The following is a 71,696-nucleotide window of genomic DNA, read 5'->3' as shown; positions in this document are numbered from 1 at the left end:
CCTCAAACGGATTTACAGGAAAAAAACAAGCCCATTCAAAAGTGGGCAAAGGATATGAAAAGACACTTTACGAAAGAAGACATATATGAGGCCAAAAATCATATGAAAAAATGCTCATCGTCACTGGTCATCAGAGAGATGCAAATCAAAACCACACTGAGATACCAACTCACACCAGTTAGAATGGCGTCATTAAAAAATCTGGAGACAACAGATGCTGGAGAGGATGTGGAGAAAAAGGAACACTTTTACACTGCTGGTGGGAGTGTAAATTAGTCCAACCATTGTGGAAGACAGTGTGGCGATTCCTCAAGGCCTTAGAAATAGAAATTCCATTTGACCCAGCAATCCCATTACTGGGTATATATCCAAAAGACTATAAATCGTTCTACTATAAGGACACATGTACACGAATGTTCATTGCAGCACTGTTTACAATAGCAAAGACCTGGAATCAACCAAAATGCCCATTGATAATAGACTGGATTGGGAAAATGTGGCACATATACACCATGGAATATTATGCAGCAATCAGAAATGATGAGTTTCTGTCGTTTGTAGGGACATGGATGAATCTGGAGAACATCATCCTCAGCAAACTGACACAAGAACAGAAAATGAAACACCGCATATTCTCACTCATAGGCGGGTGATGAAAAATGAGAACACATGGACACAGAAAGGGGAGTACTAAACATTGGGGTCTACTGGGGGGAAAAGGGGAGGGCCAGTGGGAGGGGGAGGTAGGGAGGGATAGCCTGGGGAGAAATGCCAAATGTGGGTGAAGGGGAGAAGGAAAGAAAAGCACACTGCCATGTGTGTTTCTACGCAACTGTCTTGCATGCTCTGCTCATGTACCCCAAAACCTAAAATCCAATAAAAAATTAAAAAAAAAATTAGCTAGGTGTGGTGGCACATGCCTGTAATCCCAGCTACTTGGGAGGCTGAGGCAGGAGAATTGCTTGAACCCTGGAGGTGGAGCTTGCAGTGAGCCAAGATCGTGCCAATGCACTCCAGCCTGGGCAACAAGAGTGAAAATCCATCTCAAAAAAAAAAAAAAAAGGAATGAATCAACAAATAGAGGTACAGGGCTGGATGCGGTAGGTTGCACCTATAATTCCAGCACTTTGGGAGGCCAAGACAGGTGGATCTCCTGAGGACAAGAATTCAAGACCAGCCTGGCCTACATGGCGAAACACTCTCTCTACTAAAAATACAAAATATTAGACAAGCATGGTGTTGCACGCCTGTAACCCTAGCTACTTATGAGGCTGAGACAGGAGAATCGCATGAACCTAGGAGGCAGAGGCTGCAGTGAGCCAAGACTGTGCCACTGCTCTCCAGCCTGGGTGACAGAGCGAGACTCCATCTTAAAAAAAAAATGGAGATACAGTTTTAGCATGGAATAACCCAGCAACTGAAATGAGTGAACTACGGACACAAGGCAACGTCATGGATGAACATCACAGACCTAAAGATGAGTGAAAAAAAACAGATACAAACAAGAATTCAGCATAAGATCTCATCATGTATACGAGGTCCCAGGACAGGCAAAAGTAGCCTATTGACAGTCATCAAGGACAGAAGAGCAGCCCATGGGTGAGAGTCGACACAGACTGGGAGGGTTCCGAGGGAACCTTCTGGGTGCTGTAGCTTGATCTGGATAGGGTTATGTGGACAAATGCATGTGTGAAAACTCATCATTTTGTGACTTCAGGATTCGTACATTTCACTGTATGTATATATCTTCATCATCCCCTTTACCTACTAAGTTCAACCTCACTTCTTTCCACACTGGCCAAGTGTGGTCTGTCACAGGGCCTCTGCACTTGCTGGTCTGTCTTCCTAGAAGGCTCCCCTTCCAGACTTTCCTTTTTCCAGTTAGGTCTTTGCTTAAATGTGGCCGCCTTGGAGAGGTCTCTGTCCCACATCTGAAGCAGTCACTCAGCTCCTCCCTAATGCTTCACCTTGTCACTCTCAGCACAGCACTTGTAGTCCTTATCTGATGTGTTCCTGGTTTTGTTTGCTTGTTTATTGTCTGTCTCCCTTCACTAGGATATTCGCTCCAGGAAAGCAGGAATGTATCCATCAGGGTTCAAATCTTGGCTTCACTTAGAGCAATGTCTGGCACACGGTAGGTACTAAATTAACACTATTAATTAGATATTCATTTCTAGAGCAGGTAGAATGATGTCTCAAGGCTTTCCTCTCCTCTCACCAACCCTCCCCTTCTAGGTGGTGACAGAAAAGTCTTGAGACATCATTCTACCTGCTCTACCTGCTCATTTTTTGTTTTCTGATTCACCCCGAGAGAGACCTACAATGTGCTGGGTGCAATCTGAACACTTCAGGAGTTCACCGAGAGGTAGAGGGAAAAGCACCCACGCCAGATCTTTCTAGTGAAGTGTCAGTGATGGACAAAGCAACATGTGCCCAGGCCCGGGGGAATGCCCAGAAGTGAGTGGCTGGCTCAGTCTCCTGTTCCCAGGGCCGGGGGCCCATGGGAGCTCCTGGGTGTGGCCATGGATGCAGCCAAGTAACAGGAAGGCCTATGCCTTGGCAGCAAGCCACCTCCTTCTAAAAAGCCAGAGAGCTCAGCCAAGGCCAGCCACTGTCCCTGCCTGCAGGCCGGATCACCTGCTGTGATAGCAACCTGTCTCGCCAAGCCAATGCACTGGGCACAGGAGGCACAGCTCCAGAGGGGCACAAGGCATCTGCCAGGATCCCCAGTTCTGGCAAGGGTGGAACCTTGGCCAGCTCCCACCACAGCTGGGAGAGTTGTGCACTGTTCCTGCAAATGTGTGCAGGGCCTGCACAAGCATGCACAAGTGTGCCCGGTGCAACAGCTGAGACTGGGCTTCCAGTAGAGGGGAAATAATTGTCAGTGATGAAATCTTCCACTTACTGAGCCTTGATTACATGCCAGACACGAGGAAAAATACTTTTCACATATTTCCTCATTCAAGTCCCACAACAACCCTATGAGGCAGGTAGTTTTCCCACTTTACAGGGTAGCCACAGATTGGTTAAGCAACTCACCTAAGCCTCACAACTAGGAAGCCCCAGAACCAGGATTAGAACCCAGGCATTGGGCTCCAAACCATTAACATTAACTTCCAGGATCAGTCTCTCCACTGACTGAGTTATTCAGTTTCCCTACTAGTCATTCATTTTCTGAGCTCTGCACAAGCAAGAAAAAAAAGACAGGTTAGATCAGGTCTCTGACTTGAGTTGCCCCTAGCCCCCTTACAGGAGATGCAGATAGATAATTGTGATGTCAAGCCGAGGGCTCACACCTGTAGTCCCAGCACTATGGGAGGCTGAGTTGGGCAGATTGAGGTCAAGAGTTTGAGACCAGCTTGGGCAACATGGTGAAACTCCATCTCTACAAAAAATACAAAAATATGCTGGGCATAATGGCATATGCCTGTAGTACCAGCTACTCTCGAGGCCAAGGTGGGAGAATCACTTGAGCCAGGCAGGCTGAGTCTGCAATTCGTCATGATTGTGCCATTGCACTCCAGCCTGGGTGACAGAGTGAGAGCTGCCTCAAAAACAAATCACAATGCCAAGAAGTAAGTCTCTAAAAAGCAAGAGCCAAGGTCTCTCTGGGACTGAAGACAAAAGAGGGCGGCCGGGCTCCCGCATCTGCGATGTGAATCTCAACTGGGGGCCCGGGGATTGGCATAGGAGCTCCTTCCAAATCTGAAGCCTGCCATGGGTACCCATCTCCAGAGGTGAAGCTCTGGTCTGGGAGGCCACCTGCTGGACAGATCGCAGCAGGACACCCTCAGCAGCTGGGCCTCTACACCTCTCCTTCATGTGTGTTTCCTGAGTGCCCACTGGGTGCCTAGCACCGTGCTAGGCACGGGAGAGGCAGAGCAACACAGATAGTAAACCAGACAGCCCTGTGCAGCTTGCAGTCTGGTGGGGGTGGCAGACATTAACCTATAGCCCCAGAAATAAAGATGTAATTCCAGCTGACACTAAGTACTTGGGTGCTCTTAAGAGGTGTGAGAGGGGGTCGAGGGGAAGGTCTTAAGGATGACCTCCTGAAAGCTAATTAGATGTGTGCCAGGCAAAGAGTGGGAGAAAGGGCATTCCAGCCAGAGGGAACAGCAAGGGCAAAGGCCCTGCAATGGGAACACTCACGTCACACTCCAGAAGCAGAAAGGAGGCTGCAGCAGCTGCAGAGCAATGAGCCCAGAGGGCTGAGGCCCACAGGCCGGGGTTCTGGAGCTTGTATTTTATCCTGCAGGCAATGGGAGGCACCGAAGGGTTTCAGTGAGGGGAGGGATGCCATCCCATCTAGCACAGCAGCTCCTGAGAGAAGTGGATTCTGGGGGGCCAGGGTGGAGGAAGGGAGACCCCCACAGTTGTCCAGGAGAGACACAATGGTGGCTTGGAACAGGTGGTGACAGAGGAGGTGGGAGGAGCAGGTGGATTCTAGAGAGCCATTTTGGAAGCAGGACCCACAGGGCTGGTATGGGGTTGAATGTTGTGGTATTGGGGAGGAAGAAATCAGGAATGGGGTTGGCTGTAGAGGGAATGCTGGAGAAGGTGCAGAGGAGTTCAGTCGTGATGAGTGGAGCAGGAGATGACTGTGAGGGAGCCCGCAGGAGATGCACGGGTGGGCTGGTGGGAGCAGGGATCCAGAACTCTGAGCAGTTGCCTGGGTAGACAAAGGCCAGGCATCATGGGCATTGGTGGGTTTTAAGCCCCAAGATGGGTGAGACCCACCAGCAGAGGCAGGTAGGAGGAGGGGAGAAGTCAAGGCACAGCCTGGGAGGGCAGGCGGAGGGGAGGGGAGGCCTGAGGCAGGGGAAGAGGCTCAGGAGACAAAGAGGACAGAGCAGGGGCCCAGAAGTGGGAGGGAAGCTCAGCCACACAAAAGTGAAGAGGTGGGGAGCACTTCAACCATGTCAAAGGCTGCTGTGGGACCAGGCAGGGCTGGAGCCAATTTGCCAACAGAGAGTCTCTCCTACAACTAAAGCCAGGGCAGATGCCATGGTGGGTGGAGGCAGGAGGCACACAGAATGGAACGGGGTGAAGGGCGACTGACAGCGGGGAGGTTCGGCACCGCCGACAGCTTGGCTGTGAAGGAGAAGATGCGGCAGCTGGAGGGGAGAGGGCTGGCTGTGAAGAAGGCAGCACAGGGCACAGTGGCGAGCACCTGTGGATGGCTGTGGGGGAACGGGAGGCGGAAACAGAGGACAGGCAGGGCTGCGAGCTTTCCAGCCTCTGTTCCTCCCACTTTTACCCTGTCTGCAGTTACCCCATAATAACCAACCGTAACTTAGATGAGGACAGCTGAGCCCCAGAGAAAAGCCCAATGTCACAAAGCGGGGGGCTCTGCCTAAGCTGGCTCCACACACAGCAGGCTGTTTGGAGTCTATCAAGAATCATGCAGACATCCTGTGGGCCCCTTGATCAAATCTGGATGTCCTTCCCTCCCTGCCAGGCTGGCACTGTCCAGCCACAGGAATCCCCCATCCTGACCCATCCCAGGCAGTGCTGCAGAGGACAGCAGACAGACTAGACACCGCCAGAGAGATCCCTTCTGAAGGGGCTTGACCCTCCTACTGTTGGGGGAGGGGGGCTTTTAAAGGAAATGAACACAAAAATACAAATGCAAAATTAGGTCCCAGGACTTGCGAGGGTCTGAAAGTTAAGCTTCAATTAGCCCCAGGGTAACTCCACCTCTGACTGCAGTGACCTTGAACCAGTGACTTTAACTCTCTGAGCCCGGGTTACTCTTCTGGAAAGACAGCTGGCAGTGTCGTGCCAGAGGGAGGGCTAACTAAGGTAACTGTGCAAAACGTTTATCACAAGGCAGCGTCCCAGTGAGTGCTGGACAAACGGCGGCAGTGGCTCTTAGGAACTGGGCTCCCTGGGGCTTGGAGTGGGTTGGTGTGGGGGAAGGGTGAAGCAGGGGATAAGTGTATGGGGGGGATGAAGGTGGGGGAGCCACTCTCTCCCTGAGCCTTTGGTTTCTCAGTGCAGCACCCCAGTAAGGTGGTGATGGTGTGCAGGGCCCATCCCACCCCTCCTGCCCACGCACCAGGCCCAGCCTGGCACCAAATGGGGGTCCTCCCTCCGCATTTGGTGGTGCTCCACAGTTTACCAAGCAGGCACATCCCACCCCTCTCACCAGCAGCAAGAGAATGAGGCCATCGGGCAAAAGCCCAGCGAGGGGACGGGACAGATTGGAAGGGACAAATCCCGCTGAGGCCAGAACCCTGGGTAACCCCCACCCCGCCCGACCATAGGTCCGGGACCAGAGCTCCCGCCGGAGCGTCTCTGTCTTGCAAGGCTCATGTCCCGGCCCCGGCTTGGTGGGGACAATGCCCCCTGCCCTGCAGGAACACTCACAGCCGCCTTCGGCCTGTCTCTCGCTGCGCACCCCACTCGGCTCTCCGGCTGACTCGCCCGGATCACCCTCCGCGCGCTTTCCCACAGGGGCGGGCGCCTGGGCCTCCGCCTCTAGCCCCGCGGGCCGGCTGGGCGTGCTCACCTCCCTGGGCTGGGTCGGTCTTGCCATGACTGGGGCTCCAGCAGAGGGCCTGGGCTGTGCCAGGCTCCGAGCCAGGGGCGGCGGGGCGGGCGGGGCTGGGCACCGCGACCCACAGACCATTATGCCCTTTCACTGCAAACGGGAACGTGAAGCCAGAGGTAGGCAGGCAGGCACGCCGACTCCAAGTCCAGTGCTCTTTTCCTCTGCCTCGGCTTCCTCCTGCTGACAGCAATCAAGAAAACACCTATTATGTACACCGGGCACTGAGTGAAGGGGTCCAGGGGAGCTTCTGCTCCCGGGAAGCTCACAGCCTGAGAGGTGGATAACAGGGTACATGGTGGAACGACCCTGAGATAGGATGATTAGGCTGGAGAAATCCTCCTGGCTGCTTCCTGGAGGAGGAGGCCTAAAGAATTAAGCAACTTTTCCTGTAATCCCAGCACTTTGGGAGGCCGAGGCGGGTGGATCACGAGGTCAAGAGATCGAGACCATCCTGGTCAACATGGTGAAACCCTGTCTCTACTAAAAAATACAAAAAATTAGCTGGGCATGGTGACGCGTGCCTGTAATCCCAGCTACTCAGGAGGCTGAGGCAGGAGAATTGCCTGAACCCAGGAGGCAGAGGTTGCGGTGAGCCGAGATTGCGCCATTGCACTCCAGCCTGGGTAACAAGAGCAAAACTCCATCTCAAAAATAAAAAAAAGAATTAAGCAACTTTTTTTTTTTGAGACGAAGTCTCTCTCTGTCTCCCAGGCTGGAGTGCAAGGGCAAGATCTCGGCTCTGCAACCTCTGCCTCCCGGGTTCAAGCGATTCTTGTGCCTCAACCTTCTGAGTAGCTGAGATTACAGGCATCACCATGCTAGGCTAATTTGTATATTTTTAGTAGAGACAAGGTTTCACCATGTTGGCCGGGCTGGTCTCAAACTCCTGGGCTCAAGCAATCTGCCTGCCTCGGCCTCCCAAAGTGCTGGGATTACAGTCATGAGCTACCACACCCAGCCAACGGTTTTTGTTGTTGTTTTTTGTGATGAAGTTTTGCTCTTGTTGCCCAGGCTGGAGTACAATGGCGAGATCTCTGCTCACTGCAACCTCCACCTCCTGAATAGCTGGGATTACAGACACCCGCCACCACACCCGGATATTTTTTGTATTTTTTTTTTTTTAGTAGACATGGGGTTTTCACCATGTTGGCCAGGCTGGTCTTAAACTCCCAACTTCAGGCGATCTGCCCACTTTGGCCTCCCAAAGTGCTGGGATTACAGGCATGAGCCACCATGCCCAGCCCTTGCCAAAGTTTATTTTTAAATGGTAGTGGAGAGGATGTTTTTGGGCTGGAAAGATGTTCGGGTTTCATAAAAGAAGTAGTTTACAGAGCAGTTCACATAGTGTGATTCTTCTAAGTGCACATAAATGCCTAAGTGCAGGGCGTGGGGCAGGAAGAATTTACCCTCAAAATATTCACCACGGTCATCTCTAAATCATGGGGTTACAGGGGATTTTTCTCTCTATATATGTGCCATTATATACTCTGCAAGTTTTCGACAGCTAATAAGGCATTCATTTTATGTTTAAAAAACACAATATAGCCAGGCAAGGTGGCTCACACCTGTAATCCCAGCACTTTGGGAGGCTGAGGTGTATGGATCACCTGAGGTCAGCAGTTCAAGACCAGCCTGGTCTACATGGTGAAACCCCAGCTCTACTAAAAATACAAAAATTAGCTAGGTGTGGCGGCAGATGCCTGTAATCCCAAATACTTGGGAGGCTGAGGCAGGAGAATCGGTAGAACTCAGGAGGTGGAAGTTGTAGTGAGCTGAGACTTCACCATTGCTGAGAACTAAGCACCGTGATGGGGGAGGGGGCGGGAAGGTGAGGGAATAGGCTGCATTTTATCAAGAGTTGGGAGAGGAAAGAGGGAAGAAGCTGTGCAGGCCCTGAATGTTAGGAGACACTTCCACCCACTGGCCTCAGAGCTCGACCAAACACAAGACAATCAAGTGTGGAGATAAGGCTGGGAATCATCCTAGATGTGGAAACTGAGGCTCAACAAGGTCATGAGCTCAACAAGGTCAGGGTTGAGCTGGGAGCAGGACCCAGGTGTCCTGCCCCTCATACCCCAGCCTAACTAGTACTCATTTAAACAACTCTCCCACTCCCCACCTCTGCCTGCCCTCAGGGAGTTTCCTTGGCTGCACTTCCCCAGCAAGGATGATTTTCCCAGCAGGGTGGGTCCTTCCAAATTTTTGTTACTAATCCCACCATTCCTGCTGGTACACCTCAGGACCTGGGGCAGGTACAGGCAGAGAAAGGGTATGTGACCTGAGATCTTCCAGTGGATAGGAAAGGTCAGACAGGGACTGGGAGGACACAAAAGTGGAGCTGAGCAGTGGGCTGGGATGGGAGGGCAGGAGTGGGCAAGGATAGGATGGGAAGTTTGTGCTGGAAGCTCCCCTGGGAGGGAGGCTGGTGTGGCTGAGATGGGAGCTGGGAGGAAATGGCCCTGAACTTAAAGCCTCCCTCACTCTTCAAAACCCTGATGCTTTCTGGCTCTGAAACAGCAGCTTTGTCAGGGAGTGTCTGGAGTGCAGGTTGGTGGGAGAATGTTTGGGAGATGGGGGAATGGACAGGGGAGCAATGGGAGAAGGTGGGGGAGGCCTTGTGGTTTTGTAACATCTTGAATCATGGGGAGACAATCTCAGCTTTGGATTGTCTGTTATCCATTCCCTGAAGATATGGGGGGTGATCTGTGGGCACAGAGGCACAGAGTCAAACCCTGCCACTCCTGATACCCAGAGTCAAGGGAAAGGGCCAGGAGAACATGCTGGGGTCTTAGCTGTTTGCCCCCTCCTGACGGACATAGCAGGGAATGGAGGTTAGACTCAAACTAGGCCTGGGCTCCAATTCTAGCCACTTAGTACCAACTTGACCTTGGGCAGGTGTTCCAAGCCTTTGTTTTTTGTCATCAGTAAAATGGGAATAATTTCACCTACAGGACACAACATCAAAGGAGCTCCTTGGAGTCATGCATTTAACACGGTTACCCTGTACCTAATTTCAGGATAAAAATGAGACATGTCCAAAGCACTCAGCACCATGCCTGGCACAAATTTGGTAACAATTGGTTTCAAACAAGTTTGTCCATCTACAGGATGGACACACACTTGTCACAGCCCCCACCTCTGCCTTAATTCTTAAGTGTCCAGAGGTTTTGTAAGTAGTCCTGGAATGAAAGACTCTGAGGGTGGTTGGTGGGTGAGAATGTATGCAAGCTGCTTCCAGTGACTGATCTGCTCAGGGAAGCTACTTCCCGCCCCACTGAGCCTCTGCTTAACCGTATGAGCTCTCCCAGGCTTCCCTACATACTCAGCCAGGTATGGGGTATGTGCATCTTACTCACCTGCCTTTGAAGCTTGGGGCCCTTTGATGTTAGTGGCAGATGCACTATCCTGGGGCCTTTGAGAGCTCTGGTGTCAGTGGCCATTGAGGAATAAGGACTGGGGAGTTTGAGATGATGCAAATGCCCCCAGCCCCTACCTGTGTGGGCTTCTGAGTCAGACTGCCTGGGCTCCAATCCCAGCACCTCTCTTAATGAGCTGTGTGACCTGGGGCAATTCACCTGGCCTCTCTGAGCCTCAGATCTCTCATCTTTAGAAACACCCACCTCTGGGAGCTAAAGAGAGGGAGTGAGGGAGAGACAGAGACAGACAGAGAAGATTATGCTCTGTTTCGCATCTTACCTAAGACCTCTGAAAAGAGCAAGGATTCCTGGGTCCCACTCCAGGCACACGGAGACTAGAGATCTACATGACTGATAGCCTAAAAAGTTTTAGAGCAAAAAAAAAGTTTTAGAGCACTTTTAAGCTTTAATAAAAGTATATTCTATTTAATATATTTCTAGTTCAGAAGTATAAATGCTATAAATTTATAAAGAACATCAAGATTTATTTAAAGTTTTTACACTTATTAGTTTTAGGAATTTTGAATAAGATATAGCTATAGATATATATAATTTTTTTCAAGACAGGGTCTCACTCTGTCACCCAGGCTAGAATGCAATAGCACGATCATGGCTCATTGTAGCTTTGATCTCTTGGGCTCAAGCGATCCTCCCACTTCAGCCTCCTGGGTAGCCGAAACTACAGGTACTTGCCTCCACACTTGGCTCATTACTTTTATTTTTTTGTGTGATGGAGTCTCGCTCTGTCACCCAGGCTGGAGTGCAACGGTGTGATCTCAGCTTACCACAACCTCTGCCTCCTGGGTTCAAGCGATTCTCCTGCCTCAGCCTCCCAAATAGCTGGGACTACAGGCACACGCCACCATGCCCAGCTAAATTTTGCATATTGAGTAGAGATGGGGTTTCAATATGTTGGCCAGGCTGGTCTTGAACTCCTGATCTCAGGTGCCCACCCCTTGGCCTCCCAAAGTGCTGGGATTATAGGCGTGAGCCACCACGCCCAGCCCTTAGTTCTGATTCTTTTTTTTTGTTTGTTTTTGAGATGGAGTTTTGCTCTTGTTGCCCAGGCTGGAGTGCAGTGGTGTGATCTCAGCTCACTGCAACCTCTACCTCCCGTGTTCAAGTGATTCTCCTGCCTCAGCCTCCCTAGTAGCTGGGGTTACAGGCATGTACCACTATGCCCAGCTACCTTTTGTATTTTTAGTAGAGATGGGGTTTCACCATGTTACTTAGGTTGGTCTTGAACTCCTGACCTTAGGTAATCCACCTGCCTCGGCCTCCTGAAGTGCTGGGATTACAGGCGTGAGCCACCTCACCTAGCCAGTTCTGATTATTTATTCATGCCTTCTCTCTCTCTCTCTCTCTTTCCCTTTCTCTCTTTCTTTCTCCCTCTCTTTCTCTCAAGCACAGAGCCCTTCTCCCACCCATAGGCTCAGAGTTAGGTCATCAAATTCCAGCTCAACCAGTGACTCCCTGTGGAGGAGGAAGTGTGAAGGTGGGAGGCAGGTGGCAGAGGTAACTAACTGGGCTGTGGGAATCTCTGAGAAGCTTCCAGGGTGGGAAGGGAGGGCGCCCTCCTGGTGGTCTCTCTGTTTCACAAAACCTTCCCATTCCACGGGGTTCCAAGGCCAGGCTGTGCCTTCACCTCCACAACCCTGTGGGAAGCACAAGCCTGGACTTGGCTCTACCCCAGAGAGGCTGGGGGGCCATGGGAGCTGGAGAAGCTTGAGCTTCAGAGTCAGACAGGCCAGGCCCTTCCAGCTGGATGATGTGGGGCCAGACACCCCATCTGAGGGTGGTACTAGCCCTGCACAGGTCACATAGCTCCTGCAAGGGCCATGAGAGAGAATGGAGGCATGAGCGACGCACGCAGAAGGTGCAGTAACATGAATCGTGTCCATAAGGAGACAGGGACACAGAAAGCATCTTCTTGCTGATGTCCAGATGTCGGCATGCCCAGACAGTGCACCCAGTTTTGAGACCCACTGAGCACCCACCCATGTGCTCAGGAGAGTGAGGTGGAAGACTCTGAAAGCAGTGGAAGCTGCTGACCTATGGGATTTCTGTCCTCTTAGTGGCCACTGGACCAAGAAGCACCTCCCCTGTCTTGGCCTTCTTACCCCTGTGTCCTGCAATGCAGACCCCAGGTTAAATGCATTAATTCAACACACATGTACTGTGAACACTTGCGTGTGTCAAGAACTGTGCTAACGACTGGGGTCCAGCAATGAACCAAACCGGGAGGCTGCTTAGAGCCAGCCTAGTGCCGGGGAGCGGAAAGGAGAAAAAGGAAACATGCAGTAAGAAACAAAACAAGGTAATTTCTTTTTTGTTTGTTTGTTTGTTTGTTTTTGAGGCAGAGTTTCCCTCTTGTTGCCCAGGGTGACCTTGGCTCACTGCAACCTCCGCCTCCTGAGTTCAATCGATTCTCCTGCCTCAGCTTCCCAAGTAGCTGGACTTATAGGCGTGCACCACCATGCCTGGCTAATTTTTGTATTTTTAGTAGAGACAAGGTTTTGACAATTTGGCTGGGCTGGCCTCAAACTCCAGAACCCAAGTGATCTGCCCGCCTCAGCCTCCCAAAGTGCTGGGATTGCAGGCATGAGCCACCACGCCCAGCCACAAGGTAATTTCTGACCATGGAAAAGCTGTGGAGAAAATAAACAGAGTGATATAAGACAGTGCAGGATGTCAGACGGGGGGAGCTGGGAAAGACTTCTCTGTGCAAGCAAAGTAATAAGTGATTCTGCTGGGACAAGAGAGTATCCAGTGTGGGTTCTCAAGCCACAATGACTTAGGGCCCCTAAGCATTCCCACCTGCTAGATGTTCTCTGTTGGCAAGCTGCTTAACCTCTCTCAGCCTCAGTTTCCTACCTGTAAAATGGGAGTAACTATCCAATCCACTTCCTAGGATTGATAGGAGGGTGCAAACACATTATGGCAAGCACTTACAGAATAATAGCTTATGTCTATCTCCTCCAGCCTGGGCCCCCACAATGTATGAGTCAGTCCTTTTGGAGAAGGACAGTGAGATGGACCCAATCTAAACACTCCTAACTGACTCCAGAGTGTCTTTCTCTCATCTTAACTACAACAAAGGGGGCTGGTGCAGTGGCTCAAGCCTGTAATCTCAACCCTTTGGGAGGCTGAGAGGGGAGGAACACCTGAGGTCAGGAGTCCCAGACCAGCCCCGCAACAGGGTGAAACCCTGTCTCTACCAAAACCACAAAAATTAGCCAGGCGTGGTGGTGCATGCCTGTAATCCCAGCTTCTCAGGAGGCTGAGGCATGAGAATTGCTTGAACGTGGGATGCAGAGGTTGCAGTGAGCTGAGATCAGGCCACTGCACTCCAGCCTGGGTGACAGAGTAAGACTCCATCTCATAAATAGTAGTAATAATACTACTACTAATAAAATATAACAAGGGTCTCCAGAGTCAGGCAAATAGGTAAAATAAGTTAAGGATTGACTTAAGAGAACAGACCCTACCTAAAGGAAATAGTGACAATTTGGCTTCTGGGAACTTTTGCCATGTTGAAATGAGGGTCCAGACCTTTCTTTCCATTTCTCAAATGAAGAAAAAAAAACGTATTTTATGAACAATCTCAAAATTTTACATTATTGACATCTTAAAAACATTTCTTTCTTTTTGCTTCTTGTTTTTGTTTGAGACAGGGTCTCACTCTGCAGCCCAGGCTGGAGGGCAGTAGCACAATCATGGCTCACTGCAGCCTCAACCTCCTGTACTCAAGCCATCTTCCCTCCTTTAGCCTCCTGCACAGCTAAAACTATAGGCATGGACTACCATGCCCAGCTCCTTTTTTGTTTTTTTAGAGATGGGGTCATGCTATTGCTCAGGCTGGTCTTAAACTCCCGGGCTCAAGTGATCCTCCTGCTTCAGCCTCCCAAAGTGCTGGGATTACAATTCCAAGCTATGGCAGTCAGCCAAAAACTTTTTTTTGAGACGGAGTTTCGCTCGTTACCCAGGCTGGAGTGCAATGGCACAATCTCGGCTCACCGCAACCTCCGCCTCCTGGGTTCAGGCAATTCTCCTGCCTCAGCCTCCTGAGTAGCTGGGATTACAGTCACGTGCCACCATGCCCAGCTAATTTTTTTCGTATTTTTAGTAGAGATGGGGTTTCACCATGTTAAACCAGAATGGTCTCGATCTCTCGACCTCGTGATCCACCCGCCTCGGCCTCCCAAAGTGCTGGGATTACAGGCTTGAGCTACCACACCTGGCCATGCCAACAACTTTTTAAATCATGGTTGGCTGCAGACAAAACAGTGCATCAGCCAAGGCCAGCTGCAGGCATGGTTTGCAACCTCCATTTACTGCACACCAGGCCCTTTACCCAGTGCTTTGAAGAATACAGTGCAAACCAGCACCAGGCTTGCTGGTGGGAAACTCCCAGGGGCTTGTAGACCTTGTACCATAAACAAAGAATGGCTGGGATCAAAACCTGGATAAGGAAGGGGTCTCAGGGGGAGAGTGCCTGAGGGGAGGGAGAATAATCTTTCCATGAAGGAAAGCTTTGTGAAAGACGAAACTCTTGGGCTGGATTCCATGGGATAAATAGGAATGTTTTGTGTGAATGAACAGGAGGCAAAATCATTTTGGGCAGAGAAAGAACAGCTTTGAAGTTGGGGAAAGGGCAGGTGTTTGCATCGGGCTGGAGTGCTTTTGGGCTCCAAGAGGCTTGGAGGGGATGGCTCTGGGCAACAAGACTGGAAGATAAAGGCTCATCTCTAGCTTGAGATCACAGAGAGCCACATGTGCCCAGCAGTCGCTGGATGCCACCTCTCAGCCTGGCCATCAGCCTCCAAAACCAACAGTTGGGAGTACAAGAAAGGGCAGGCACAGACTAAAGGTAGAAACAAGAGGCCTGTCTTAGACCTGCCTTTACGAAATTGAATTCATTCATGCAGGGTTGCAGATTCCAGCAAACAGTGGGCAGTTATAAACCAGGGGCTGGGACCTCAGAGAGAAAGCAGTCAGGGTCATCCCTGCTTCTAGGCAGCTCACAGTCTGGTAGGCTAGTGGCCTTCACTGAAGACAGTTTGGACAACTGCTCTATGATGCTTTACTTTGTTTGTTAGCTGATTTTCTTCTTCCTTTTTTTCCCCCTGAGACAGGGTCTCACTCTGTCACCCAGGCTGGAGTGCAGTGGTGGTGATCATGGCTCACTGCAGCCTTGACTTCCTGCCATCTCAGCCTTCCAAGTAGCTGGGACTACAGACACAAGCTAGCTAATTTTAAAACTTTTTTGGAGAGACAGGGTCTCACCATGTTGCCCAGACTGGTCTCAAACTCCTGCTCTCAATCAATTCTCCCATCTTTGGCCTCCCAAAGCACTGGGATTATAGGCACAAACCATCACACGTCACCCTGATGCTTTACTTAGAAGAGAGCTCTGCTAAATTGCTGTGGGGGCAGTTACAGGTTTGAGGGGACTTTTAAACTGTGTCTTGATAGGTGAGTAGAAGTTTACGGGGTGGGGGGGTTAGTGGAAACAGCAAGAGGAAAGAACATGTGAAAGGCCAAGGGTGTTTGGGGACCCTGCTTTGGGAATATGGGGTTCATTCAATCACTTAGCAAAGACTTACTGGTACCTGTATGCCAGGAGCTATGCTAGGCACAGGATATGATGAAGCAGGTGCCTTCCACCCTCACAAAGCTTATGCTTTAATTTCTCCGTACCTCAGTTTCTCCATCCTAAAAGGCTTACCACACAAAGCTTTAGTGAGGGGTGAACAGAATAATTTATGTAGGCAACATACAGACAAAGGCAGCTAGTGTCACCCAGGTGTACAGGAAATGCTCACTAAACACTCCATGAGAATCTAGCTCTGAATTAGCCTGCCAGGGACTCACTAGATAAGAGGTTTGTTTGATGAAGGAATGAATGAAAGAATAAATGCTATGTGCACTATGTGCTTTGCACACATTTACTATTTATAGCATTCCTGTCAGTAAATATTATTTGTCTCTATTTTACAGCTGAGCAAGCAGAAGCTTCAGGATGCAAAGTGCCTGGTCTAATATCCCAAGGCAGGAAGTGACAGAGAAGCATCCAGATTCTGCTGCCTGGAGGCTCAACTTCAGGGTCCAAGCACTTAACCATGTCACACATTACTCCTCCTGTCAAGGGAGGGTTCCAAATGTCCCAAAGGAAAGCACTGGAAAGCATCCAAGAACCTCAAGGGATTTTGCCCAACCCTCCTGCCAGCTGGGATGGCCTCAAAGGTTATCTGTCAGGTCAGGGAATCTGATGGTCAGTCTGCCTGGGGCAGAGGAAACGAGATGTCATTCCTCACCTGGGAAAAGGGCACTTCTGGTCTTATATGAAAGAGATCTTAGACTAAGGTCTTTACAAAGTGAGGGTGATTATTAGCCTCGATCCTAAAAAAGCAATAGAGATTCAGGTTCTTCCAGGGACAGTGCCAGAGCCCAAGAAAGTTCAGAGATGGATGAGTTTTGTCAGACAGTTGCTTCTGCAGATCAGAGAGAAATTCCAGGCCTCCACAGGGCTCTAAGCCAATACACATCAGAAATGAGCTCTGTCTGCAACTGCTGGACCCTGGGAAAGGCAAGACTTATTTGAGAGTTTAAAAAAACTCTTAGTACAAGGCACATTTTCACTCCTCTACTCTGGGAAAGCAACAGGTTTGGGTGACAAGCAAACTGATCCTTCACATAGTGGCTGTTTCCACTTGTGAATCGGTGGCTTTGGCAAATTATCTGAGCTTCCATTTTCTTATCATCTCTGAAGTGAGGATAAGGATAAAATCAATGCAATGACTAGCAGAATGTCTAGTGCATTCGGTGCTCAATAAATGTTAGCTATGGTTATTATTCATTTTACCTTAAACAGTTAGTGAGCACCAAGTGCCATATAGTGTAAGAGACATGTGACAAATAAAACCTTAGCCCTTATTAAAAAAAAAACTTCTGGGCCAGGCACACTGGCTCACACCTGTAATCCCAGCACTTTTTGGAAGGCTGAGACAGGTGGATCACTTGAGGTCAGGAGCTCGACACCAGCCTGGCCAACGTACTAAACATACGAAAAGTACAAAAAAATTAGCTGGGCGTGGTGGTGCATGCCTGTCATCCCAGCTACTCTGGAGGCTGAGGTATGAGAATTGCTTGAACCTGGGAAGCAGAGGATGTAGTGAGCCAGACTGTGCCACTGCTCTGTCTCCAAAAAAAAAAAAGAAGCTTCTGGTCTAGTATGAAAGCATGTCTTCTCTTTTTTCTTCCCTCCCCAGTCTCATTGGGTAAGGCTGCTCTGAGCTGAGCTGAGCATGTTTAAACAGGGACCAGCTACACACGAGGCCACGTGGCGATTTGGGAGACCTGGGTTCTGAAACTGGAGTCACTGAGTCTGACTCCCGCACCTCCATCTGGTTGTCTGTGCCTTCCCTGTGCTGCCGTCCTTGGAACCTGAGTCCTTGCCAGAGGCTCCCACAGCACTAACCACAACCTGTCATCATTGCTTTTGTATGTGCATAACCTGAAAGAGGGTGCCTTCTGCCTCTGGGAAGGGCTCTGCTGCAGAGGGCTGAGGCTGAGTCCCTAGTGAGTCTCCAGGCTGGGGAAGTCAGATGACAACCATGAAGCACACACAGTAATACCCACGTGCATCATCCTCTACAATGGCACCAGGTTTTAGAGATTGTACTGCCTTTTTACATTCATTTTGTTTAATCTACATGGGAGGAGTAATCTCTAGATATGTTTTGCAGATGAGGGAACTGAACGTAGGGAGGTGGTTTACAAACAATAGCCCTAGCCCATGAGGGTTCCCAAAGTTGGCTGATAATTCACTGGAGGGCCGAGCACAGTGACTCACACCTGTAATCCTAGCACTTACAGAGGCTGAGGTAGGCATATCACTCAAGGTCAGGAGTTCAAGACCAAGATGGTGAAACCCTCATCTCTACTAACAGTACAAAAATTAGCTAGGCATGGTGGCATGTGCCTGCAATCCCAACTACTGAGGCAGGAATTACAGCTACTGAGGCAGGAGACTAGCTTGAAGCCAGGAGGCAGAGGCTGCAGTGAACTGAGATCATGCCCCTGCACTTCAGCCTGGATGACAGAGATCCTGTCTCAAAAAAAAGAATCACTGGAGTGTTTGTTAAATATGTGGATGGTCACGCCCTCTCTCCAAATTCTAAATCTGAAGGTCTGGTTCTGGACTTGAGAATCAATAGTGCGGTGGCTCACAGCTATAATCCTAGCACTTTGGGAGGCCAAGGTGTTTCACATTTGTTGCCCAGGCTAGAGTGCGATGGTGCAACCTCAGCTTACTGCGACCTCTGCCTCCCAGGTTCAAGCGATTCTCCTGCCTCAGCCTCCCAAGTAGCTGAAACTAAAGGCGCCAGCCACCACACCCGGCTAACTTTGTTTTTTTAGCAGAGACCGGGTTTCACCACATTGACCAGGCTGGTCTCAAACTCCTGACCTTGTGATCCACCCACCTCAGCCTCCCAAAGTGTTGTGATTATAAGCATGAGCCACTGTGCCTGGCCTAATTTTTTTTAAGAGGCAGGGTCTTTCTATGTTGCCTAGGCTGGCCTCAAACTCCTGGCCTCAAGCGATCCTCCAGCCTTGGACTCCCAGTGTGTTGGGATTACAAGCATGAAGCACCACACCTGGCCTGAGTTATTTACTTAAAACAGATTCTTTGAGTTTCAGCGATGATAATGCTATGTGCTGTGTGACAGCAGGATGAAAAAGACAGTTCCAGCTTTAGGAAACCAACAGGTTGTTCAGGGCTCGTGTGGTGGGCAGTCCAACTCTTCTGAATTGTAGGTGAGGTCCCCAGCTAGGTGGGATAGCCTCCTCCCCTAGGACAGAGGACAAAGGCTTGGAGCTCCTAGTTGAGCCCGCTGGGCCTTTTTCCATTCTCTAACACCTGCTTGGTCGCACACTATGGTTCTTTTGTTGTTGTTTTGAGAAAGAGTCTCACTCTGTCCTCAGGCTGGAGTGCAGTGGCATGATCTAGGCTCACATCACTGCAACCTCCACCTCCCGAGTTCCAGCAATTCTCCTGCCTCAGCCTCCCGAGTAGCTGGGACTATAGGTGCCCACCACCACGCCCAGCTAATTTGTGTATTTTTAGTAGAGACGGGGCTTCTCCATGTGGGCCAGGAGGGTCTTGATCTCTTGACCTCGTGAACAAGAATTGGAAATAAATCAGAGGTATGTGAACAGAAACCAACACTCACTGGGGCTTGCCTCACAAAGTTCATATTACAAAAGGAAGTAGAAATGCTAAAGTCTCTCACTTTCTAAACTACAACAATGGAACTAATGACTGCTATTTTTGGTTTTCCCCTCATATATAAAGCAGAATCCCCGGTTTTCAGAAAATGACGGAACAGGGTCCTGCTTCAGGCTTAGAATACAAGTGGGAGAGGAACACAAAGTCAGAGATAGGTTTTGCTCTTACGTGCACAGTAGCTTCATTGGCGGTGTCCCAGGTGCGGATGGCATCGGCGGCGCTGTCAGGTCGTCGGGGACGTCTGCGGTGCGGTTGGCGCGTCGGCGGTGTCTGTGCTGCGACGGAGGTGTCCGAGGCACTTCAGGGGCGTCACACACGCAGATGGCACCTGCGGTGAGGTCAGCGCATAAGGAGTGTCAGCGGCGCGGTAGGCTCTTCGGGTACGTCAGCGGCGTTGGCGGCGTGATCCGCGCCAGGGGCGTCCAGAGAGTGTGTGGCGTAGGCAGCATGTTCGGCGCGTCAGTCACGTTAGCGGCGCGACGGCGGCGTCTACGGTACTTCGGCGGCGTCCCAGGAGCGGATGGCATCGGCGGCGAGGTAGGAGCATCGGGAAGGTCGGCGGTGCAGTAAGCTGGTCCGGGGCATCCAAGGCGCGGTCAGCGGTACGGCGGCTTCCCAGCCGCTCACAGTGTCAGTGCCGTCGGCGGCGCGGTTGGCGCGTCACTGACGTCAGTGGCGCGAAGACAGCATCTACGGTGCGTCAGCAGGTCCCAGGCGCGGATGGCATCGGCGGCGTGGTCGGTAGTGCAGTAAGCTGGTCGGGGCATCCACGGCGCAGTCAGCGGCTTCCCAGCTGCTCACAGTGTCAGCGCCGTCGGCGGTGCGGTCAGCTCGTCGGGTGCGTCAGTGGTGTTGGTGGCGCGATCTGCGCCTGTGGCGTCCAGAGGGTCTGTGGCGTTGGCAGCGTGGTCGGCGCGTCAGTGATGTCAGCGGCGACACGACAGCGTCTACAGTGCGTCGGCAGGTCCCAGGCGCCGATGGCATCGGCGGCGCGGTCGGCGGTGCAGTAAGCTGGTCGGGGACATCCAAGGCTCGGTCAGCGGTTCGGCGGCGGCGTCCCAGGCACTGACGGTGTCCGCGGGGTCTGCGGCGTCCGCGGCACGGTCGGCGCGTCGGGGGCGTACACGCCGCGGTCTGCGTCGTGGGTCTCTGCAGCGCGAGACGTCCGCGGCGCAGTGGGCCCCTCTGCGGCGTGAAGGCAACTTCCGAGGTGCGTCGCCGGCGTCCCATGCGGGGATGGAATCGGCGGTGCAGTACCCGCGTCGGGAATGTAGGTGGCGCGGTAGGCTTGTCGGGGGCGGCCGCAGAGCGGTCAGAGGGTCAGCGGCGTCCCAGGCGCTGACAGCGTCTGTGGCGTCGGTGGCGCGTCACCGTCCGCAGCGTTTAGAGGGTCTGTGGCGTCCGCGCGTCGGGGGCGTCCAGAGGGTTTGTGGGGCGACAGCGGCGTCCGAGGCGTGGTCGGCGCGTCGGTGGTGACTGGGCATCAGCGTCGAGGTAGGCGCCGGCCGCGCATCGGAGGCGCGCTAACTTAAGGTTTACCAGGACGTCCACGCAGCGTTTCCGAGGTGAGTGCCGCAGCCGAGATCTGCACTCAAAGTGTAAGGTTTAGTAGGAAGTCAAGGTTTAGGGGGAAGTCAACACAGCCTTTCTGAGGTGAGGGCACCGCGCCAAGCCGGGAGAGTGGTGAGTCTGGGACCGGCGCGCACAACTGGGTCGATGTGCACGCCGGGGGGCCTCCACAACTTTTGCTGTGCCAGCGGTGCGGGTGCGCCGCCCAGCCCCCGCCCCTGCCCCGCCCCCGAGCGCTTAAGTTCCTTGCATTGGATTCCTTGCCTGTCGCTGCCGCAGCCCTGCTATCGTGGGCTCTCAGAAAGAAACTCACGGGCGGGTCTTCCTGTGGCATCTCAAGAGGTGGAAGGTTGGAGCAGCTTCGGGGGCACATCCTCCTAGATCTGGTGGAGGACATTGACCCTTTGCTTCACCTTCGAGGCCACAAATTGGTTCGAGATCTCAAGCCCCAAATTTGGAATGTTGGGGTCTTTAGGCCTCCGGGATTCCGGACTTGGCCGCCAATGCAAATCTCATAGCAATTTTAGTTTAGTTTATGCTTCCCCACCCCCGACCCATTCGCCCCAGATAGGCTCTCTAGTGCCCTGGCTGGAGCGCAGTGGCATAATCTCAGCTCACTGCAACCTCCACCTCCTGGCTCAAGCAATCCTCTCCGCTCAGCTTCCTGAGTACCTGAGAACATGGACATGTGTCACCATGCCAGGCTAAGTTTTGTATTTTCTTTCTGGAGTGATGGGGATTCACCATTTTCCCAGGTTGGTCTCAAACTCTTGGGCTCAAGTAGTCTGCCTGCTTCAGCCTCCCAGAGGGCGGGGATTTGAGCCAACCCACCCACCCATGATTCACTTTTTTTTTTTTTGAGACTGAGTTTCGCTCTTGTTACCCAGGCTGGAGTGCAATGGCACGATCTCGGCTCACCGCAACCTCCTCCTCCTGGGTTCAGGCAATTCTCCTGCTTCAGCCTCCTGAGTGTGATTCACTTTTTGCTACATGGATGTGACTGCTTGATCTAGGACCATGCATGGAAAAGACCATCTTTGTCCTTCTACACTGTGTAGCACTTTTTTTCCATCAATTGGATGGCTGTATGGTCATCTGACTGACAAAATCAGTGTGGGTCTGTTTCTGGACCAACGTGGGCAACATAGCAAGATCCAATCTCTACAAAAAATAATAAAGAATAAAGAAATACATGAAATTTTTTTAGTGGGTAGAGCAGATGGAGTCATAGGTGGTAATTTATAAACTATTGCTAATTTCTTGGCTAATACAGGTATTGGTAAGTGAGATCTGTTGGGAGTTCAGGCAAAATGTATTAAGTGAATCTTTGGTGTTCAGAATGATTGCTAGATGTTCATTGTGACTTCAGTTAGATGTTATTTGCGTATCACAGAGCTACAGGTTTTATTCTCTTCTTTATTTGTCTTTAAACACTTTTACAATCTTCCTGTCAAGGAAGTACCTCTTTTATACTTGATTGTTCTTAGGTATACTTAATTACCAGGAAAATTTTATGGATCATATTTAACTGTTAAGCCACTTAAAGTAAAGGGCTGATGTGATATAATGTAGATGACAGGATTCTACATAATAGTTCCAGGAGTATATCAATTAAATTGTTTCTTCTCCTTCTTCTTCTTGTTTCTTCTGTTTTTTTTTCTCCTTGAGATGGTCTGGCTTTGTTGCCGAGGCTGGAGTACAGTGGTGTAGTGGTATGATCGTGGCTCACTGCAGTTTTGACCTCTCAGGCTCAAGCAGCCTCCCACCTCAGCCTTCTTAAGTAGCTGGGACTACAGGCAGGCAACACCATGCCTGGCTAATTTTGTATCTTTTGTATGCAGGGTCTTCCTATGGTGCCCAGACTGGTTTGAAACTGCTGGACTCAAATGATCCTTCTACCTTGTCATCCCAAAGTATTGGTATTACAGGTGTGAGCTATCACACCTGGCCATTTTAGTTTTAATAATTTTATATTTTTCTAACTTAGAATATTTACTAAGTCTATTTAATTTATGACTATAATGTTTATTATGATGTTGATTTTGTATGTAATCTCATTTTGATATAAATTCTTGGAAATTAGGGATCTTGTTTCTTATTTGCTACTGTGTTCTCAGTACTTGACCTTGCCAGGTATGATACAGATATTGAAATAGTTGTTAAATGAATGAATGAACCACATTCATAAATTCTCCAAGTATCACAGCGTTCACTATCTAACAAATAAAAGAACTTGTCTAGAGTAGAATCACAGTTAACCTGCCATACAAGGAAATGTCAATGAAAATCAACCTTTGTATATGTAGCTGCTAAGATTTGGGGGCTTTTGTTACTGCAGCATAAACTAGCAAAGCTCAGTGATGTGGCAGATAGAATACACACACACACACACACACACACACACACACACACACACACAGAGAGAGAGAGAGAGAGAGAGACAGAGACAGACAGACACAGACACCAGATGGACCAGTAGATGAGATTCCAAAGATAGTTCATTCAGCATTAACTAACCACACCTACACTCTCTTAATTTCCTAACAGAAAGAATGGAATTTCTGTTCACTAAGATCTGCCTCAAAGAGTTCTTTGTGAAAACTTCTCTGGGTATGCTAGTATTTAATCAGGACCTTTTCTTTTTCCTCCTGCAGATTGGAGGGCAGTGGTGCCATCATAGCTCACTGTAACATGTAACTCAAGGCTCGAGGAGTTCTCCTGCCTCAGTCTCCCAAGTAGCTGAGACTGCACATGTGCACCACCATGCTTGGCTAATTTTTTATTTTCAGAGACAGGGTCTTACTATGTTGCCCAGGCTGGTCAGGACTGTTATTGCGTATGACAGAAACCCAGCCAACCCTAGTTCCCGCCATCTTTCAGTCTGCTCCTTTCTTAGTCTTCCGAGTCTCAACAAACGGCAGTTTCATCCTTCACGTTGCCCAAGCCCCAAATCTTAATGTTAACCTTGACTTCTCTCTTTTATGTCATAGCATATGAAGGCCAATCATGTTCAGACCTAGGCGGAGGTTCCTGCTGACCCTGGCTCTCACCAGCACATTGTTCTTTACTGTCTGGAGCTTCAGTGCTGTGTGCTCTGGGCCTCCATGCTGGGGCACCACCGACTCTGGCTGTCCAGGGCTTCCAGTGGACTCTCCGAGGCACTGATGTAGAATTCAGTGCACCAAGAGCAGCCTCCCATGGTGTGGGCTTACATGAAGAGCTGTCAGATTCAACAGGTAAAAATCATGAGGCACTACCACAGTTGGACACTTACATTCCCCCATCTGGAAAATACATGCACCCTCTCCTCTAAAGTTTCCAGATTTCATGTCATTAAAGCAGTAGTTCAATATGAAAAACGTCACATAGACCACATCAGATCCAAAGTTTCAGATCTCATCTACGACATCCACACATGGTGTGGATGAGGCTTCTGAGGGTGTCCATTAAGTACAGATCCTTGATATAATTTCCTTACCTCCATCAACCTGTGAAATTGAACAAACTGCTTATCTGTTCCTAATGTGGAATGGCTGGACAGACACAGAATAACAATAACAGTGATTCTAGTTCAAAAAGAAGGAACATGGAAGGGAGAAAGAAGTCACTGACCCAAAATCGTTTCGAAATGGAGCTGGGCAAAATCCAGCAGGAGGTTCTTATGTAGGACCCACAGCCTGGGACTGACCCTCCATCCTGTGGAACTTTGCCTCTGGGATCTTTGCTCTGCATTTCTTGAAACCATTATTATCTTGTTTTTTTCCCCACTCCTGTGGTTCTTCTCCTTTCTCCTCATGGCAGCATCCTCCGCTTAATCCTTGGTCTGTCATCCCCAGCAGAATCGGTCAGACATTGCCTGTGTCTCGGTCCTGACCATCTCCACGAGGGGCTGTCCTTGTGAGCCCGTGCTCCTCTGGGACTGTCTTCACTTGTTCATTTCATTGAACAAGCTACTTGTCATAAAAGTCACTAATTGTAAATGTAGAATTTAATAATTTAAGTAGATATGTAGAATTTTGTAGCCATCGCCTCAGTCCCCACGTGGAATACATTTCTTACCTCCCCAGATTCCCCAGAGCCTCTCTGCAGTCATTTTCCAGTCCCTGGTCATCACGATGGAGCCTGAACAAAATTAAAATTTGGAAAATAGAGCACATTACATTTAAGCTTTTATTAGATTGGAATTTTATATAATTGACTGTTGTCTTACTCTTGTGTCAACTAGAGGAGATATTTCATTCTAAGGACTTTCTTTGGGGGAACTTAGTAGTAGTCCTGTTATTGCTCTCCTTGAATTGGTTCATCTATGCTGGTGACACATAGTTGCTATCAAACCTTGTCTGGTGAGCACAAGTGAAAGAGCCTTAAAAAAAAACCTTCTATTAGAAATGTAGATGATGAATTTGCAGATAATGATATGCGGAGTTTTTTTTTTTTTTTTAGCCGGAGTTTCACTCTTGTTGCACAGGTGGAGTGCAAGGGCATCATCTTGGCTCACTGCAGCCTCTGCTTCCCAGGTTCAAGCAATTCTCCCTCCTCGACCTCCTGAATACCTTGGATTATGGGCATGCACCAGCACGCCAAGCTAATTTTGTATTTTTAGTAGAGATAGGGTTTCTCCATGTTGGTCAGGCTGGTCTTGAACTCCCAACCTCAGGTGATCTGCCCTCCTCAGCCTCCCAAAGTGTTGGGATTCCAGGCGTGAGCCATCATGCTGGAGTGCTATGGTGCAATCCCAGCTCACTGCAACTTTTACCTCTAGGGTTCAAGTGATTCTTGTGCTTCAGTCTTTTGAGATGCTGGGATTACATGCCTGGCTAATTTTGTTGTTTTTGTTTTTGTTGTTGTTGTTGTTGTTGTTTTGAGACAGAGTTTCACTCTTGTTACCCAGGCTGGAGTGCAATGGTGCGATCTCGGCTCACCACAACCTCCGCCTCCTGGGTTCAAGCAATTCTCCTGCCTCCGCCTCCCAAGTAACTGGGATTACAGGCACGCACCACCACGCCCAGCTGATTTTTTGTATTTTTAGTAAAGATGGGGTTTCACCATATTGACCAGGGTGGTCTTGATCTCTTGACCTCGTGATCCACCCACCTTGGCCTCCCAAAGTGCTGGGATTATAGGCGTGAGCCAATGCACCTGGCCTGCTAATTTTGAATTTTTAGTAGAGACAGGGTTTCTCCATGTTGGTCAGGCTGGTCTCGAACTCCCAACCTCAGGTGATCCACCCACCTTAGTCTCCCAATGTGCTGGGATTACATGCGTGAGCCACCACACCTGGCTGGGAGTTAAGTATTTTACCATCTTTTTTCTTTCAGAAATTGTATTTGTAACATTGAAGAGACACTTCTCACCTTCCTGAAATGCCCTTCGTTATCTTCTTCAAGTTGCAAGGGCTCTGGAACAGCCCTTGCAGTGCTTCCACAAAAGTAAGTATAACATTTTACTGTAGTCTTTCGTTTTTTTTTCTGTTTTTTGCCTATAGGGATTAGCATACATGTACGTGAAAATGTAAAAAGAGTACAGATAGGCACCTGTAACTAGTTTTCTGTTGCTACCTTTTAACACATTATAACAAGTTAGTGGTCTGAAACCATAGAACTCAGGAATGACTGGGTTCCCTGATCAGGGTCTTAGGAGGCTGACATCCAGTTATGGGCTTCCTGTGTTTTTCATCTAGAGCTCAGGCTACCCTTCCAAGTTCACTGCAGATGTTTTGGCAGAATTCCTCTTCCTGTGGGTGGAGGACTGAGATCCCTTTTTCAGTCCTCCTGGCTGTCAGCTTCCAACCAACAACAGCTCATGGAATTCTTCTCCAGCTCCCTTCCTCTTTCTGACTTTGTCTTCTCCTACCTGCTAGAGAAATCTCTGACACTTAGGGAGTGATGTGATTCAATCCGGCCCACTCAGGAAAGCTCAGCCTTTGTATTAGTCTTTTCTTGCAATGTTATACTTAATGACCTGGGTGATTTATAAAGTCAGAAGTTGAATCAGATCATGGTTCTGTGGGCTCTGCAGGCTTCTTCTGGGGAGGCCTCAGGAAACTTACAATCATGGTGGAAGTGGAAGTAGGCATGGTCTTCACATGACCGGCAGGAGAGACAGAGCGAGTGAAAGGGGAAGTGCTACATACTTTTATATAACTAGATCTCATCAAAACTCTGTCAGGCGATGGCACTTGGGGGATGGTTCAGAGCCATTAGAAACCATCCGCATGATCTAATAACCTCCCTCCAGGGCCCCCCTCTAACACTTAGGATTATAATTCAACATGAGATTTGGGTGGGGACACAGCCAAACCATATCACTCTTAAAGTCATATGACTGCCATGTAACAACGTAATTACAGGAATGTCTCACCAGCTTAACAGGTTCCAGAGATAAGGGTACAGCATGTTTGGAGACCATTTTAGAAATTCCACCTATCACAGTTCAACTTCTGTTCCCCAGACATTCATATTCCTCAGAGATGCAAAATAGATTCACCCTCTCACCTAAGGTTTCCAAGTTTCTTGTCATAAACGCTTTAGTTCAAAGTGAGAAATGTCATGTAGCTCTAATCTGATGAAAAGTTTAAAATCTCATTTAAATCATCTACATCAAGTGCAAATGAGGTTTCTGAGGGTGTCCGTTAAGTACAGATTCTTTTTTGTTTGTTTTTGAGAGTGAGTCTTGGTCTGTCCCTCATGCTGGAGTGCAGTGGTGTGATCTTGTCTTCCTGCAGCTTCAGCCTCCTGGGTTCAAGCGATTCTCCTGCCTCAGCCTCTTGAGTAGCTGAGATTACAGGCATACACCACTGAATTCAGCTAATTGTTTTGTATTTTTAGTAGAGACGGGGTTTTGCCCTGTTGGGCAGGCTTGTCTGAAACTCCTGACCTCAAGGGATCCATCCCCCTCAGCCTCCCAAAGTGCTGGGATTACAGTTATGAGCCACCATGCCCAGCCAAAGTACAGATCCTTGATATAATTCCCTTACCTCTGTTGACCTGTGAAACTGAATAAACAGCTTGTCTGTCCTCAGTGTGCAACGGTGGTACAGTCACAGAATAACGATGCTAGTGATTCTTGTTCAAAAAGAGGGAAAGTGGAGGGAGCAAAGTCACTGATGGAAAACCATTTTGAAATGGGGCTGAGCAAAGTCCAGCAGGAATGTCTTGATTAGGCTCCTCAGCCTGGAACTAACCCTCTGTGACAGGGAGCTTTGCCTCCAGGCTCTGCATTTTTTTTTTTTTATCATTTGTGAACACATTTATTTTCCTTCTTCCCCCACTGTTTTGGTTCTTTTCCTTTTTCCTCATGGCAGCATGCTCCACTTAATTCTTGTTGCATTGTCCCCAGCAGAATTGGTCAGGCATTGCCTGTGTCATGGTCCTGACCATCTCCAGGAGGGCCTGTCCTTGTGAGCCCATAGTCCTCTTCAACTGTTCTGATCTCTTGCAGTCATGATTGCTTTCAGCTGCCCTGGCTGGCTCAGGAGAAAACCTAAGACTATGGAGTCCCAGAACCCATCTCTGCCTTCTCTATCTCTAAGAGCGGAAGAAACTAACAGGGATCTTCTTGGAGAAATGGTCCATGTGAGGGCCTGGACTCTCCAGCAGTTACAGTAGAGGAAGCTCCCTGAGGAAGAATGAAGGAGCTGAGAGCCCAGGCCGGGAAAGCAGGGTTGTGTGAAACACTATTTAATCCTATGTGCTCCCTGCCCCAATCTAGCAACTAGTGAATGACAGCTGACTGAGTATAAATGCCAGGACTATAGAACTGTGATAAAGGGTTTGTCCAAGGAAAGGGGCTTCTACTGTTTTTGTTTTCACAGAGGAAATTGGTATTTTTAATCTAAAGTTTTTTGAAAGTCAGCAGTGAGCTTCTGGAGGGTGAGTTACCTGCTCTGCACAGGGAGGCTGAGGCCAAGGCTTGTGTGTGGGACCTGCTGTCACCAAGAGGTGAGAGTTCCTGGGAGAGTCTTAGAGTTTCTGGGCTTTAGGTTCCTCATCGGTAAGGTAGGGGCTTATTGTACCTCTCTGAGGTCCCTTCCTGCTCTGTTTTCTCTGAGTCTCTGAGGAATTGAGATGGTTTTCAGTGCTGCCTGGGACCATCAGCTGAGACCTGACTGTGTGTGTCTCCTGTAGGAGCCTGAGCTGAGTCTACACCCTGAAATCCAAGAGCTGAGGAAAGAAAGAAAGTCAGCAGGTTTAGGGGATGAGAATAAGCCACAAAGGATAAGCCATTGATAGATGAAAACCAAAGAAGAGGAGAATAAGGACAAACTGGGACAGAAGCCTCAGGGGAAATGGGCAATGCCTATGATCACTTAAATTCTCAGGGAGCAGCATGAGCTGAGCATTAGGGAGTGAGAGAGAAACTTACTCCACAGGAATCTCCTGCCTCTGGCCAGGGAGAGCCATAGGGTAGATTAGAGCTCATTTTTAGTGAGGGGCAGCTTCAACTCCAGGAGGGGGAGGATGCGACCTTGAGCCCTCCTCCCTCAGACCTAGGAGCCTCGACCTCGGGGCTGCCATAGCAGTTGATGCTCTTCAGGTCACTGTGGGTTAGAGGGAATAACTGTGCTTGGAGAAGGGTTGGAGGTGTTCATTCTTACATCGAACAGCTCTGCCTTAGGTCAGGTGCCAGAGTAAGTGTCCTTCGCTTGTATATGAAGCAGTGATAAACTATTCTGTGTCTTCAGTTGAGGGAAGTTTCTCATAAATATTTATTGAGTATTTAATTTTCTTTATACCATGCTAAGCACTTGGGATTCAGCTATTTAATGTCTCCAAAGAAAAGCCAGTGAGTGGAAGAACACAAACAGATCATTTCAACAAGATACAGTAGTTCTACCCAACTGAGGTGTTGTGGCAGCCTGGAAGCTGGGAGGGTATGTCAAAGGACATTGCTCCTAATGACAGGGGGAAGCATAAGAGAACATTTTCAGATTGGCCAGGACTTGTGGCTGATGCCTATAATCCCAGCACTTTGTGAGGCCGAGGTGGGTGGATCACAAGGTCATCGAGACTATCCTGGTCAACATGGCAAAACCCCATCTCTACTGAAAATAGAAAAACATTAGCTGGGCATGGTGGTGCATGCCTGTAGTCCCAGCTACTTGGGAGGCTGAGGCAGGAGAATTTCTTTAACCCAGGATGCAGAGGTTGCAGTGAGCTGAGATCACACCATTGCACTGATGCCTGGGTAACTAGAGAAAAACTGCCTCAAAAAAAATTCAAAACAGGCTAGCCTTTCTTCAAGCTCCCACAGGAGAGGATCCTGGGGCAGGGATGGTGTAGGGCAGGCACCTCTCTAGAGAAGGGGATTTGCAGCATTCTGAGAGAAAGAGCATCCTTACAAGATACTGGGGACAGAAATGTAGGTGAAAGGGTCGGAGGTTTGTAGTCAATTTTATTCAGTCATGGATGAACACTGCTGAGAGACCCCCTCTGTGCTGGGCCCTTAGCTAAGAACCACGATCACAGAGGTGAGTAAAATAGGATCCCAGCTTTCACACAATTCTCAGTCTAGTGACTGGTGATTGATGAGAATTGTAGTCATGGTGGGTTCATTGGAACCAGTGGCCGATGCTGCATGAGATGACCTCAGTGTATGGCCTGGGCCAGTGACCCTGGACTTCAGCCATATTTCAGCATACGGAGGTACAGTGCACCAATACTGCTCCATGTTGAGTCAAAGCAGTTAACAGAGCCAAGGTATTCAGAAGACACTGATGATATCAGTAGCTATTGACTGTTTCCGGCTGGGGAAACAAAGAAGTAAATTTAATAAGTGTTCTAAATTTGTCCTTGCCATGATGATAAAAAACTTGATCTTGATAATGAATGATATTCTTGCAAATTACTTGTAACTTACCATAATGAGAAATAACTTTATGCTGAGTACAGCAGACATACAAGCCCTCGAGGACACATGCCTGAGGATTCCGATGAGGATATAATGTCCAAATATGTACATGTTTGGACCTACAGTTCAGCTTTGAAACAGTGAAAGACCTAGTTTCAAATTCAAGGTTGCTTTGAGTAGAAATTCACTTTACCTCTCTCTGCATGTCAGTGGGGCCAATCTTCCCTAAGGTGCCCCTTACAAGAAAAGGAATCATGCTGGTAAGATTTCAGACTTCAGCAGACATGGGTAAGTAAGGAAGTCTTACAAATCTATTCGAGCCACCTAGCAAGAAATGAGAAATTTAGCAAGTTCATTCACATTCAGGACAATTGTGTGCACTAGATTAGAGGCCCTGATACATGAAGAACAGACCCCTAACAAGGGCAAGTATTTCTTCCTGTCCTAGGACATCACTGCCAACTTCAGGGAAGTGGGAACACAGCTGCCTGCTTTAGGGTATGGGTTACTTTTGTGCCTGGAATGTGTCTGATGTACTGCTTTCTGTACCCATTTCGGGAAGCCTTGGGAGGAGCCTGAATCACTGATGGAATTGGACAGTGCGTGGAGATGGTTGAGCAGGATGAGGGTAAGTGCAGGGGCATGACCAGGTCATACTGGGAGACGATGAGTGGCACTGATGGGGACAGACACAGATAAAGTCAACAGTTCGTGCTTCAGCATCAAAAACTCAAACCAATAACAAATTTGCTTTTATAAGTAATAAGTATTTTTCTATTTACATGAGAATTTAATCTCAAAATAAATCATAAAAATAGTAAGTGTGGGGCATAAAACCTAAACCATAGCTCATAGTTATTCTTTCTACATGGAGCTATCAGTAAAATCTTCCTCATAAAACATATATTGTGGTTATAAAAAGGCAAAAGTTCACCAGGTACGGTGGCTCATGCCTGCAGTCCCAGGATTTTGGGAGGCCGAGACGGGGGGATCATGATGTCAGGATATCAAGACCATCTTGGCCAACACGCTGAAACCATTTCTCTGCTAAAAACACAAAGCTTAGCTGGGCGTGGTGGCACGTGCCTGTAGTCCCAGTGACTTGGGAGACTAAGGCAGGAGAATCACTTGAACACAGGAGGCAGAGGTTGCAGTGAACCAAGATTGTACCACTGCATTTCAGCCTAGAGACAGAGCAAGACTCTCTGAAAAAAAGAAGGAAAAAAAGCAAAAGTCTTAGTGAAAATCATAGGTGTTCCTTAGAAGAGAGAATTAAATATAGTCAAGAATTAAGTATAGACCAAGTCTCATAGTTCTCTTGTATGTTCCAAACTTTCAGGGAAATTCCAGGCAACAGAGGATATTTCCCATGCTGTTAAAGCAAGGTTGCAAACACTAATGAATTCTGGGCCCAATACTCTAGGAGGGCACACCTCTGTCCTGGAAAATGATACAGGAATGAATACTTTTCTTGTGACTCATTCTGGTTATTCATCCAGGATCACAGACACTAAACAATGGAAATATTGCCAAATTCATGATTTGCTAACCCTCTTCTCAGGTTTCTTACCTGACTCTTAGGATAACAGCATTACCTTGAAGCATATGATGAAGATAGTGCTGTCAAAATATGTGCACAGTTTTGAGCAAAATGCTTGGTACAAATTGGTTAACAATTACTGAATGATTATATGAATATTCACTGAATGACATGGATCCTATGAATAACTGTGGAATAATTGTTGTGATTGCTTTTATTAGCAGTGCTCAAAATCATCTCTGTGTGACCTTGCAGGTAAGCCACATAACTGTGAACCTGCAGTTTCATTTTAAAATGAAACCTGACATTTTCATTCTGCCCCAGAATGTCAGGCCTCCCAGACACCAGAACATACATTTACTTAAAGTCTTTGATATATCTCCATGCAGTATCCCTACAGGTAGTTGGAGGATGGTGGGGGCTGCAGAGAGGCATGCTTTCCAATGGGATTGAGGCAGTCTTTCTCCCTTGACTTCCACATGAATGCTGGGCAGCCCAGGGTCACACCCATTGCACCCTCAACTCAGGCAAGCCCAGCAGCCAAACATAGGAGACTTGGGCTACAGAGCATTCTCCCAAATTCCAGGCTCAGAAAACCGAGGTGGAGAAAGTGAGGGGGTGGTTCAGGGGATCATTCTTCCCTACTCATTCCTCTAATCTCAAATTCACCTTCCATTGCACAGCAACACTGAGGACCACCAACCACCCCTGACCATCACCTTGCTCTTGCCCTGTTAGGTTAGTGGGATGCACCCACACATCGATGGTGTTAGACCAACTTAGAAAAATACCTATCAAACAGTGTTCCATAAGAACGGCTCATGGCCCTGTTATTTTCAATATATGGAAAAAATTAAATGGAAACAAAATCATATCAGGTTTCCAAGACTTCCCATGATAGATGGTCACACATGCTTTCAGGAGATCTCTATAGAAATGGTTTCAATGGTGTGACACCTTGAAAAGAGCTCTTCTGGGACTATAATGACATCTATAAGTGACAAGTATGAGATGTAGTGTTCAGTCACATTAAAAAACAAATCATCCAACATAGAGGAAGCTTGGGACATAGGGACATCACACTGGTCTTAATTGTCATGAAAAGCCTCTTCTGCCATAAACATTAGTGTACTGGTACCAGCCAGTAAGAAAAGCTAAAGGAGCATACCTGCCAGTAAGAAAAACTAAAGGGATGAAGTAAGAAGAACATTGAGCCAGGAAAGAAAACATTTTTAAGACTCAGAGGATATCATGGCAGTGTAATAAGTTGATATCTTAAACTTGTGGAAAAGCCTTAAATTCTGTTTTAACATGACTGACTTCATGACTAGCATTAAGAAAGTATCACGTGTTGGGAAACTGTTTCTTCCTTCATGATTTTATACACATAAGAGATGAAAAATGAGGCACATGCTTAGATGTATTGGGAATGAGATGGGACTGTGGCATTGTCACAACAGTACACAAATACTGAGAGTGAATTATAGAGTAATGGTCCCCATCTGTTGTGACCTCAGGTGAGACCAAGAGGCCTGTGTTTTAGCAAAGCCTGGACAGTTGGAATGAAGGGCTCCTAAGATTCCATGACACGCCCAGCTTTTAATTCTGTTATTGCAACAGCAGATGGTTACCTGGGACACTGTCCACTATCTCTTTCACTCTTGTCAGAGTATGAGCTAAAGGCAGTGCCTTCAGTTCTCAGCTCAAGCATTTTCAACCTTGTTTTTGCGGTTAAGGACCCTAAAGTGCTGTGAGGAGGGATCAGGTTTTTCTCAACAGTAAGTTAAGAATTTGAGTGACTGACATCCCCCAGTCCTGATGAAACCTATTTGATTTCCAGTTTTTAACCCATCATGTGTTTGGGTTTCTTCTCCCCAGTCCTTGGTTCTACCTGTGATGCCCGAAATGTCAGCATGATGGCATCGGGTGGGATGTGTTCCAGGAAGACCACAGAGGCAAACTTTCCAGATATCATCGAGAATTCCTACTCCCAGCAGGAAGAGACCAAACCAAATATCGGAGCCAGCAAAAATAGACTTCTTCTGAGTCAGGTGGCTTACTTCCTGAACTACCAGCTGAAAACATACAGTAAGTTCTATAGTTTGACCACCATGAAAGTAATGAATCATGTCCTGTCTTGTCTCAAGAAACTAATCAAACTTCTCTTAATCAAGATTAATTTCAATCCTTCCCATACTTGTGGAAACTAGCAATGGGTATTTTAACATTTACTTAAAGATGGAAGATAGTGGTGAAAGTATTTAGCAACTTTTCCACATCTGCAGTAAGGTGGGTGTGGGACTGGGGTTAAAATCCCAGCTATTGATTTCTGACATAGGCACAGAACCACCTGTTTTTCTCAGCAAAAGGCTAAGTCATGTTTACAGGAATCCTCTCTTTACCATATAAGGATTCTACATACAAGTAGCATCTAGTATGTTGGTCTAAATGTCTGAGGCTACTGAACTTCCATTTGGTTCCGGTTTCTGCTGAGGCCCAGTAGGCAACGCTGTGTTCTGGGAACACTGGGGGAAACACAGTGATAGCACACAGTACCCACAATGAAAAGCAAACCTGTGATATCTGTAAGTGGCACCATCAAGGGCAGGGAGTACTTTGGTACTGGTGCCTCAGCCTCCCAATCAGCTGTGATCTCCGATGGGCACCACCACACCTGGATAATTTTTGTATATTTAGTAGAGGCAGGGTTTCACCATGTTGGCCTGGCTGGTCTTGAACTCCTGAGGTCAAGTGATCTGCCCAGTTGAGCCTCCTAAAGTGCTGGGATTCCAGGTGTGAGCCGCCAAACCTGCTCCACAGATTTTTTTTTTAGTAAAAGTTTTTAGAATTCATCCCTTGGTTCACTCTCCTATATAATTTTCTCTAACAATTTATTGATAATTATATATGATCAGATAAATCAGTATTGCAACAATGCTTCTGGAATGTAGGGCAATTTTTGAAGATTTTGGGGACAAAGGTTTAATTTTTTGTTAGAAGTTCAGATGATGTGACTAAGATCTACCAAATGGAGATCTTGTCCCATGGATTTGAAAAGCAGGCTCATCTACTTCTAGGGTGACTTAATCTAAGGACCAGTAGAACATTCCTGTCAGAATATCACATTCTTACCCTGAGAATATTTTACGTCCTCACGCTATGACCGAACACTGATTTGGTCTTGTGTGAAGTGTGATTTCCTTAATGTGACCTGCTCTTTTGAATTTGTTTACAGGAGATCGAAAAGATCACGAAGAACAGAAAGGCAGAGATAGCAAAAATAAACTTCTTATGAGTCAAATGGCCTACTACCTGGGCTGCTGGCTGAAGACGGAAGGTAAGTTCTCTAGGTTCACTGTCTTGAAAGTGATGAACAGTGTCCTGCCTTGTCTCTGAGAAATGATGAACTCTCTTCAGAGTTAATTTTATTCTACCCATACTTCTAGGAATATAGCAGTGGGTATTTTAACATTTTGTTAAAATATGTTAACAAAATACTGGAAGACAGAGGCCAAAGTATTGAGCAACATTTCCACATCTGCAGTAAGGCAGGTGTGGGACTAGTGATAATATCCCAGCAATCGATTCCTGATACAGGCACAGAACCACCTGTATTTCTCAGCAAGAGGCTAAATCATGTTTAAAGGAATCCTTGTAACATAGAAGATCCTGCAGAACTCATAAGCAAGATAAAGGTAGAAGTGTTAATTTCCTGGTTTCAAAGTGACTGAGTAGTTAAGACAAGTTGACTTTAAAGAGAATGAGAGAGGAGGTAAGAAGAGTAAAAGGGAAAGAACATCTTCAAATCAATAGGCAAGGCTGTCGGTGACATCACTCAGTCCCGATTAAACGAATTTGATGACACCAGTTTCTAACCCATCATGTGTTTGGGTTTCTTCTCCCCAGTCCCTGGCTATCTGTGTTCTGCCCAAAACGTCACCACAGTGGCATCTGGCAGGGCTCCTTCCAGAAAAAACACAGAAGTGAACATTCCAGAAGACATTGAGAAATTCTGCTCCCAGCAGGAAGAAATCAAAGCAAATTTCAGAGCTGGCAAAAATAGACTTCTTCTGAGTCAGGTGGCCTACTTCCTGAACTACCAGCTGAAGACCTACAGTAAGTTCTATAGGTTCACCACCACGAAAGTGATGAATGATGTCCTGTGTTGTCTTGAGAAACTAACCAGTTTCTTCATCAAAATTAATTTCATCCTTCCCATACTTGCAGAAAATAGAAATGGGTATTTTAACATTTTGTTAAAGATGGAAGACAGAGGCCAAAGTATTTAGCAACTTTTCCACCTCTGCAGTAAGGTGGGTGTGGGACTGGGGTTACAATCCCAGCTATTGATCTCTGACACAGGCACAGAACCACCTGTTTTTCTCAGCAAGTGGCTAAATCCGGGTTCATAGGAATCCTCTCTGTACCATATAAGATCCTGCAGACAAGTAGCATTTAGTCTGTTGGTCTAAATGTCTGGGGCTACTGAACTTCCATTTAGTTGTGGTTTCTGCTGAGGCCCACTAGGCAAAGCTGTGTTCTGGGACACTGGGGGAAACACGGTGATGGCACACAGTACCAGCTGTCGGGAATTTAGCGGGGATCCTGCTCCTAATAGAACCTGTGTTATCTGAAAGTGGGTCCATCAAGAGCAGGGAATACCCTGACTGGTGCGGCAGCCTCCAAATCAGCTGGGATCCCCGGTGGGAACCACCACACTTGACTAACTTTTGTATTTTCAGTAGAGGCAGGGTTTCACCTTGTTGGCCAGGCTGGTCTTGAACTCCTGAGGTCAAGGGATCCACCCTCCTGGGCCTCCTAAATTGCTGGGATTCCAGGCGTGAGCCACCATGGTGGCTCCACAGATTCTTTTTTCAGTAAAGGTTGTTAGAATTCATCTCTCTGTCCAGTCTCCTGTAAAATTTTCTCTAACCATTCATTGACCATGATATGTGATGAGATAAATCAGTATTACAGCAATGCTTCTGGAAAGTAGTTAGGGCAATTTTTGTAAGATTTTTGGGGAAAAAGTTTTAATTTTTTTGCTTGATTAAGGTCTACCGGATGAGGGAGATTTTATCCCATGGATCTGAAAAGCAGGCTCATCTACTTCTAGGGCAACTTAATGTAGGGCCTGTTAGACATTCCTGTCAGAATACCACATTCTTAGAATATTTTACATCCTTGTGTTATGAGTGGACACTGATTTGGTCTTGTGTGAAGTGTGATTTCCTTAATGTGACCTGCCCTTCTGAATTTATTTACAGGAGATCGAAAAGATCACGATGAAGAACAGAAATGCAGAGACAGCAAAAATAAACTTCTAACAAGTCAAGTGGCCTACTACCTGGGCTGCCGGCTGAAGCCGGAAGGTAAGTTCTCTAGGTTCACCATCATGAAAGTGATGAACAGTGTCCTGTTTTGTCTCTAAGAAACGATACACTGTCTTCTTGAAAGTTCATTTCATCCTGCCCATACTTCCAGGAATGTAGCAATGGGCATTTTAACATTTTGTTAGTGATGGAAGACAGAGGCCAAAGTATTTAGCAACTTTTCCACGTATACAATAATGCGGGTGTGGGACTAGTATTAATATCCCAGCTATTGATTCCCGACACGGGGACAGAATGACCTGCTTTTTTCAGCAAGAGGCCAAATCATGTTTACAGGAATCCTCTCTACCATATAAGATCCTGGAAAACTTATAAGCAAGATAAAGGTAGAAGTGTTTATTTCATAGTTTTAAGGTGACTGAGTAGCTAAGACAAGTTGAATTTAAGGAGACCAAGAGTGGAGATGAGAAGAGTAAAAGCGGGGAAACAACATCTTCAAATCGATAGGCAGTGCTGTCAGTGACATCCCTCAGTTCTGATGAAACCAATTTGATGTCCCCAGTTTCTAACGCATCATGTGTTTGGGTTTCTTCTCTCCAGTCCCTGGCTATCTGTGTTCTGCCCCAAACATCAGCACTGTGGCATCTGGCAAGCCTCCTTCCAGAGAAAACACAGAGGTGAACATTCCAGAAGGCATTGAGAAATCCTTCCAACAGGAAGAAAACAAACTGACTTTCAGAGCCAGCAAAAATAGACTTCTTCTGAGTCAGGTGGCCTACTTCCTGAACTACCAGCTGAAGACCTACAGTAAGTTCTATAGGTTCACCACCACGAAAGTGATGAATAATGTCCTGTCTTTTTTTGAGAACCTAACCACTTTCTTAATCAAAATTAGTTTCATACTCTTCATACTTGCAGAAAATAGAAATGAGTATTTTACCGTTTTGTTAAAGATGTAAGGCAGAGGCCAAAGTATTTAGCAACTTTTCCATGTCTGCAATAAGGTGGGTGTGGGACTGGGATTAAAATCCCAGCTATTGGCCGGGCGCATTGGCTCATGCGTATAATCCCAGCACTTTGGGAGGCCGAGGCGGGTGGATCATGAGGTCACGAGATCGAGACCATCCTGGTCAACAAGGTGAAACATCGTCTCTACTTAAAATACTTAGCCGGATATGGTGGTGTGCGCCTGTAGTCCCAGCTACTCGGGAGGCTGAGGCAGGAGAATTGCTTGAACCCAGGAGACGGAGGTTTCGGTGAGCCGAGTTCATGCCATTGCACTCCAGCCTGGGTAACAAGAACGAAACTCCGTCTTAAAAAAAAAAAACAAAAAAGTCCCAGCTATTGATTTCTGACACAGGCACAGAACCACCTGTTTTTCTCAGCAAAGGGTGAAATCATGTTTACAGGAATCCTCTCTACTGTATACGATTCTGCAGACCAGTAGCATCTAGTCTGTTGGTCTAAATGTATGAGGCTAGTGAACTTCTCCTTGGTTCTGGTTTCTGCTGAGCCCCAGTAGGCAAAGGTGTGTTCTGGGGCACCAGGGGAACACAGTGATAGCACATGGTACCTCCTGTGAGGAGCTTGAAGGGGACCCTGCTCCTAATAGAACCTGTGGTATCTGTAAGTGGCACCATCAAGAACAGGAAGTATCCTGGTACTGGTGCCTCAGCCTCCCAATTAGCTGGGATCCCTGGTGGGCACCAAAGCACCTGGCTAATTTTTGTATTTTTAGTAGAGGCGGTGTTTCACCATGTTGGCCAGGCTGGTCTTCAACTCCTGAGGTCAAGTGATCTGCCGGTCTGGGCCTCCTAAAATGCTGGAATTCCAGGCAGGAGACACCGGGCTGCCTCCACAGATTATTTTTAAGTAAAGGTTGTTAGAATTCATCCCTTGGTCCTGTCTCCTATTATAAATTTCCCTAAACATCCATTGAGCATGATATATGATGATATAAATCAGTATTGCAGTAATGCTTCTGGAAAGTGGTTAGGGCAATTTTTGAAGATTTTGGGGACAAAGTTTTAATTATTTGCACTGACTTAGGTCAGAGGATATGTGATTAAGATCTACCAGATGAGGGAGATTTTGTCCCATGGATCTGAAAAGCAGGCTCATCTACTCAGTTGATTTAACCTAGGGCCTGTTAGAACATTTTCATCAGAATATCACATTCTTACACTGAGAATATTTTACATCCTTGTGCTATGACCAAACACTGATTTGGTCTTGGGTGAAGTGTGATTTGCTTAATGTGACCTGCTCTTCTGAATTTGTTTACAGGAGATCAAAAAGATCGCGATAAAGAACAGAAATGCAGAGACAGCAAAAATAAACTTCTTATGAGTCAAGTGGCCTACTACCTGGGCTGCCAGCTGAAGACGGAAGGTAAGTTCTCTGGGTTCACTGTCTTGAAAGTGATGAACAATGCCCTGTCTTTTCTATGAGAAATGATACATTCACTTCTTCAAAGTTTATTTCATCCTTCCTATACTTCTAGGAAAATAGCAAAGGCTATTTTAACATTTTGTTAAAGATGGAAGACAGAGGCCAAAGCATTTAGCAACTTTTCCACGTCTGCAGTAAGGCGGGTTTGGGACTAGGGTTAATATCTCAGCTATTGCTTCCTGACACAGGCACAGAACCACCTGTTTTTCTCAGCAAGAGGGTAAGTCATGTTTACAGGAATACTCTCTAGCATATTAGATCCTGCAAAACATAGAAGCAAGATAAAGGTAGAAGTGTTTATGTCCTGGCTTCAAGGTGACTGAGTAGCTAAGACAAGTTGACTTTAAGGAGATCAGGAGTGGAGATGAGAAGAGTAAAAGCAGGGAAACACCGTCTTCAAATCAATAGACAGTGCTGTCAGTGCCATCCCTCAGTCCCAATTAAAGCAATTTGACATCACCAGTTTCTAATGCATCGTGTGTTTGGGTTTCTTCTCCCCAGTCCCTGGCTATCTGTGTTCTGCCCCAAACGTCATCATGGTGGCATCAGGCAAGCCTCCTTCCAGAGAAAACACAGAGGTGAACGTTGCAGAAGGCATTGAGATATCCTGCTCCCGGCAGGAAGAAAACAAATCGATTTTCATAGCCAGCAAAAATAGACTTCTTCTGAGTCATGTGGCCTACTTCCTGAACTACCAGCTGAAGACCTACAGTATGTTCTATAGGTTCACCACCACTAAATTGATGAATAATGTCCTATCTTGTTTTGAGAAACTAACCTCTTTCTTCATCAAAATTAATTTCATCCTTCCCATACTTGTAGGAAATAGAAATGGTTATTTTAGCATTTTGTTAAAGATGGAAGGCAGAGGCCAAAGTATCTAGCAACTTTTCCACGTCTACAGTAACATGGGTGTTGGACTGGGGTTACAATCCCTGCTACTGATCTCTGACAGAGGCACAGAACCACCTGTTTTTTTCAGCAAATGGCTAAATCATGTTTACAGGAATCCTCCCTGTACCATATAAGATCCTGCAGACAAGTAGCATCTAGTCTGTTGGTCTACCTGTCTGAGGCTACTGAACTTCGATTTGGTTTCAGTTTCTGCTGAAGCCCAGTAGGCAAAGGTGTGTTCTGGGAACACTGGGGGAAACACAGTGATAGCACACAGTACCTCCTGTGAGGAGCTCGAGGAGGACCCTGCTCCTAATAGAACCTGTGGCATCTGTAAGTGGCACCATCAAGAGCAGGGAGTACCCTGCTACTGGTGCCTCAGCCTCTCCATTAGCTGGGATTCCTGTTGGGCACCAAAGCACCTGGCTTATTTTTGTACTTTTAGTAGAGGCGGGGTTTCACCATATTGGCCAGGCTGGTCTTGAACTTTTGAGGTCAAGTGATCTGCCCTTCTGGGCCTCCTAAAAGGCTGGAATTCCAGGTATGAGACATGGGCTCGCTCCACAGATTCTTTTTTAAGTAAAGGTTGTTAGAATTCATGCCTTGGTCCAGTATCCTATATAAATTTCTCTAAGCATTCATTGACCATGATATATGCTGAGATAAATTGGCATTGCCCCAATGCTCCTGGAAAGCAGTTATTGCAATTTTTGAAGACTTTGTGGAAAAATAGTTTTAATTATTTGCACTGTCTTAGGTCAGAGGATATGTGATAAAGATCGATGAGATCAGGGAGATTTTGTTTCACAGATCTGAAAAGCAGGCTCATTTACTTCTGAGATGACTTAATCTAGGGAACAGTAGAACATTCCTGTCAGAATATTACATTCTTACACTGAGAATATTTTACGTCCTTGCTCTATGACCTAACACTGATTTCGGTTGTTGTTTTTTTTTTTGAGATGGAGTTTCGCTCTTGTTACCCAGGCTGGAGTGCAATGGCACGATCTTGGCTCACTACAACCTCCACCTCCTGGGTTCAGGCAATTCTCCTGCCTCAGCCTCCTGAGTAGCTGGGATTACAGGCACGCACCACCATGCCCAGCTAATTTTTTGTATTTTTAGTGAGATGTGGTTTCACCATGCTGACCAGGATGGTCTCGATCTCTTGACCTCATGATCCACCTGCCTCAGCCTCCCAAAGTGCTGGGATTACAGGCGTGAGCCACCACGCCCGGCACTGATTTGGTTTTGTGTGAAGTGTGATTTGCTTAATGTGACCTGCTCTTCTGAATTTGTTTACAGGAGATCGAATAGATCACGATGAAGAAGAGAAAGGCCGAGACAGCAAAAATAAACTTCTTATGAGTCAAGTGGCCTTCTACCTGGGCTGCCGGCTGAAGATGGAAGGTAAGTTCTCTGGGTTCACTGTCCCGAAACTGATGAACAATGCCCTGTCTTGTCTAGGAGAAATGATACATTCACTTCTTCAAAGTTTTATTTCATCCTTCCCATACTTCTAGGAGAATAGCAATGGGTATTTTAACATTTTATTAAAGATGGAAGACAGAGGCCAAAGCATTTAGCAACTTTTCCACGTCTGCAGTAAGGCGGGTGTGGGACTAGGGTTAGTATCCCAGCTATTGATTTCCGACACAGGCACAGAACCACCTGTTTTTCTCAGCAAGAAGTTAAATCATGTTTACAGGAATCCTCTCTGTACCATATAAAATCCTGCAGAACTCATAAGCAAGATAAAGGTAGAAGTGTTTATGTCCTGGCTTCAAGGTGACTGAATAGCTAAGACAAGTTGACTTTAAGGAGATCAAGAGTGGAGATGAGAAGAGTAAAAGCGGGGAAACAACATCTTCAAATCAATAGGCAGTGCTGTCAGTGCCATCCCTCAGTTCCGATTAAACCAATTGGAAGTCACCAGTTTCTAACGCATCGTGTGTTTGGGTTTCTTCTCCCCAGTCCCTGGCTTTCTGTGTTCTGCCCAAAACATCAGCAAGGTGGCATCTGGCAGGCCTCCTTCCAGAAGAAACGCTGAGTTGAACATTCCAGAAGGCATTGAGAAATCTTGGTCCCAGCAGGAAAATAAACCGAATATCAGAGGCAGCAAAAATAGACTTCTTATGAGTCAGGTGGACTACTCCCTGAACTATCGGCTGAAGACATGCAGTAAGTTCTATAGGTTGACCACCATGAAAGTTATGAATGATGTCCTGTCTTGTCTCGAGAAACTAACTGCTCTCTTCATCAAAATTAATTTCATCCTTCCCATTTTTGTAGAAAATAGCAATGGGTATTTTTAACATTTAGTTAAAATTGAAGACAGACGCCAAAATATTTAGCAACATTTCCACATCTGCAATAAGGTGGTGTGGGACTGTGGGACTGGGGTTAAAATCATAGCTATTGATTACTGACCCAGGCAGAGAACCACCTGTTTTTCTCAGCAAGAGGCTAAATCCATGTTTACAGGAATCCTCTCTGTACCGTGTAAGAATTTATAGACAAGTAGCATCTAGTCTGCTGGTCTAAATGTCTGAGGCTACTGAACTTCCATGCAGTTCCAGTTTCTGATAAAGGTCCAGTAGGCAAAGCTGTGTTCTGAGTACCCTGGGGGAAACACGGTGATAGCAGACAGTACCCACTGTAAGGAGCTTAAAGGGGACCCTGCTCCTAATAGAACCTATGCTTTCTGTAAGTGGCACCATCAAGAGCAGGGAGTACTGAGGTATTGGTGCCTCAGCCAGCCAATTAGCTGGGATCCTTGGTGGGCACCACCACATCTTGCCAATTTTTGTGTTTTATGTAGAGGCAAGTTTTCACCACATTGGCCAAGCTGGTCTTCAACTCCTGAGGTCAGGTGATCTGCATGCCTGGGCCTCCTAAGTTGCTTGGATTCAAGGTGTGAGCCACCATGCTGGCTTCACAGATTCTTTTTCAGTAAAGGTTGTTAAATTCATCCATCAGTCTGGTCTCCTATAAAAATTTCTCTAACCATTCATTGACCATGATATATGATGAGATAATTAGTATTGCAGCAACCCTTCTGGAGAGTAGTTAGGGAAATTTTTGAAGGTTTTGGGGGGAAAAGTTTTAATTGTTTGCACTGACTTAGATCAGAGGACACTTGATTAATATCTACTAGATGAGAGAGATTTTGTCCCATGGGTCTGCAAAGCAGGCTCATCTACTTCTCAGGTGACTTAATCTAGGGCTCGATAGAACATTCCAGTCAGAATATAACATTTATACACTGAGAATATTTTATGTCCTTGTGCTGTGACTGGACACTGATTTGGTGTTGTGTGAAGTGTGATGTGTTCAATGTGAGCTGCTCTTCTGAATTTGTTTACAGAAGATCGAAAAGATCGTGAAATACAGAAATACAGAGAAAGCAAAAATAAAGTTCTTATGAGGCAAGCAGCCTACTATCTGCACTGCCGGCTGAAGACCAAAGATAAGTTAGTTCTATAGGTTCACCATCATCATGAAAGTGCTGAACGATCTTCTGTCTTTTCTGTGAGAAACTGAACACTCTCTTCTTCAGAATTTATTGAACTTTTCCATACTTCTAGGCAAATATGAATGGGTACCTTAGCATTTTATTAAAAATGGATCTGTTGGTCCAGTCTCCTCTGTAAATTTCTCTAACCATTTGCTGACCATCACATATGATGAGATAAATCAGTATTGCTGCAATGTTGTCCCGCAGTCAAGTAGCCTCTAGTCTGTTGTTCTAAATGTCTGAGACTGCTGACCTTCCATTCAGTTCCAGTTTCTGCTGAGACCCAGTAGGCAAAGCAGTGTTCTGGTGACACTGGGGTAAACACAGTGATAACACACAGTACCCGCTGTGGGGAACTTAAAGGGGACTCTGTTCCTTAGACAACCTGTGGTATCGGTAAGTGTCACCATCAAGAGCAGGGAGTACCCTTGTATTCGTGACAGCCTGTTAACTGGGATCCCCAGAGGACACCATCACATGGCTAGTTTTTGTATTTTTAGTAGAGGTGGGTTTTCACCATTGTTGTCCAGGCTGGTCTTGACTTCGTGAGGTCAAGTGATCTCCCTTCCTGGGCCTCCTAAATTGCTCCAATTCCAGGCATGAGTCACTGTGCTGGCTCCACAGATTCTTTTTCATGTAAAGCTTGTTAGAATTAATCGGTCGGTCCATTCTCCTTTATAAATTTCTCTAACAATTTGTTGGCCATCATATATGACAAGATAAATCAGTATTACAGCAATGCTTCTGGAAAGTAGTTAGGGCAATTTTTGAAGATTTTAGGGACAAATTTTTTTTTTAATTTTTTATTGGATTTTAGGTTTTGGGGTACATGAGCAGAGCATGCAAGACAGTTGCGTAGGTACGCACATGGCAGTGTGCTTTGCTTTGCTTCTCCCCTTCACCCACATTTGGCATTTCTCCCCAGGCTATCCCTCCCCTCCTGCCCCTCCCGCTGGCCCTCCCCTTTTCCCCCCAATAGACCCCAGTGTTTAGTACTCCCCTTTCTGTGTCCACGTGTTCTCATTTTTCATCACCCGCCTATGAGTGAGAATATGGGGTGTTTCATTTTCTGTTCTTGTGTCAGTTTGCTGAGGATGACATTCTCCAGATTCATCCATGTCCCTACAAATGACACAAACTCATCATTTCTGATTGCTGCATAATATTCCATGGTGTATATGTGCCACATTTTTCCAATCCAGTCTATTATCAATGGGCATTTGGGTTGATTCCAGGTCTTTGCTATTGTAAACAGTGCTGCAGTGAACATTCGTGTACATGTGTCCTTATAGTAGAACGATTTATAGTCTTTTGGATATATACCCAGTAATGGGATTGCTGGGTCAAATGGAATTTCTATTTCTAAGGCCTTGAGGAATCGCCACACTGTCTTCCACAATGGTTGAACTAACTTACACTCCCACCAACAGTGTAAAAGTGTTCCTTTTTCTCCACATCCTCTCCAGCATCTGTTGTCTCCAGATTCTTTAATGATGCCATTCTAACTGGCGTGAGATGGTATCTCAGTGTGGTTTTGATTTGCATCTCTCTGATGACCAGTGACGATGAGCATTTTTTCATATGATTGTTGGCCTCATATATGTCTTCTTTCGTAAAGTGTCTGTTCATATCCTTTGCCCACTTTTGAATGGGCTTGTTTGTTTTTTTCCTGTAAATCCATTTGACTTCTTTGTAAATTCTGGATATCAGCCCTTTGTCAGATGGGTAAACTGCAAAAATTTTTTCCAATTCTGTTGGTTGCCGATCCACTCTAGTGACTGTTTCTTTTGCCGTGCAGAAGCTGTGGAGTTTCATTAGGTCCCATTTGTCTATTTTGGCTTTTGTTGCCAATGCTTTTGGTGTTTTGTTCATGAAGTCCTTGCCTACTCCTATGTCCTGGATAGTTTTGCCTAGATTTCCTTCTAGGGTTTTTATCCTGCCAGGTCTTATGTTTAAGTTTTTAATCCATCTGGAGTTAATTTTAGTGTAAGGTGTCAGGAAGGGGTCCAGTTTCTGCTTTCTGCACATGGCTAGCCAGTTTTCCCAACACCATTTGTTAAACAGGGAATCCTTTCCCCATTGCTGGTTTTTGTCAGGTTTAGCAAGGATTTTATAGTTGTAGATATGTTGTGTTGCCTCCGGTGCCTCTGTTTTGTTCCATTGGTCTATATCTCTGATTTGGTACCAGTACCACGCTGTTTTGATTACTGTAGCCTTGTAGTATAGTTTGAAATCCGGTAGTGTGATGCCCCCAACTGTGTTCTTTTTGCTTAGAATTGACTTGGCTATGCGGGCTGTCTTTTGGTTCCATATGAAGTTCATGGTGGTTTTTTTCCAGTTCTGTGAAGAAAGTCAATGGTAGCTTGATGGGGATAGCGTTGATTCTGTAAATTACTTTGGGCAGTATAGCCATTTTCACGATGTTAATTCTTCCTAACCATGAACATGGAATGTTTCTCCATCTGTTTGTGTCCTCTCTGATTTCGTTGAGCAGTGGTTTGTAGTTCTCCTGGAGGAGGTCCCTTACGTTCCTTGTGAGTTGTATTCCTAGGTATTTTATTCTTTTTGTAGTAATTGTGAATGGCAGTTCGTTCTTGATTTGGCTTTCTTTAAGTCTGTTATTGGTGTAGAATGCTTGTGATTTTTGCACATTGATTTTATATCCTGAGACTTTGCTGAAGTTGCTTATCAGTTTCAGGAGTTTTTGGGCTGAGGCGATGGCGTCTACTAGGTATACTATCATGTGGTCTGCAAATAGAAACAATTTGGCTTCCACCTTTCCTGTTTGAATACCCTTTATTTCTTTTTCTTGCCTGATTGCTCTGGCTAGAACTTTCAGTACTATATTGAATAGGAGTGGTGAAAGAGGGCATCCTTGTCTAGTGCCAGATTTCAAAGAGAATGCTTCCAGTTTTTGCCCATTCAGTATGATATTGGCTGTTGGTTTGTCATAAATAGCTTTTATTACTTTGAGATACGTTCCATCGATACCGAGTTTATTGTGGGTTTTTAGCATAAAGGGCTGTTGAATTTTGTCAAATGCCTTCTCTGCGTCAATTGAGATAATCATGTGGTTTTTGTTTTTGGTTCTGTTTATGTGGTGAATTACGTTTATAGACTTGTGTATGTTGAACCAGCCTTGCATCCCCGGGATGAATCCTACTTGATCATGGTGAATAAGTTTTTTGATTTGCTGTTGCAATCGGCTTGCCAATATTTTATTGAAGATATTTGCATCTATATTCATCATGGATATTGGCCTGAAGTTTTCTTTTCTTGTTGGGTTTCTACCGGGTTTTGGTATCAGAATGATGTTGGTCTCGTAAAATGATTTGGGAAGGGTTCCCTCATTTTGTGTTGTTTGAAATAGTTTTAGAAGGAATGGTACCAGCTCCTCTTTGTGTGTCTGGTAGAATTCGGCTGTGAATCCGTCTGGACCTGGGCTTTTTTTGAGTGGTAGGCTCTTAATTGCTGCCTTGACTTCTGCCCATGTTACTGGTCTATTGATAGTTTCAGCTTCCTCCTGGTGTAGGCTTGGGAGGACACAGGGGTCCAGGAATGTATCCATTTCTTCTAGGTTTACTAGTTTATGTGCATAGAGTTGTTTATAATATTCTCTGATGATGGTTTGAATTTCTGTGGAGTCTGTGGTGATTTCCCCTTTATCATTTTTTATTGCATCTATTTGGTTGTTCTCTCTTTTCTTTTTAATCAATCTGGCTAGTGGTCTGTCTATTTTGTTGATCTTTTCAAAAAACCAGCTCTTGGATTTATTGATTATTTGGAGGGTTTTTCGTGTCTCAATCTCCTTCAGTTCAGCTCTGATCTTAGTTATTTCTTGTTTTCTGCTGGGTTTTGAGTTTTTTTGATCTTGCTCCTCTAGCTCTTTCAATTTTGACGATAGGGTGTCAATTTGGGATCTCTTCATTCTCCTCATATGGGCACTTATTGCTATATACTTTCCTCTAGAGACTGCTTTAAATGTGTCCCAGAGATTCTGGCATGTTGTGTCTTCGTTCTCATTGGTTTCGAAGAACTTCTTTATTTCTGTCTTCATTTCATTGTTTACCCAGTCAACATTCAAGAGCCAGTGGTTCAGCTTCCATGAAGCTGTGTGGTTCTGGGTCGGTTTCTGTATTCTGAGTTCTAACTTGATTGCACTATGGTCTGAGAGGCTGTTTGTTATGATTTCAGTTGTTTTGCATTTGTTGAGCAGTGCTTTACTTCCAATTATGTGGTCAATTTTAGAGTATGTGTGATGTGGTGCTGAGAAGAATGTGTATTCTGTGGATTTGGGGTGGAGAGTTCTGTAAATGTCTATCAGGTTTGCTTGCTCCAGGTCTGAGTTCAAGCCCTGGATATCCTTGTTGATTTTTTGTCTGGTTGATCTGTCTAATATTGACAGTGGAGTGTTAAAGTCTCCCACTATTATTGTGTGGGAGTCTAAGTCTCTTTGCAAGTCATTAAGAACTTGCCTTATGTATCTGGGTGCTCCTGCATTGGGTCCATATATGTTCAGGATTGTTAGCTCTTCTTGTTGTATCGATCCTTTTACCATTATGTAATGGCCTTCTTTGTCTCTTTTGATCTTTGTTGCTTTAAAGTCTATTTTATCAGAGATGAGAATTGCAACTCCTGCTTTTTTTTGCTCTCCATTTGCTTGGTAAATCTCCCTCCATTGCTTTATTTTGAGCCTTTGTGTATCCTTGCATGTGAGATGGGTTTCCTGGATACAGCACACTGATGGGTTTTGGATTTTTATCCAATTTGCCAGTCTGTGTCTTTTGATTGGTGCATTTAGTCCATTTATATTTAGGGTTAATATTGTTATGTGTGAATTTGATACTGCCATTTTGATGCTAAGTGGCTGTTTTGCCTGTTAGTTGTTGTAGATTCTTCATTATGTTGATGCTTTTTAGCATTTAGTGTGATTTTGGAATGGCTGGTACTGGTTGTTCCTTTCTATGTGTAGTGCCTCTTTTAGGAGCTCTTATAAAGCAGGCCTGGTGGTGACAAAATCTCTGAGTACTTGCTTGTTCGCAAAGGATTTTATTTTTCCTTCACTTCTGAAGCTCAGTTCGGCTGGATATGAAATTCTGGGTGGAAAGTTCTTTTCTTTAAGAATGTTGAATATTGGCCCCCACTCTCTTCTGGCTTGTAGTGTTTCTGCCGAGAGATCTGCTGTGAGTCTGATGGCTTCCCTTTGTGGGTGACCCGACCTTTCTCTCTGGCTGCCTTTAGTATTTTCTCCTTTATTTCAACCTTGTTGAATCTGACGATTATGTGCCTTGGGGTTGCTCTTCTTGCGGAATATCTTTGTGGTGTTCTCTGTATTTCTTTTATTTGAGTGTTGGCCTGTCTTGCTAGGTGGGGGAAATTTTCCTGGATGATGTCCTGAATCATATTTTCCAGCTTGGATTCATTCTCTTCTTCCTCTTCTTGTACACCTATCAAACGTAGGTTAGGTCTTTTCACATAGTCCCACATTTCTTGGAGACTTTGTTCATTCCTTTTTGCGCTTTTTTCTCTAATCTTGGTTTCTTGTTCTATTTCATTGAGCTGGTCTTCGACTTCAGATATTCTTTCTTCTGCTTGGTCAATTCGGCTATTGAAACTTGTGTATGCTTTGCGAAGTTCTCGTATTGCGTTTTTCATCTTTTTTAATTCATTCATATTCCTCTCTGAGTTATCCATTCTTGTTATCATTTCCTCCTATCTTTTTTCCAGTTTCTTAGTTTCTTTGCATTGATTTAATACATGTTCTTTTAGCTCACAAAAGTTTCTCACTATCCACCTTCTGAAGTCTAATTCCATCATTTCATCACGGTTATACTCCATCCAGCTTTGTTTCCTTGCTGGTGAGGAGTTTTGGTCCTTTCTAGGAGGCGAAGTGTTCTGGTTTCGGGTGTTTTCCTCCTTTTTTCGCTGGTTTCTTCCCATCTTTGTGGATTTATTCGCTTGTTGTCTGCGTAGTTGCTGACCTTTAGATTGGGTCTCTGAGTGGACACCCAGATTGTTGATGATGAAGTATTTCTGTTACTTGGTTTTCCTTCTACCAGTCTAGCCCCTTTGCTGTATGACTGCTGAGGTCCACTCCAGGCCCTGCTTGTCTGGGGTGCACCTCTAGCAGCTGTGGCACAGTGAGGGATGCTACCAGTTTCTTTTTCTGCTATCTTTGTCCCAGAATGATGCCTGCCAAATGTCAGTCTTTTGGATATAGAGGGGTCAGGGAGCTGCTTGAGGAGACAGTCTGTACTTTATAGGAGCTCAATTGCTGAGCTGTGAACTCTGTTGTTCGTTCAGGGCTGTTAGGCTGCTATGTTTGATTCTGCTGCAACAGAGCTCATTAAAGAAACCCTTTTTTTCTCATATGCTCTGTGTTGGGGGGTTCGGGCTTTATTTTTGGATGTTCGTTGAGGTGTCCTGCCCAGGTAGGAGGCAGACTAGCCACTGTTTGCCTGCCGAGGCTCCGCCCTGCTGTTGTGAGGCTCGCCCTGTTAGGGCAGGCTCTGCTGTTCTGCTGTGATCTCCGCCACGCCCTGAGGCAGAGTCTCTCTGTTGTAGCGGGTTGCCTCGGCAACGGAAGGCTGCGTCAGCAGTGGGCGTGTATCTCAGTAGGGACGGGTTGCCTCGGCAATGGCTGGCTGCCTCAGCAGTGGGCGTGTATCTCAGTTGGGGCGGGTTGCCTCGGTAGTGGTGGACACCCCTCCCCCACAGAGCGTCTCAGACCGACTACATGGGGATCGCTTGAAATCACGGTCTTGTTCGTCCCACTGGGCTAGCCCAAATGCTCTGTCCCTGCAATCCCCTGGGGGACCCACTGTCCAACTCTCGCTCAGTCTCAAGTCCAGCCCTCTCAAGTCTTAGATTGCCAGCTCAACAGGGCACCCGGACAAGCACGCCCTGTGGGGAGTGATGGGCAAGGCCGGCCGCCACCACCCCGGCTGCTGGCTTCACCAGGCAGAGGCACTGCCAGGCGTCCAGTGTCTCCCCTATACTTGGGAATCTCCCTGTTCCGTGGGCAACAAAGATCAGTCTGGAAATGCAGCTCTGACTCACCTCTCCACGGACTCAAAGAGAACTCCAATCCTGGGTTCTCACAGCGCCATCTTGAGTCCGCTCTCCGGGACAAAGTTTTGTTTCTGCTGACTTAGGTGAGAGGATAAGTGATTAAGATCTAGCAGATAAGGGAGATTTTGTCCCATGGATCTCAAAATCAGGCTCATCTACTTCTAGGGTGACCTAATCTAGGGACCAGTAGAAATTCCCTTCAGAATATCACATCCTGAAACGGAGAACATTTTTCATTCTTGTTCTATGACTAGACACTGATTTAGTTTTGTGTGAAGTGCGATTTGCTTAATGTGACCTGCTCTTCTGGATTTGTTTACAGAAGATCGGAGACGTCACGAGGAGGAACAGAAATACAGAGACAGCAAAAATAAACTTCTTATGAGTCAAGACTACCCAGGCTGCAGGCTGAAGATGGAGAGTAAGTTTCATAGGTTAACCATCACCGAAGTTCTGAACGATGTTTTATGTTTTCTCTGAAAAACCAAAGGCTCTGTTCATCAGAATTAATTTCATTTTTACCATACATCTAGGAAAATATAAATGGGTATTTTAACATTTTGTTAAAGGTGGACGAGAGGCCAAAGTTATGTAGCAACTTTTCCACATCTGCAGTAAGGCGGGTGTGGGACTGAGGGTAAAGTCTCAGCTGTTGATTTCTGACACAGGCACAGAACCACCCATTTTTCTCAGGAAGAGGCTAAATCATGTTCACAGGAATCCTCTCTGTACCACCTAAGATCCCGCAGAGAAGTAGCATCTAGTCTGTTGTTCTAAATGTCTGAGGCTGCTGAACTTCATTCGGTTCCGGTTTCTGCTGAGGCTCAGTAGGGAAAGTTCTGTTCTGGGGGACATGCGATGGTAGAACACTATACCCACTACAGGGAGCTTAAAGAGGACTCTGCTCCTTACATGCCCTGTGGTATCTGTAAGTGGCATCATCAAGAGCAGAGATTACTCTGGTCAGAGGGACGTCCTGCTCTCTTTGCAGAGGCTCTCGTTGGTAAAGAGGAAGAACGACGGCACCCACGACTCTGTGAAGGCAGCAGTGCATAGAGGAGGGACCCTGGGCCAGTCTCCTGAGCTCCATCCAAGTTGCTTCTTTTGTTTGTTACTCAGTTTTGTCATCTGTTCGTAGGATACTATAATAATGCCTACCTCTGTCAATTGCTGCACTGAATTAGATGGCCTATTTATTGTAACTCTCCCAGGACAGTTGTTGGCACAGAGTAAACAGTCTATTAGTTTTTCTTATTTTGAGATGGAGTTTTGCTGTTGTTACCCAGACTGGAGTGCAATGGCGCGATCTCGGCTCACCGCAACCTCCGCCTTCTGGGTTCAAGCAATTCTCCTGCCTCAGCCTCCTGAACAGCTGGGACTACAGGTGCGCACCACCATGCCCAGCTAATTTTTGTATTTTTAGTAGAGACGGGGTTTCACCTTGTTGACCAGGATGGTCTCGATCTCTTGACCTCGTGATCCACCCGCCTTGGCCTCCCGAAGTGCTGGGATTATAGGCGTGAGCCACCACACTGGGCCAACACTGTCTGTTAGTTCTTCATTCTACTGTGTCTAGCATAAGGGAAACTTTATTAGTCTGTGCATATTTGTTTTATGGCCTTATGAGAGGCTCCAGACCTCCTTAATTCCACAATGATGGTTTTATCAATGGTGTTTTATTCCACGAAACATATGTGGCCATGACATGACTAGGACTTTCTGAATGAGAACACAGATGGGAAACCCATGGAGTTGGAGGTCACCGTATTGCAAATGTCTCTCCTTCCGTGATGGATTGTGGTCTTTGGAACAGGAGGCAGCATCTGTTCAGTTGTAAAGGACAGGAAGGAAGCTGTGGCAGGAGGGAAGTTGTTGGAGAGGAAAGAGCTCTGGACTAAGAATGAAGGTCCCCAAGCTGTATCTTCAGCAGTGTTCTTAGGAACTGTCAGGGAGCAATTGATTTCTTCTTCCTGACTTTCTCTGTCTCCATCTGCAAAGGCAGGTAAATTTCTCTCTCTCCATCTGCCAAGGCAGACATCTTGCAGTGTCTGAAGCATTCAAATGTGTGAGCACTTATGACCGCTTATCACAATGAGATAAAGCCCCACGTTGTGTGGTGTTGGAGAAAGCACTTGATGTGTGGGCATTTGGTGGTAGGAAGTGGTTCAGATTGGAGCATTCCCCATGGAGAGAATGTCCCTGAATAACATAGCAGAAGCCACTTGGCGGGCCTGTGAAGTCACCTGATGTGCAGAGGATTGTGGGACAAGTTTGTTTATCCTCTCCTAAGAGAAAGAAATAGGTTGTAAATATGAGATGTGACGGGACGCCAAGCCTGTCCCTGGGAATCAGATCTGTGTCACGATGGTGGAGACAGCTTCCAAAGTCCAGAGAGAGGCTGCAAAAGCCTCCAGTGATGTGGGAGCAGAATGTCTTTTCAACATTTGGCCTCATCTTGACGGTGAGCCTCCTGATCCAAAATGCATTGCCTGGTGGATCAGGAAAGCATGCCAGGGCATTTTGTTAGAGAGAAAACATGAGAGCTTTCAGTAGAACAGAGACCCATACAAAGATGTTCATGTCCCTGTGCACATTGGGCTGACTGTCCCTGCAGAGTGTGAAATGGGAAATAACTGAACGAACACATCTGTACTTGCAGAAAACGACAAAGATGAGGATGAAGATGTTCATGTCACGGAGGCTGAGAACATCCAGGAATCACGTGCCTCCAGGTAACACTGAAGAAGTAGGAGCAAGTAATGGGTGGTAAAGTATGGAAAAGGTCTAGAAGCACACCCTTTCTGGCATCTCCCATGGTCCAAAACCTGCCTTCCCTTGTCCACAATATGTTCAATTCAACCCAACTTAGACACAGGGTGTGGCAGCTGTTGTGGTTCTTTGTATGTGCTGAGTGCCATGTCTGAATTATACAGGGATAACTGAGTCTTTTTTCTTCTCGGCTCCTTTGTGCCCAGTGTAAGGAATACCAGCTGCTGTCTTTCTCTCTGGTTCCCATGGCAGCCATGCTGTGTTGCAGAGAGGACAATGTTGTGGGTGATTTGTGGCACGTGTATAGATTTTAATTTCTGACTCCTTCCAAGATGGGAACCTGCAATCAGATGAGCCAGGTGAACTCAGCAAACAGGGATTTTCTGGTTTCGCCTGTTCTCCCCACTGTGTTTAAACCCAGGGAGAGACACATATCTGCTTTCTGCCCATTTGTTGTGAGTGTGTTTGCTAGGATTTGTGAAGAGAAGAAATTCACAACATAGACATATTATATCAAAATACTGGAAAAAGTAGGCCCTTAATACACCAGATCTAGGTGTCTGAAGTGCCTCAAGAGCTGTGTCCACTTGAATGCCACATGTAAAATTCAACACAACTTACGCGAGGTGGTTGAAGCCCCATGTTAGTTCTCGTGCTGCAAGTCATGATGAGAGTTTACAGGGAGAGTCTGGGTGGCCTGCAGTGGCTCATCTGTGGCACATGCACTGAGCACATGCTGCTCATTTGTGCTCTGTCCCCAGGGTAGTCACCCTCCTCCCTGCATTTAGAAGGGATAGTTTTTTTTTTCTTTTGAAGGAGAAATGCCTTTGCTTTCTGTGACCACTCCATTCTGACTTCTATCAGATCAGCTGGGAGACTTTGTTGTCTAATCCGTGTTGGTTTAATCTTCTGTCATTCCTGTCCTGCATGGCTCATCAGGAATCTGCAGGAGTCTGTGGAGGAGGAAGCCCCCGAGGAGTCCTGGGATGAAGATGATTCGACTCTCTCAATTCCTCCTGGCACATTTGCCTTCAATGAGCCTAACAGGACCAACTTGCACTCATTAGAGGAACAGCAGGTCAACTTGGCTCATGATGTAGATAGTGAGTACTCTGTTTTGAAAGTGGTAAAGCTCCACTTTGTGTCCCAGATAGACCCCATAGTCTTTGTGCATTGCTCCCCTGGCTGCGCTGAGAGTTGTCATCACTGTGGGCTGAGCCTATCCATCAGTGCAGATTTCAGTCACTCTGGATTCCAGTCTGAAGCACAGGCATGGGGAGGGTCAGTGAGCTTTGCTCTCTCTCTAGTCTCAGTTTATGCTCATGGCACCCTGGACCAACTGTCAGGACATTGAAACCCAAGGTGGGTGTTGCAAACTCACACCAAGCTATGCAGCACATGCCCACGAGTTGTCTGTGAATCTGAATTAAATGTCTCTTGCTGGCTACCAAGTTCCTCATGAGTTTTGTTTTCCAAGCATGTCTGTGAGGTTCTTTCCTGCTTGTACAATCTTGGCATAACTGTTTGTACAAACTTGGGATAAACGTTCCTACCAGAATAGGGACGTTTCACCATTGGTTCTGAGATACAAACCAAGGAATCTATCATGATTGTACTTGAGACCTCCTGAAGTCTCTCTCTCATGTTATCCTGTTGTCAAGCTGAGGAGTCTGAGGTCCCTGTGCAGGGATTAGACAGTGAACTGTTATGGGTGTAGTGCAATGGCTAACTTTGTTCCTATCTGAATTTATTGCAGAGATTAAAAAGGACCAAGAAGAGGAAGAAGACCAAGGCCCACTGTGCCCCAGGTAACTTTGAGCAACAGTGAACAGCTAATTTTGTGTTGACACCTGGAGACGCCAGGTCCAGGTAAAACAGAGTGGGCTGACAATATCGATACTATCTTTTCATTGAAGCCTGAAGTATTCCTCCAAATGTCGCTGTTGGTTTTCATTGCAGTAGATACTTAGGCTTCCGTTTCTTCCTCCCCTTCCCATTTTCTAACTGCTGTAGGTTGACCATACTTGTTTTTATGATCAGTGTACGCTGTGTGTCCTGAGGGTACTGACTCAGAATGTCCTTTTACTCCCTCATCAGTGTGTCACCTGGACGGTTCACTGAGCTTACTTTCTCTCTCTTTCTCTCTCTCTCTCTCTCTCTCTCTCTTTCTTTCTCTTTCATTCTTTTCTACCGTACTCTTGTCCATCCCAGCATAAGGCAATAGTTTGTTATGTCATTAGTGGATCTATGTGTTTTCTTTATCAACCATTTACTTGTGCTACCCATGAAATCTAGTTGCAGCTCTTCGGTGTCTTATTTTCCCTGACTTATTCTTCGGTTTTTCCTCCTTTTTTAGGCTCAGCATGGAGCTGGTGGAAGCAGAAGAGCCTGAAGTCTTCTGGTACTCACTGGATATATTGTATTCAACATATACAGCTCATCTTGAGTTTTATTACACATGCCAGGCTTACACATATGCCATTTTTTATATGCAGAAGAGCATGTTCGCTTGACTTTGGACATGGACAGTAGATTTCTTACTCTGACGGTGATAGGACTCCACCTGATCTCCCAGGTAGGGGTCATATTCCCACACTAAGACAACGTGTCACATGGGACTCTGCCGGTGCAGAGTGTGAGCAATGCCATGTTCTTGCTGAAAATGCTTAGCCTGAGGTAATCTCCAGACAACTTCCAATGTAGAACAGTGAGCGGCACAACTGACCTGTCTCCTTCAGACAGCCCAGGTCACCACAAATCACACAACTGAAAGGAGAAGAGATGCTTTGGGTTGAAAAAGAGTAAAAAGAGAATGTAGCTACATTTCTTTAGTTCTTTTGAACCCAAAGTGTCTCCTCACCTTTTTGTTGTTGTCATTGATGGTGGGGAAATGGGCTTGTTTGTAGAGGATAGGTCAGCTCTCCGGCTCAATGGTCTGTACTCTGAAGTTGTCTGAAAATGTCCTCATGCTTAAATTCAGCCTAAGTGTTTTTCCGGGAACACTGCAGTGTCATTGCTACATCACCCATCTGCAGGTAGAGAAGGTTCCATGTGTCTACCACCATGATCGTGATACCAGCACTGTTCCACCATTTGTCTATCACCATGATCGTGATGCCAGATCTGTACCTTTCAGAGACACCTTATTTATGCGGATATATATATTCAGAGACACCTTAATTATACGGATATATATATTCAGAGATACCTTATTTATACAGATATATATATATATATATATATATATATATATATATATATATGGAAGTAATTGGAAAAATGGTTTTTAAAAGTATTAATATCCTGTATTCAAATGATCATCCCTCAACATTTTATTATTCATTAATCATCCCTGGCTGTGTCAATTATTGTATTTGCATCTCTACACTGGAAATTTTATATTTTTACTGTATCTTTGCTTTTGCTGGTTTCTGTTGTTGAACCAAAAAAATTCCCTGCCTGCATTTCAATTTTTGCCAAAGTTAATTTTAATCTATACAATGAAAATTTTTTTCTTTAAGATAAGACTGTCAGTGCATAAGGCCACAGCAAAACAGAGCCTTTGTTTGCTAATTTTTAAGCCTTTGTTAATTTCTGGCTGACGAGAGAGGTAGTTTATTTAATTAGCTGCTAATATCTATTCAAGTGAGCAGCCAGATAAATGTCTATCAGACTAAGGATGTGCAAAGCCCAGGTCATTTTCTTTGAGTCTTTTAAACTATTTCAGAAGAGAAGGGAATAGGCAGATTCCTTTAGAGAATACACTAAAAGACACAACCGTTTTTCAGAACAGAATAGAAAATCCATTAAAATGCACGAAATATTTTCTCATGAAATGTAATCTCTCTAAACTTAGCCATTATATGAAAGTCAATTCTTAATATACCACACTACATTGACTGTTGACGTTCATAAGAATTCATTTTCATGTTTGTTATTTGAAAAAGCAAAAGGACTGTAATCCTTTCTTTTCTTTGCCATGATCATTTTAAGATTGACGATTTTTTTTTCAAAATAAAATTAAAGATTTTAAAGATTGAAAATTGACATTAAAATTTATCTTCTCAAAGCAATGATGTGTAACTCAGGCTGTCTTATTCCTGTTTGTAGTGTAAGTGTCAAGTGCTCATTTAACCATTCTTTAAATGTTTCAAATTACTGGGAACAAGCCACGTTCCAGGGTGGTTTGTTTCTTTTGTTTCCGTTTTTTTTTTTTTGTTTTGTTTTGTTTCCTTTATTTATTTTACTTTAAGTTCTGGGTTACATGTACAGATCTTGCAAGATTGTTACACAGGTATAAGCATGTTATTTTGGTTTGCTGCCTCCCCCCTGTCCCACGTCACCTACATTAGGTATTTCTCCTAATGCTATCCCTCCCCAATCTCCCCACCCCCTGCTATCCCTCCTCTAGCTCCCCCACTGCCTGACAGGCCCCAGTGTGTGATGTTTTCCTCTCTGTGTCCGTGTGTTCTCATTGTTCAACACCCACTTATGAGTGAGAACATGGCGGTGTTTCCTTTTCTGTTCCTGTGTCAGAATGATGGTTTCCAGTTTCATCCATGTTCCTTTAAAGGACATGAACTCGTCGTTTTTTGATGGCTGCATAGTATTCCATGGTGTATATGTGCCACATTTTCTGTATCCAGTGTATCTTTGGTGGGCATTTGGTTTGGTTCCAAGTCTTTGCTATTGTAAGCAGTGCTGCAGCAAACATAGGTGTGCATGTGTCTTTATAATACAATGTTTTGGCCAGGCACAGTGGCTCAAGCCTGTAATCCCAGCACTTTGTGAGGCCGAGGTGGGTGGATCATGAGGTCAACAGATCGAGACAATCCTGGTCAACATGGTGAAACCCCAGCTCTACTAAAAATACAAAAAAATTACCTGGGCATGGTGGCGCGTGCCTGTAATCCCAGCTACTCAGGAGGCTGAGGCAGGAGAATTGCCTGAACCCAGTAGGCAGAGGTTGCGGTGAGTGGAGATCACGCCATTGCACTCCAACCTGTGTAACAAGAGTGAAACTCCGTCTCAAATACATATTTCAATGTTTTATAATCATGTGGGTATGTACCCAATCATGGGATTGCTGGGTCAAATGGTATTTCTATTTCTAGATCCTTGAGGCGTCGCCACACTGTCTTCCACAATGTGCCTGAATATTAGATCTTTCTTTAGGTTTAGAAAGTTTTCTGTTATTATTTTTTTGAAGAAGCTTTCTCCTCTGTGCTCCTTCTCAACCCCCTATTTAAGGCCAGTGAATCTTCGATTTTCTCTTTTGAAGCCCTCTTCTAGATCTCTTAAGCATTCTGTGTTCCTTCTCATTATTCTTTTCTTTTTTCTCCTCTGATTGTATTTGAAATAGTTTGTTTTCATGCTCATTAATTCTTCTGCTTAATCAATTCTCCTGAGACTCACTAAGGCATTTTCCAGCTCCAGGATTTGTTTGCTATTTTCTATTATGTCAGTATCCTTGTTAAATTTTTCTGATATAAGTTTGAATTGTTTCTCTTTTCTTGAAGTTCATTGAGCTTTCTCAAAATAGTTACTCTAAGTTACCTGAGAAGTTATGTGTTTCCATCACCCCAGGGTTGGTCAGTGGTGGCTCATCTGGTCTATTTGCTGGGTCATATTGACTTCAGTGTTCTTGATACTGTTGATATTTGTCAATGTCTGGGCATTGAAGGATAAGGTATTTATTCCAGCCTTTGCAGTCAGGTCTTGTTTGTACCTGTCCTTCAAAGGGCCTTCCAGGGATTCAAAGTGGGCTGACCAGTTCCCTATGCCAGTGGTCACTAGAGCCATTTTTGTTCTAGAGGGCACCTAGGCCCAGGTACACTGCAGTGTTTACAGATGCCCAGGTCCCCAGCACTCTTGGACTTGGGGGAAGATCAGTGATTGTTCTGTGGGTTCCCAGGTAAAGGCTCTGGCTTACTTCCTCTATTTTCCCCATGCAAAAGGAATCTCTCTGTAGGCTACACTGCCTGGAGTATGGGGAGGGGTGATGCATCATTCCCATAGCTGCTGCAGCTGCTGCTCTCATACTGGCTGTGACCTCAAGTCCAGCGTCTTCCAGACCTAAGCAACATCAGGTTTTGCCCAAGGAGTGCTCTGGTCACTGCAGCCTGCCTGCCCCTGACATTTATTTGAAGCCCAATTACTTTCCAGTGATAAAGCTGAGCAGAACTTTGGTGGGCTCTTCCTCCTGGGGCAGCTGATTCCCTTTGGCCCAGGGTGAGTCTAAATGCTTCTGTGGACATCAGCCTGGAATCAAGTGCTGTTGGGTTCTGTTCAGGGTAGTGTTTCACTATGGCCAGACTGATACTGAGTTTGAATATAAAATCTTACACTTTCCCCCTTGTCTCCAAAAGAACTTTTCCAAAAAGCATTTTAAAGGTTTTATGTCAATGTTGATGGAATGACATACTCTTTGACTCAAGGGTCTTAAATGGATTTTTAGTTTTGATGCAGTGTGACAGAACACTGTTTTTAAAGTCTGATCTACAGCCCTCATTTACTAAAATTGTCTGTGGTGCTTATAGTATAAAAAGGCAGACTCTGGGGCCCACACCAAGTACATCTCCTTGGGTTGGAGACCAGTATGTAGCTCCTATAGTCTCCACCGCTGTTTCTAAGGTACACCAAGTTCAAGAAACATTCTTTCATATTTTCAGACTAGGGATTCTCACAAAATGACAAAGCGGAAAAACCTTAACCTTTTAAAGTTAGAGTTCAAGCATTAGACTGCACTTCTTAAACACAGTTTATCTTTCCCATTTTCTCTTTCTAGTTCTGTGTACTGTCAAGGCATTGGTGCAGAAATAGGAAACAAAGCAGTGAAAGAAGAACCATGTATTTGTTTATATCTGTTTTGCTTTAGTAATCACCAAAAAGACTTTTGTTGTCTCTCTCCCACCCTGTCCACCAGTTATATTGGCCTTCAACACATGGCAATAGCAACATTTATACATCTATATCATGCATTTATACACAGAGACATGCTGTGTCAGCACTGTGAAGACAGAGACTGGGCTTTACTATCTCTGGGGGCCTCTCCCATGCCACTTAAAAATGGGCGCAGGTTTGCTCTGTGCAACAATTTCAGCAGAATTGATCTTGCTATCAGTCTCCAGTTTCTCCAAGGTGAGATAGGATGACAAAATGGGACAGTGTATTTTAAGTGAGGTCAGTCCAATTTGGATATCATAGAAGAAAAGAAATAGGATGTGCTAGCTTAAGCCTGAGATGGTATCTGGGGAGTCACCACATTCCTGATGTGAACTCAAAGAAAACAGACGCTGCAGTGCAGACCAAAGCCCAGCCCGACTCGACCCAATAGGATCAGGTGTGGATCTGTGAGTAGTGCCCAGAGTCCCCGCCAGTACTGTCCAGCAGGGCACCGCTGCTCAGTATTGTGCTTTTAGAACCTGCCAGAGGAGCTCCAGCATTGGGACCACATGCCTCATTCATCAGAATCGGGGTCCTCTATCCACTGAGTTTTCCATCTCAGGCAGCTGATGAGGCAAGAAGTGTGCTGTTGCCAGTTCCCACACCGCTGGGGCTGTTGAGAAGCAGTATCACAAAACCGTCTATGCAAACTACACATTCTTTGCTTCATGCTGGGCCTAGTGGGCCTTGGCTAAGTGTATTCCATAGCTGTCAGAAAGGCCTTCTGCCTTTCTTCCCGCTCCACCAGGACACGCCTCTGACTCCCTCTTTTGTACCCTCCAGTGGACTTGGAGGAATGAGACCCAGATGCTTCTCAGCAGATAGGTGACCTTCTCTGAGAAATGGAGAGCTTGGACAGGCTCACCACAGGCCACAGTGTCCCACCTGACTTCCCTCCCCACCTCAACCTGGGCTTCTAATAATAAGCCCAGGTTTTCTTTGCAGAGAGGAATGGTCATTTGTGCCCCTCTGAACTTTCTGCCAGCAAATTGAGCCAACAAAGATGTGTTTTTTAGGGGGCTACAGGGGTGATGGGGAGTGGGGGTAGGTGCCTACTTCAACCACAGCTGCAAAGCCAGGCTTCCCAGGGGCTGGGGTAGGGGACACAGGGGATAGATTTTGGGTCTTCTTGCTGGGGAAAGAGCTCAGGCAGGTGTGAAAAGTCACCCAGCCACACCCCTTCTTCTATGGATCTAGAAGGCATTTCTGGGCTCTGTTGCCATTTTTATTTGAGATTCTCGGTAGGACTTGGGACTTCCTCAGTGAAGACTCTGGGAGGGCCCTAGGATCTAGCTGCTAGGATGGGGCTCCCTGCTTCACCCCTACTTTCTTTCTTGGATGATCCATGGCCTTATTGTATTAGAATTCTCCAGAGAAAAAGAACCAATAGGAGATTTATAGATGCTAGAGAAAGAGATTTATTAGAAGGAATTGGCTTATGTGACGATGGAAGTTGAGAAGCCCCAAGATCTACAGGCAGCAAGCTGGAGACCCAGGAGAGTTGACAGTATAGTTGCTGTTGGAGACTGAAGGCCTGAGGGCCAGAAGGGACGATGGTGTAAGTTCTATTCTGAAAGTTGGCAGGCTGAAGACCCAAGAACAGCAAGTATTTCAGCTCGAGTCCAAAGGCCAGAAAAGACCAGTGTCAGCTGGGCACGGTGGCTCCCACCTGTAATCCCAGCACTTTGGGAGGCCGAGCTGGGTGATTCATATAGTCAGTAGTTCGAGACCAGCCTGGCCAATATAATGAAATCCCGTCTCTACTAAAAATACAAAAAAATTAGCTGAGTGTGGTGCTGTGCACCTGTAGTTCCAGCTGCTCGGGAAGCTGAGGCAGGAGAATTGCTTGAACCTGGGAGGTAGCATTGCAGTGAGCCAAGATTGCACTGCTGCACTCCACCCTGGGCAACAGACCAAGGCTCCACCTCAAAAAAGAAAGAGAGAGAAAGAGGAAAAATAAGAAAAGAAAAGACCAATGTCCAAGCTCGAGCAGTCAGCAAAAAGAATTCCCTTTTACTCAGCCTTTTTGTTCTATTCAGATCTTCAACTGATTGGTTGAGGCCCACCCTCATTAGTGAGCACCATCTGCCTTACTCTGTGTACTGATGCAAATCTTAGCCGGAGGCTGGGCTTGGTGGTTCACTCCTGTAATCCCAGCATGTTGGGAGGCTGAGGTGGGCAGATCACTTGAGGTAGGAGTTCAAGACCACCCTTGCTGACATGGCGAAACCCCATCTCTACTAAAAATACAAACATTAGTAAGACATGGTGGCATGCACCTGTAATCCCAGCTACTCAGGAGGCTGAGACAGGAGAATCACTTGAACCTGGGAGGCAGAGGTTGCAGTGAGCTGAGATTGTGGCACCATACTCCAGCCTGGGCAACAGAGCAAGACTCCATCTCAAAAAAACCCCAAACTTATTTGGAAACTCTCTCTCTCTAATAAATTGCTTTTCTCAGAAAAAAAAAAAGAAAAGTCACAAAAACAACTGGTCCTAGATATCTTTCCTCTGCCTTCATTTTCCTGGTACAAAGAAAACATTTTTAAAGCCCAACAATAAATTAGAAAAAAAGTGAATAGTAAAAAATAAACAAAAAGTGAAAAAGACTAAAAGGTACTAAAAGAGAAGGCAAAATGAGGAAAATAAGAGAATGTAAAATGATACAAAGGTATCATATATATGACCAAAAATCAAGAGGCAGAAGAAAATATATTCATCATGATGGCTATCGGTGGTGATATTAGCCATGCCAACTAATATATTTTCTTCAATGATATCAAATAATATCAGTGCCCTTTACAGCCCGACTTTTTTTTTTTTTTGAGACGGAGTGTCTCTGTCACGTGGCTGGAGCTCAGTGGCGCGATCTTGTCTCACTCCAGCCTCCGCCTCCTGAGTTCAAGTGATTCTCCTGCCTCAGCCTTCCGAGTAGCTGGGACTACAGGCGCCACACTACCATGCCCTGTGAATTTTTGTATTTTCAGTAGAGACAGGGTGTAGCCTTACTTTTATAATAGAACAGCCTTTTAACAGGACATGGATTACAAAAGGAAGGGAACCTATATTGAGTGCTGACTATATGCAAGGCATTGTTTTAGACAGCAAAGCTGTCTTCCCATTTAATCTCTGCAATTGCTGTGTGAAACAGGCACTATTCCTGACTTAAGATTCTGACACCGAGGCTTTTATCCCTGTTTTTATTTCAGAAAGCTGTCTCATTTCTGAGAAGGCAATTTGTTAACAAATGATGTTCAAATTAATTTGCATTACTGTGGCTTCCAATTCTTTGTTCATTGAATGATGCAGAGGGATTCCTCTTGATGAGTAGGAGACCAGGGTGGAGACCTATAAAACCCTTTTGAAACTCCTTGTGTTTATTAGTCATGCACATATGCATAAGTGTGTCTTATCTGCACCCATAGAAACTTGAATGCATTTTACAGACTCACTACTCATTGAATTTTAAAGTGAATTAAAAGTTCATGTAATGGTACGTTATCAAGACATGAAAAAACTGTCAAATATTAAAGATAAAGTAATTCAAGAAATATGGATTAGAATGCATTGAAGTTTGGTGATCAGAAACACGTGCTCCAGAGATATCTGGGTTTTAAATCAAGATATTATGTTGCCTTCTACATATTAGTTCATTTTCACATTGCTGTAAGAAAATACCCAAGACTGGGTAATTTACAAAGGAAAGAAGTTTAATTGACTAACAGTTCTGCATGGCTGGGAAGGCCTAAGGAACGTTACAGTCATGGTGGAAAGGGAAGCAAACATGTCCTTCACAAGGTGGCAGGAAATCTTATATAACCATCAGATCTTGTGAGAGCTTACTCATTATCATGAGAACAGCACAAGGGAAACTGTTCCCATGATCCAATGACCTCCACCTGTTCCTGCCCTTGACCTGTGGGGATTCCAGGGATTACAACTTGAGGTGATTCAGGAGGTGACACAAACCAAACGACATAAACTAAGCTAAAATTTCCTCTTTTGAAAAGAGAAAGAAAATCTATGCCATCCTCATAGGACAGTTATGAAGATTAAATAAAATAATCTAGATTAATTAGTTGCTCTCAATTAAAATTCCCACCATTCAAGTGGCATGTGGCAATGGCAGGGGACATTTTTGGGTGTCACAACTTGAAGGGAGGTACTACTAGTGAAGAAGGAAATTATATAATAGCAATAATAGTAAACCAAACCTTATAATCTGTAGTTGCTACATTATAAAGCAAATTTTGCTGTGTTGTGTGTTGTTTAATATACTACCTTCACAGCTCTGCTTAACGCAGAATATTTGCCTTCCTGCAAATCATTAAACCTTATCTATCCTCCCCATGTTCTTAGCAAAGTTCTTGGGCATCTAAAAATTCCTGGTTTTCTTGCTAACCAGCTGCAAGGTAACAAAGCAAATAAATTCAAAACTGCAAAATGTGTTTCTCAAAATGTTACTTCTCAAATGTAAAGTGTGTCACAAAGTATGTCACAAGTTAACTGCTCTTTATTCTGGCTTCTGTAATCTTGTTTTCTAATTCATCTCCTTGTACCCCACAGGTACATAAAAGACACCCCATTTTCTTTGTCCTTTGCTCAAAATTAAAAAGCAATTCTGCTAAGCCTGCAATCACATTATATAAAATCCTCCTGCAACCTCATTCATCAGTCTTTCCAAATCTCTAATTTCCAGCTACACTAGTACTACAGGATAGAGGCCAGGAAGGCTGATAAATGTACTGCAATGTCCTAGAACCCATGAAAACAAAGAATTATCAGTTCTAAAATCTCAATAGTGCCCCAGTTGAGAAAGTGTGATTTAAGCATAAAGTGCTCAGATTGTTACCTATTATTATTAGGACAACACAAGCACCATCTGAATGCTGAAGAAGACCATAGCTACATTAAACATTGAGTTATGGTACCATCTTCTTGACTGCCAAGTTTAATGCTGGGTTATGGTACCCTCTTGATGGCCAAGTTATGGAAATCTTTAGACAAAGATAATATAGTATAAAAGAATGTGAAGCATTAAAGCTGGTATTTTGAGAAAAAATTGTGCTTGTGTTTTAATGTCTTTGTGCTAGGCCTATTTGTAGATGAGCTTATACATTGAAAATAGAAAATTTTCTATTTTCTATTTGGAGATAGACCAAGAGTTGCAATATAATTTTATGAGCTTTAATGGAAATTAGTAAGTAGTATCCATTTGCCATAGTAATTAAATACACAGATAAGAATAAAGTTACTTCTTTAACAAGAAGTCTTTAACTTGTAATTTAGGCTATTTATTTATTTACAATATGAAAAAATGCTCTTGGTTTTCAGCAGAAAATTGTCAAAATTCAGTTGACAATTTTTCTGACAAAAACCAGAAATAAATATTGCGATATTCAGTTCCAGAACTTCAATACCGTCAGGTACCAAAAGGAACTGTTGGCTGCCAAAACGTGCAAATTCAACTTTATGTTCTTTGGCACAAATAATTAACAGAGCCACATACTTGAGTCAGTAATAGAAAATTGCTTCCTAAAATTAAAAAAAGAATGATAAAATGCAAACAGGACTTTGAGTTATTTCCAAATGAATACAGAGCCAACATTAGCATATATTAAGTAATATACATATACTGTATCAAAGCACAGCTATTAATGAAGTTGTGAATGCTATAAACCCATCTCTAGGCTCCTGACCAGGTCCTGGAACCAAATATATAGTCCTGTGCTTCCTTCAGAGATTGATAAATGGGCTCTTTAGTGGGTGCTCTTCTTATCATTGTAAGTTTTGCAAGACGGTTTTAAAAATTCCTGATTGCCCTAGTGCAGACTATTTGAAATCTTCCAAGGATGTAAATAAGAAGCAGAAAACTGCAAATGGCAGCAATGCAAAGGGAGAGTGGGAGGCCCTCCTTAGAGTAAGACTTAAAATATAGGTAAATTGATTTTTAAAAACAGGTCCCCTAAGACAGTGCTGGAACCTGCTATAATGAAAAGAAGTAGCAGAAGAGAAATGCATTCTTAACCAGAAGCCATCTGTTTATGTATATTTTGCTTTTATCATCAATATGTCTAGGTCCTAGTCTTTATAAAATAAAGACACCCCATATTTACCCTTAAGCTGCATGAATGTTTAATGATCAGGTAGGCTTTATAATATATATAAATTAATTGCATGTATGCTATTCATTTTTATACATTTTAGCTATTCAAATATTTTCTCTTACTACTGCAAGGTCAATGATTTATACACATGCCAAAGAAAATATAACAAGATAGGTGCCCCAGACACACACACACAAGCAATTTATTTAAGTTTCATCCTTTCATGAGAGTAAAACATTCAATCAGTTATTTTAACCTAGATGCCTGCAGCTGTGCCAGGCACTATCTGTCCCCAAAGCAATCCATTGAGTCTACAGGTCCCAGACTGGTTAAGTCAATTCCAGTTTGCTCTCAGACTTCAGGAACCACTCTGTTCAGGTCCTCCCTCCCATCCCTGACTATTCTTGCCTAAGGCAAAATTCAGGCTTTGTAGCTGGACCAGGCAGTAGCGACATAGGCAGCAGCAGAGTTAACACCTGCTCTTTTGGACCTTGATCAGAATGAAAACAAGATAACTGGGAGGCAGGAATTCATAAGATGGTTATTTGGAGATAGACCAAGAGTTGGGAAGCAGCCTGGCAATATTCCTGCTACATTTTTTTGGGGTGTAAATGGGCCAAATTATAGTCACTTCAATGAATAGGAAATGTAATATGAATAGAAATATTTCTGTGCCAGGATATGGGGAGAACACAATTTTGTTGTAATTATAAAAGGTTTCATTTCCACAGAGATTTTGTGCTTTGCTTCCATGCTTAATATTCTCTTTTTCCTTATCTTCTTTTCATAATATGTATGAGGATCCTATTTGAAACAGAACTATATTTCATGGTGACGATAAAAAATGATATACAAAATTATGATTCCTTCTCTCGTGAAGCTCACAGTTTAGCAGGAGAGACTAATACTAATCAAACCCCTCACAAAAAAATATGTTACAGACCATGGTGGGTCTATGTGTGTTATGAGATGAAATCAGAGAGGACTAACCTGGACTGTCCCCAGAGAAGTACATTTGAACTGATGATTAAAGGATGGGTAAAATTTAACTATAAAAATAAATGAGAAAAGAGAATTATGAACAGATGAATTAACTTCCACAAATGTACTGAGATTAGAGGAAACATAGTGAATTGAAAGTAAATCACAGTGACTAAAGCCCAGGGAAAGACTGGAAGTAGGCACTACTAAATTTGAGGTCACATAAAAGATTTTGGTTGTTAACTTTTGAACACATGGGAAATTACTGAAGCTTTTTTAAGGAAGAGAATAAAATAATCAGATTGACACCTAAAATAAAAATAGATGAAGACAGACCACTTAGAAGGGCATTGCAGTAATCTGGGAGGAAATGATATTAGTCTGGCTAAACTGATGATAGTAGAAATACAGAGAAGACACAGATGGATTGAAGAAATTTAGAAAAAATTATCTGATCACAGGTTTAGTGATGGGAGATGAAGGATGACGTCTACATTTTAGGCTACACCTATGTACAGATGTTGATTCCTGTCAGAGAAAACACATACCCCCTTTTTTTTCTGTTATTTGGAAGGGTATAGAATTCAAGAGAAGTGACTCTGAGTTCCAGTTTAAATATGTAGATTTTGAGATACTTTTGAGTAGTCTAAGCAGATCTGTCAAGGACTATTTGAGTTTGGAAACAAGAAGTCTCAGACCAAGATAAAAATCTGTTCATTGTCATAGGGAAGATAGTTGAAGCCCTTGGAACAGATAGAGTTTTCTAGAGAAAGTATATAAAGAACAAAGGAATCTAGAACGGAGTCTTTAGAGATTCCAACATTCAAAAGCCATGGGACAACAACAAAAGCAATTACTAGCTGTGTGTTTTAAGCTTTTATTAAATGTTACTTATAATTTAGCCCTTGTTTTATAGTGACAGATTTACTGTTCATAATAGCTCTAGGAGATAAATATTTTTCTCATACTAGGGCAAGATGGGTATAGAGAGGATATGTGACCAGCATCAGGTCACACACAGAGATCAAATGGTAGAACTCGGCCATCCCGGCAGTCTGATTTGAGAGCCCCTGCTCATAACCACTACCAACTGACAGGTACTTTAGGCAGATTGGCAAAGGAGCCTGAGCTGGACACATAAGAATCTAAACTCACATATGCATTTGTCCTCTAGATCTGTAGCGTTCAATGCCATAGCTTTAGCCATAGGCAACTGACAATCATATGAAATATGATTGGTCCAAACTGAGACAAGCTGTAAGTGTAAAATATGTATAAAATTCTTAACACTTTACATAAAAATATAAAATATTCCATTAATATTTTAATGCTGATTAATTGTTGAAATTATATTTTGGATATATTGGATTGAATAAAATATATTATTGAAATTAATATCACCTATTTCTTTTAACTTTTTAAATGTTTTAAATTAGTTGAATTTGATTTAAAAATAAATGATTTAGATATTGTACGTGGCTCACATTATATTTCTCTTCAGCATCCCTGTTCTATATTTCTCTCCCATTTGGTCTCCAGATTCTTACCATCGAATAAACACTACCAAACCTTCTAATGTGTCTTGTTCGACATAGAAATCGCATTCAGGCCTGAGCTGCAGCTTGTCCCTCAGGCTGTCAGAACCTGCCCTCTGTGGTGTTTCCATGGTAACCTTGCTTTAGGAAGAGAAAGCTGCTTTTAAAATCTGAGTCCTAAAGATTTCAATTCTCTGGCTTTTTGTTATTTAATACTGATTTTATGGTTATCTCTTTGTTCTTCTCTAAGAGTATGTAGGATTTTTGACTTCACGGATTTTGATTTAGTGAATGAGATGAACATTTAAGAATCACTTGGAAAGTTTTCTTAAATTATGCAATCCCACCATCCTGGAAGATTTCTTAAAAACACAGATTCTGGTTTAGTCAGGTAGATGAGCATTTAAGAATCACCTGGGAAGTTTTCTTAAATTATGCAATCCCATCACCCTGGAAGATTTTATATGTGCTTCTGACCCCAATGAAGAATTACTGATCTAATTTATCTTCTGTCTGATAAATGAACTTGCTGCATTATAAACACTAGATTTTCATTTTTGTTTTCGTTTTACATCTTCAGCTGTTTATGTGCTAGTCACCAAAGGTCCCCATTTCTCTCTCCATATCGCAGTCTCTAAAACATCAATATCATCTGGCTTACAGATGACCATCAGTCAGATCAGAGTCATACATTTAGTTCACATGAAATACCCATCTGCGTACCTAGGAGACCTCCACGTGACATACCTGTTTAGAGAAAACTTTTCTGAAATTAGCACATATATTTCATAATAAACCCCAGGTAAAACTGAGACATCAGTTTCCTCACAGGCAATAATGCATTTTTAAAAAGAATTGAATGGGAAGGTTATGATTTAGATTCTAAGGAGAATAGAGGTAAACATTTCCCAAATATAGCTCTTGTGATTTTATTATAATTATTCTGAAATTTCCTCTTGTGTGTTGCAAAGCCTCATGAATGTGACTAGTGGGTGTTTTGCAGGCAGATCATATGTCATAATATGCAGCAGAGACTTAGAAGTTAGGGCACTTTCATTCCTTTAACTGTAAAATGCAGCAATAATACCCATCTTAGAGATTAAATGTCACAATACAAGTAAAGCACTTGGAAATATGTTAAAATCTCTATATATCTTAGTTGTTTTTCTGAGAGTTATTTTCAAGAATTTAGTTTTTTACTTTTCCTAATTCTTCTTTCTGCTTATATTATTTTCTAATGCAGAATTGCAGAGACTTAATTTACTCCTCTAATTATTATTTGGGGAACAGGCTGTAAAAGTACAGTCTCTCAAGGAGACAAAATCAGGACACTGATTACAGTGCTGCTTAGTTACACCATTAAGTATACCCACACAAAAATAAAAGGTTGGTATTCTACTAACTGCTAATTAGTACACAGCTAATATCTTCAGAATCTGAATTGAAGTACTTTAAAAAGTAAGCATTCAAATGAACTGGAACTTTTTAAAAGTCAGATTCCTGGTAGACTAAATATTACCCTTATTCTAAATATCTCACTTGAATTTGATATGACGTCTATTTATCCTATTGTGATTCCCTAATTTTTTGTCACTTTATTAATTTTTAGATAAAATAATTGCTTTACTTGTTTGGAATTTTGCCATGAATGTCATAGATGCATTAGGAGAGCTTTGCATTTAAATCAAAGCTAGAATCAGGGATCACATTAGCAGTTAAAAATATTTAAAACATGAATATCTTATTATTCCTCAAATCCATTTTTAAAGATTGTAATATTAAAATTTTATTCATTTATTCAGCAAATATTTATTTGTAGTAAGTGCAGTACACCAGGTACTATAATTTCACAAAATAATATATAAAATGAA

The 71,696-nt window shown here is 44.9% G+C and overlaps 1 protein-coding gene across 1 annotated transcript; it reads left to right on the top strand.

The window, feature by feature from the left end:
• The first annotated feature begins 20,215 nt into the window (after positions 1 to 20,215).
• Positions 20,216 to 58,310, top strand: LOC103790940 (uncharacterized). Its single transcript, XM_054239541.2, has 18 exons — positions 20,216 to 20,474; positions 23,824 to 24,069; positions 26,152 to 26,262; positions 31,131 to 31,310; positions 34,101 to 34,310; positions 35,458 to 35,559; positions 36,129 to 36,338; positions 37,490 to 37,594; positions 38,156 to 38,362; positions 39,842 to 39,946; positions 40,508 to 40,717; positions 42,206 to 42,310; positions 42,875 to 43,081; positions 51,811 to 51,909; positions 54,148 to 54,220; positions 55,197 to 55,360; positions 56,014 to 56,065; positions 56,614 to 58,310. Exons 4-18 carry the CDS (start codon positions 31,292 to 31,294, stop codon positions 56,768 to 56,770), a joined length of 2,025 nt encoding a protein of 674 aa, XP_054095516.1. The 5' UTR covers positions 20,216 to 20,474; positions 23,824 to 24,069; positions 26,152 to 26,262; positions 31,131 to 31,291; the 3' UTR covers positions 56,771 to 58,310.
• The last annotated feature ends 13,386 nt before the right edge of the window (positions 58,311 to 71,696 follow it).

Source organism: Callithrix jacchus, chromosome 8 (genome assembly GCF_049354715.1).
Source record: "Callithrix jacchus isolate 240 chromosome 8, calJac240_pri, whole genome shotgun sequence".
In the NCBI taxonomy this organism is placed as follows: domain Eukaryota; kingdom Metazoa; phylum Chordata; class Mammalia; order Primates; family Cebidae; genus Callithrix; species Callithrix jacchus.
This window is presented reverse-complemented; position numbering and strand designations above follow the sequence as displayed.

What these genes read in the sequence shown, in the direction of transcription:
- LOC103790940 (XM_054239541.2), top strand. An exon ending in CTACCAGCTGAAAACATACA is followed by an intron (nt 34,311 to 35,457) that starts GTAAGTTCTATA and finishes ATTTGTTTACAG; the next exon opens with GAGATCGAAAAGATCACGAA. An exon ending in CTACCAGCTGAAGACCTACA is followed by an intron (nt 38,363 to 39,841) that starts GTAAGTTCTATA and finishes ATTTGTTTACAG; the next exon opens with GAGATCAAAAAGATCGCGAT.